Raw genomic sequence first — 72089 nt, 5'->3', positions numbered from 1 at the left:
AGTCAAAGGTCCAACAAAAGACAAGCGACCAGGCGGGAGCCAGGAGAGCAGATCGTCAGGTGTGGAGTTGCAGAAGAGAATATATCTAAGATGGGTAGAACTCCTTGCTGCTCAAAACAAGGGTTTAATCAGGGGCCTGGGAGGCCGAGGAGGATATGATTCTGTGCGACTACATTCGAATTCATGGCGCTGGAATATGGAGAGATCTCCCACAAAGAGCAGGTGAGTCCCAACAAACCTGCAATAGGAGTGGATTGATACATTCTTAAATAGGTATTGATGGGTTAAATAAGCGGAGCGAATTTGTATTTGCAGGTCTTCAGCGCTGTGGAAAGAGTTGTAGATTGCGTTGGATAAATTATCTTCGCCCGCACATTAAACGTGGTAATATTTCCATCGATGAGGAGGACATTATTATTCGGATGCATCGCTTCTTGGAAACAGGTATATGGATTCTTTGCTCGTGGATTCATGGTTTATAAATTTGGTTGATTCCAGAAATATTTTGGAATTTTTTATTTTGATTTTAATTTAATATAAAATTCCAAAATATTTACAAACCGACCATACAAATAAAAATGATTTAATAGTGCAGCATCAAAATAAAAATGATTTAATCCATGGAGAACTTTCAGAATGCTGATTTCTGACTACGTCATTCCCATGGACGTGGTCCCTGATAGCAGGACGGTTGCCTGGGCTGAGAGACAACGAAATCAAAGAAATCGTTTTGAATCATATTATAAATAAAGTGTGACATTGAAATTAGTATAAACAATTTCTCTTCAAAAGGACGTGAATAAGATAAAATGGAGAAAACAAATTTTTAACGTTAAAAAAAACTTTAACGAACTTTTAAAATTTATAGTTGGTCAATCAAAATTTAGTAACTAATGCTATAATTTTTAATGATAAATATATAGACAATTTCTTAATTACTAACTAAATAAAATATAGATCAACAATTATACAATTTGAACTATCATGCTGTTTTCTTAATTATTCAAAAGATTTAAAAACTATATAATATTAAACAAAGTCTTTCAGTAGAAATCACATGAGATAATTTTTTGGCCAACCCGTTTCGAACCAACAAGTATGGTTCAGCATAACAACCATATTTTCTTTATCAATTTCTTAAACGCAAAAAAAACTAAATTACAACAAAATTTATTAGGAATAAATAGTTTGAATTTCATTACTCATGGGTCAAAATACTATATGAAAAAGAAATTAAAATTTAAAAAAATGAACAAACAATTTATTTTATTAGAAAAATGAAAATTTAATATTGTAACTATTTATTTAGTTTTTATAACCACTTCCAGTGATTTTTTATTTTTTATTTAATTTAAAAAACATTACGCAGAAAATGTAAACATTAATAACACATCAAAGTATTTTTGATAGAAGTCCAATTTTTGAGGGCACACAATCTGTGCAACCTTGATTTGAAGATTCTAGAGGAGCTGATATATTGAAGGGCTTCAGATCTACAAGTTCCTCCAACACATTTGACTCTAGAAACTCAATATTTGCTGTCACATCTCATTAATAATCCGGATTTATGACTGTTTCTTTATTTCGTTATTGACAAGGAATCAGATGGATTTTTCTTTGCAGTGCTTTTCATTGTTTATTTGGTGTGTGATCAGTGGAAACGTGTTTGCAGAAGGCTTAGGTCAACCAATCAATATGTGAGATAGTCTGAAATAAGGGAGCGTAGAGAAGGGTTCCACAAGTTCCAATTAGTTGTTGCGACAAGTGATTGTTCTTTGCCTTTCCATCCGATAGGGCTCAATCTACCAAACTAAACAAATAAATACCGTGCATTACATTAGATTTCAGTTATTTTTTTATTTATTAGAGAAAGGGCACAACCAATTAATGAACAACCCAAGAAAAGTAAGTTAGTATTTTGGAATTACCATGATTTAATTATAAAGACAATATGTTACACGTTAGAAGTCAGGGTTATAGGTTATTATTATGAGATCCATGTGTGTGAGACAAGTTAAATTGTTTGATCAATTTTTGAACACATTTAGTATTTAGGTCATTTTTTAGCAACTAACGGATAGTTGAAAGCGAAATATCCAACCTCGAAAGCGAAATATCCAACTGATAGTGCTAGGTACATAGAGTGGCTCCTTACTTATAGGTTATAGGTTATTATTATGAGATCCATGTGTGTCAGATAGGCTAAATTGTTTGATCAATTTTTGAACACATTTAGTATTTAGGCCACTTTTTTAGCAACTAACGGATAGTCCAAAGCGAAATATCCAAGCGATAATGCTAGGTACATAGAGTGGCTCCTTACTTGACAACCCTTATCCAAGCACTGATGAGCGAGTATGTCAATATTGTTGATCTTACAGGAGATAGTTGTATCTTGAATGAGTGAAGTGGGAAGCCTAGTGAACAAAGATCATGGTCTCTGAGATTTCAAAGTGGCTAAAAGCTCCAGTGAAGACATGTGTGAATTATATTTGTGACTCTTATATTTATCCTTGTAATGTAATCATTAAGAGAGAGACATGAAATTAACACTTACAATAATATATTAAAAGATTTGGTTTGTAGGTTGTTGGAGTTTGCTGAGAGGTTTTCTCAACATTATTCTCTTATTTTATTTTAGATTGTGTTAAATAAAATATGGACTATAAATATGTGATGTGTTTTGGTTTCATGGTGTAATATACAAATTATTTTGTTTATGTATGATTGTATACTATGATGCTCTTCCAATTTCTTTTCTTTGTGAAATATATATTTTGTATTAACATTTACTTGTACTTTTAAAATAAATGACAGGATAATATAAATTTAAAACACTAATGTAGTTAGAAATAAACATAGCATGAATTTTAAAAGTGGTTAAAAAATAAAATTTAATTTTTAATAATTGTTTTAGATATTTTAAATGTAGTGAAAATTATTTTGTAAGATATAAAATGATTAGCTATATTTTTAAAGGTAAAAAAAAGTTATTCTAGAAACTTTAAATTAATATCATTTAAATATATATATATATATATATATATATATATGAAAAATTAACCCATTTGCTAAATTCAATTTTTTTTATGATTATGTTTGTATATTATTAGTTGGGTAAAGCAGACTCTATTGTACTTATTGTTATTAGTTTAACTTTGACTTATATGTCAACTTCAAAAATAAATAATATATTATTATAATTTAAAAATTAATAACACCATCCTGCCGCTATGGAGTAGCAATCCAAAAGATAATCTCGTTACAAAGACTCGGGCTCCAAGGGAGCATAAATGTCATAACTTGAGAATGTACCACACTTGGTCTAATCTCGTTACAAAGTCGCAGGCTCCAAGGGAGCACAAATGTCATAACTTGATAGTGGAACTTGGGTTGGTGGGAAAAGAAAACAAAAAAAAAAAAAACTGACCCCACCAGTACATAATGTTTGACACAAAAATTTTGATGTCTTATCTAAACCTTTATGCCATCTGTCCATCTTATTTCAGCTTCATGCCATCTGTCCCAATCTCACCCATAACCTGTCTATTTGAACTTCATGCCATCTGTCCCAATCTCACCCATAACCTGTCTATTTCAACTTCATGCCATCTGTCCCAATCCTGTCCCAGTTTCACCCCTAAACCCAATCCTGTCCCAGTTTCACCCCTAAACTTTGTGAGAAGTAGCCACCCGTATACTTTGAGAGAAGTAGCCGATCCAAATCAGAGATATTGGCCGAATCTAAGCCAGTCGGTGCGCTAACTGAAGAGCGCAGGCCGGTGGTTGCAGTTAACCTTTAATAGATAACTCTGGATGATCAGCAGTATATTGGAGTGTTTGGTGAGTATTGTTCCGATTTCTGGATGGGACCAATTGATTCCTACAATTTAGTCACCTATCGGGAAAGCAATGCCCTGGTTAATATGCTTAATATATGATATAAGCTAAAGAGGTAAGCATTTATTTGCTCTCGTAGTTGCATTCAGGAAGAACTGATCTGAGTAGTGGGTCGCGAGAGGACAGCAGAGGAAGATGCAATCGAACACTTGCCTTATCTGCACGCAGTGTTGAAGGAGGTTTTCAGGTTGCACCTGTCGGCTCCTCTTCTGTCCAACAGAGCAGACGTCCCTTGCAATTAGTGAAACACAGCCAAGTGATCATTAATCTGTGGGCGATGGGACGAGATTGAATTTCTTCAAGGAAGATTATTGCAAATGCCTACAGTTGATTACAGAAGACACAACTTCGAACTGATTCCTTTTGCAGCAGGAAGAAGAATATGCGATTCCCCTCGGCCATCGCATCCTTCACTTCATTCCCGTTTCTCTTCTTCGTGCCTTTAACATCATGACTGAAAAATTTGGACTCTCACAGCAAAAAGATGCCCCATTGAAAGCAATCCCCATGCCCCACTTATCTACCCATCCTCTAATCTATATTAAATATTTCTGTGGTGGTAACATTTGTGCAAGATGTGACTCTATATAATATTTTTCCTTCATTCTCTCCTGGAGTCTATAACTCACTAAGAGATATTGTGTGTTAAATAATGAAAACAATCTGTATTTAATCTTGGAAGATACACAACTGCTCTTGCAATTTTTTTTTTTGGATGCCACGATAATTTTTCCTGGAAATGTTGACTTTTAATTGAATATAGAACCGCTCATGAACACAGGGCATGCATGTTTGACATCGTTCAGAAATTTCCTTCCGCATTTTATTTATGGCACTTCCTAATTATATGAGTCAATGTCTTGTTAGTGCAGTTTTTCTTTGTAAATTTCTATTTGGAAATCGTTGATTCAACGGCTTAGTCTAATAAATTATATTATTTATTTGGTTTTATTAAGAGTTTAATAATAATATTTAAGTTTCAACTATAATATTTATTTTTTATTATTATTAAAAATTATTTTTTAAATATTTGATTTGAGCATAATTTGAATATTTTATTGTAATCATTGTGTACTATAATATCATGTGGTAAGTACGTCACATATTTTATGGCATAATTTATAGATATGATTGCAATATTCATGCATTTTTTTTAAATACCTCTGTATTGATTTTTTATTATTAACCTTTGTAACTCATATTTAGGTAAATAACATATTTACTATTAGTTGTTTCTCATGATAATTTAAGTAGGTATTTGTATAAAAAAAATGGATAAGAATGAGATGTACAAAAATATGCTTAGTAAGAGTTACTTGGAAATTGATGTCCTACAAGACGTATTTTAAGTTTTAGCACGTATTTTAAGGTTGGTGAAAATTTTTTGTATAAAATATATTGGGGTCCTGTCATTCTAATGTTTAATTAAAAATCCAAACCGTAAAAATCTATTGTAGCGGAATTTACTAATCCCCAAAATTATTTATTATAACTAAGGTTGAGTTTACAAATACTGGAATTTACTAATCCCCAAAATTATTTATTTATTTATTTATTATGACATAATTTAATGACCTATTTACTAGCATTGGATTTCACTCTCTTGCGAAACAACTTTAGAATTTAGCAGGGTCCAAATACCACTTTCGCCTTTAGAATTTACGGGTCTACTTAGTCCACTTACCACTTTCACCTTTAGAATTTACCACAGTCCCGTTACCGTGGTCCAATTACCACTTTTGCCTTTATAATTTACCATGGTCCAGTTACCACTTTCGCCTTTCACATCTAACCATATGTGGTTTGATGAATGATGTGTTTTATGGTCTTACATTTTCCTCTGTGATTTCTTTTTCTTCCTAATCGGGAAAAGCAATAACATCCGTGCAATCTTTTAATTTACCCTACGTCACTGTTAAATTTGTTTTTACCCTATTGTAGTGTTGAGTGTTGAATTTGTTAGCCTATGAATATGGCATGCTTGAAAACTACTAAACTCGTGGTATCAGCCTATGAGGTATGTACTCTTTATTTACTTATGCTATTAGTTTATTGTAAAACCTCAAAAATACTTACAAGTTATGTAAAATTTGATATGGTATACAGCCTTGGGGAAATTTTGAAGTAAATTAAGACGTCGTTGCTTTTGATTTTTCTCTAAACTCACAAGTTGATCTCAGCAAACAAGAAGAAGCTCCACCTAACTTAAATTTCCTTTTTTTTTATATAGAAAATTGGCATAAAGTGTTGATAAGCTATTTTTATGGTGCATATTTTAGAAACATAGAATATTCTAAAATCTGAAAAACTCAATTGTTTAATTTTGTTTATATCTATCAAATTTCCATACTCAATTTATGTAAATTGCAGATTTTGAAAATGTCCTCAAATTTAATATTTAGGAGAGAAATCAAACAATTAACACCTCTCCTTCCCTTACGGGGGGCATATCTGCTCTCGGACTGACCTAAGCGCAATAAAAATTTAAATAATATTCGGAAAATCAACATTTACCATTAGATTCCTAGATATACTCAACATCTGATTCCTACATATACTCAAAATCTGCAATCTACATAATGATGCCCACCAATACTATATCTGCAAGGAGATGCTGTTTGGAATATTTATGGGTCATATGCCGCTCTTGACCAGCCAAAGATTTACGCAGTAGCCTTTGCGGGCAGGTGAAGCTAAGTCTGTTTTCGGTATATAGTCAAAGGTCCAACAAAAGACATGCGACCAGGCGGGAGCCAGGAGAGCAGATCGTTAGGTGCGGAGTTGCAGAAGAGAATATATCTAAGATGGGTAGAGCTCCTTGCTGCTCAAAACAAGGGCTTAATCAGGGGCCCTGGAAGGCCGAGGAGGATATGATTCTGTGCGACTACATTCGAATTCATGGCGCTGGAATATGGAGAGATCTCCCCCAAAGAGCAGGTGAGTCCCAACAAACCTGCAATAGTAGTGTAGTGATACATTCTTAAATAGGTATTGATGGGTTAAATAAGCGGAGCGAATTTGTATTTGCAGGTCTTTAGCGCTGTGGAAAGAGTTGTAGATTGCGTCGGATAAATTATCTTCGCCCCGACATTAAACGTGGTAATATTTCCATCGATGAGGAGGACATTATTATTCGGATGCATCGCCTTCTTGGCAACAGGTGTGTAGACCGGAAAAAATTATTGAGTGGTTTTTTTTTTGAAGAATGTTTTGAAATTTGATAAATATTAAAAATTACAGTAATAATAAAAAATAAAATAATTTTGATTTTAATTTGAGCATAACGATAAAAATAATTAATCGATCCATATATTTGCAAATCAAGATATTTATATATCGAAATAAAAATGATTTAATCGATAAGAACTTTCAGAATGCTGATTTCTGACTATGTCATTACCATGCAGGTGGTCCTTGATAGCAGGACGGTTGCCTGGGCGGACAGACAACGAAATCAAGAACCACTGGAACATTCATCTGCAAAAGAAGGTGCCACCACAGGAATCTCAAAGAAAGAAAACGTTCAAAATTGTTGCGATGAAACCCAGACCTGTCAGAATAAAAACTGCGGTGGAACACACTGAAATGGTGAATCCAAATGGTTGCAACAGTTCTGCCTGCAGTAACTGTACAAGTTCAGATCATTCCTTCAATTTTTTTACAAATCAATAAATTGTGAATTCCTCAGAGTCATTTTGTAACCAACTTGTGGTGGATCCGATCGCAGAAAATCATCCAAAGCACACAGCCGTTGCGAATCTGGGAGATGTTAATCTGCTTGAAACAGAAATTAATAATCTCAATTCAGCGGACCAGCAATGCTCACATTGCAATCAATTTGCAGGAAATCCAGCCACAATGGCCGAAAGTTTATGTAATTTGAACGAGCTATTGTCTCCCGAGTGTAATATGCTCGCTCCTGTGTCCTTTTCCTTGACAGATTTTGTACTGGAAGAGTTCAACGTGGGAGCAGAAACGAGAAAGTATGGATGTATTGGTTCTGATCAAAACAATATGCAGTACTTTGACAGTTCTACAATCGCTGCTAATCAACGTAGGGTCGAGACCCACAATACCGTACATCACGTAGATTGGGTTCATGAATTCGATTTTATATGAAAGATGCATTTTAAAAATTTGAGTCAATCTTGACGTCCCATTATCATGTGTTTGTCGTATGTTTGTCGTATTCAGTTTTTTTTCATAGCGTGCTCCTGGCATGGAGTATTGGTAATGAAAATCATTTTTTTTTTTTTTAAATTTTGATTTGCATTTTTTTTTTTAATAAGATATACCAATTCATAATCTACAATCTATATGGATATCAGAATTTATAATCTCGAAATTCATATAAATTTAATGAAAGATAAAAAATAAAAAAAAAACGCTTATTTCATATGAGTCAATAGCGCAAGTTTGGAGAGAAAAAATCCAATTATATATGATTAAATCCTCAGTTACAAAATTGAATAATGAAAACAAATCTGTATTTAATCTTGGAAGATACACAACTGTTCTTGCAATTTTTTTTTTCCTGGAAATGTTAACTTTTAATTGAATATAGAACCTGCTCATGAGCACAGGGCATCCATGTTTGACATGGTTCAGAAATTTCCTTCCGCATTTTATTTATGGCACTTCCTAGTTATATGAGTAAATGTCTTGTTAGTGCAGTTTTTCTTTGTAAATTTCGATTTGGAAATCGTTGATTCAACGACTTAGTCTAATAAATTATATTATTTATTGGGTTTTATTAAGAGTTTAATAATAATATTTAAGTTTCAAATATAATATTTATTTTTTATTATTATTAAAAATTATTTTTTAAATATTTTATTTGAGCATAATTCAAATATTTTATTGTAATCATTGTATACTATAATATCATGTGGTAAGCACGTCACTTATTTTATGGCATAATTTATAGATATGATTGCAATATTCATGCATTTTTTTTTAATATTTGTGTATTGATGTTTTATTATTAATCTTTGTAATTCATATTTAAGTAAATAACATATTTACTATTAGTTGTTTCCCACGATAATTTAAGTAGGTATTTGTATAAAAAAAAATGGATAGGAATGAGATGTAGGAAAACATGCTTATTAAGAGTTACTTCCCACCAGGCCTGGAAATTGATGTCCTACAAGACGTATTTTAAGTTTCAGCACGTATTTTAAGGTTGGTGAAAATTTTTTCACGTCAAATTTGATGTCTAAAATATATTGGGGTCCTGTCATTTTAATGTTTAATTAAAAATCCGAACCGTAAAAATCTATTGTAGCAGAATTTACTAATCCCAAAAATTATTTATTATAATTAAGGTTGAGTTTACAAATACTGGAATTTACTAATCCTCAAAATTATTTATTTATTTATTTATTATGACATAATTTAATGACCTATTTACTAGCATTGGATTTCACTCTCTTGCGAAACAACTTTAGAATTTAGCAGGGTCCAAATACCACTTTTGCCTTTAGAATTTAAGGGTCTACTTAGTCCACTTACCACTTTCACCTTTAGAATTTACCATGGTCCAGTTACTAGGGTCCAATTACCACTTTCGCCTTTATAATTTACCATGGTCCAGTTACCACTTTCACCTTTCTCAGCTAACCATATGAGGTTTGATGAATTATGTGTTTTATGGTCTTACATTTTCCTCTGTGATTTCTTTACATCCCTGCAATCTTTTAATTTACCCTACTTCATTGTTAAATTTGTTTTTACCCTATTGCAGTGTTGAGTGTTGAATTTGTTAGCCTATGAATATGGCATAGTTGAAAACTACTACACTGGTGGTATCAGCCTATGAGGTATTGTAAAACCTCAAAAATACTTATAAGTTATGTAAAATTTGGAAATTTTGAAGTAAATTAAGACGTGGTTGCTTTTGATTTTGTTTTTATCCTATTGTTGTGTTGAATTTGTTAGCCTCTGAATATGGCATGCTTTCTGGTTCAAAACTGCTAGACTGGTGGTATCAACCTATGAGGTCTGTACTCTTTATTTACTTATGTCATTAGTTTATTGTAAAACTTGAAAAATACTTAAAAGTTATGTAAAATTTGATATGGTATACAACCCACGAAATTTTGAAGTAAATTAAGACATGGTTGCTTTTGAATTCATTTTTACCCAAAGTAAATTAATGGGTAGTTGCTCTTGAATTTGTTTTTACTCTACTGCAATGTTGAATTTGTTAGCCTCTGAATATGGCATGCTTTCTCGTTCAAAACTGCTAAACTGATGCCTCGTTCAAAACTGCTAGACCGTTGGCATCAGCCTATGAGGTATGTACTATTTATTAATTGTAAAACTTGAAAAATATTTACAAGTTATGTCAAATTTGATATGGTATATGGAAATTTTGAAGTAACTTAAGGCGTGGTTGCTTTATTTACTTATGTACTTAGTTATTATAAAACCCGAAAAATACTTACAAGTTATATGTACATTTTGATATGGTATACAACCATTCACGAAATTTTGAAGTAAATTAAGGTGTGATTTCTTCCAGCGAGATTAGGGAGCCCCTAAAGAAATTTTGAAGTAAATTAAGGCATGATTTCTTCCTACCAGCTTGGGGAGTAGCCCAAACTCAGGTTGGTAGCGATAAACCCTCAATTTTAAGAAAAAAAAGTGTGTATTTTATTTTTTGTATTCTAATCTATTATGTGTTTTATGGTTTTATGTTATTTGGTATTTTGAATTTTCCAAATTGCACTAGATAGGAGGTTTAATGTTATCTGGTAGTTTTGTGGAATGGGAAGTTGAAGATTTTGAATTTACAGGGGCTGAAATTTACAGGGGCGTGACTTCAAAATTGAAATTTGAAACCATTCATTATCATTCATCATCTTATAATGTGATCTAAAATTTCTATCTGAAAGCTTATCCTTTCTATATATTTAGAGGGACTTGACTTCAAAATTAAAACCATTCATTATCATTCATCATCTTATAACGTAATCTTAAATTCCTATATGAAAGCTCATCATTTCTGTGATTTTAAGATTCTGAAAACATTCTGCAAGAATATTAATTTATTTATTAACTCATAAAATTATATTACTAAAATTTAAAACTGTGATCTTATAAGGGAGCTGAAAAATTTCTATCCTAAAGCTTATGTTTTTGTGACTTTAAGATTTTGAATTCGTTCGCCATGAATATTATTTTTATTTATTAACTCATAAAATTGTATCAATAAAATTTAAAATTGTGAGAGTGTCATTTCAAGTTTTCATGTCCGGTTTTAAATAGTTTGAAATGAATATAAATTTATTTTGTAATTAGATGTGATGGTATAACTTTACGTGATTATGGATTTGCATGTGAAGGCCATTGAGGTTGTTTAATTGAGTTATATATAATAGTTAAATTTTATTTAACAATTTCTTTTGTTTTAAATGCAATTGTTAATACCTTGGTTTTTAACATTTTATTATTTTTTAACAAATATTTTTTTGGTAATGGGTTTAAAAAAGTTTATTCTTTTTTAGGTAATAAATAAATATCCATTATTAGAAAGTATTAACTTGGCCAATTTGTATGATTTAATCAACTTTAATTTTCATATGTATTTCTTATATAGGTGATTACAAATCTACAAATAACAATGTAAACTTTGAAACGGGGACTATAAACTCAAAACAGGGACTCTGGCCAAAAAAACCCCGAAAAAAACATCAAAAACGGTGCTAAAAACGAAAAGTGTTGATGCTGGAATAACACCTTTTTTTTTCTTGGGTAAATTTTCAACATGTTTTAAAAATGGCAGTGAAAACTAATTTTTTGTGCAAAAATTATCCAAAAAAACACCCTCGAAACGAAAAGTGTTAATGTTGGGAGAACATATATATATATATATATATCAAAAGTAAAATTTCAACATTTCGAAATAATGACGTAAAATATTTTATCATGACCTCGAAAAGCATTAAATTTAAAAAAAATAATGAAACATAAAATAAAATAAAAATAAAAATAATTAAAACAATGAAAAAACACAAAACAAAAAAAAGTTAAAAAAAATAAAATAAAACATAAATTAAAATATATACTAAAAACAAAACATTAAATAAAAATAAAAAACGAAAAAAATAAAATAAATAAATCAATCATAAAAATGTAAAAAAAAACAAAATTAACGATAAGAATTAAAAAACTAAAAAAAAAAATTATAAACAAATAAATAATAAAATAAATATTTAAAAAAAAATGGGAAAAAAAATAAAAAATAAAAAAAGGTTATCGTGTAAACCATAAAAAAATTGGCAAAAGAAAAAAAATATATATATATATATGAAAAAGAAAAAAAAAATTAAAATAAACAAAAAATTGAGTAGGTAAAAAAAAAAAAAAGAAAAAAAAAAAGAAAAAAAAAAATTAGATCTAAAAAGAATAGAAAATTAAAAAAAAAAATTAAAAACTAGTAAAATTAAGATTAAAATGTTGATTATTAAAAAAACAAATATAAAAATATATATAAATTCAAATTAAAAAAATAAAATAAAAAAGAATGAGTATTTTTTATATAACATACATACATACATATATATATATATATATATATATATATATATATTAAACATACATATTTTTTTTTTTTTTTTTAAATAGTGCTTTTTTAATTAAAAAAAAAAATTATAATTTTTTATTTTAAACAATTTTTTATTTTTTATTTTTATTTAAAAATACAAATTATTAAACCTACATTTTATATCATTTTATATTATTTTATATTTAAAAAAAAAATTAAACAAAAAAAAATTAATATTTAGTTTTTTTTTTTCAATCTTTTTTTTATTTAAAAAAGTATAATTTTTTTTTTAAACAATTTTATTTATTTTTTATTTAAAAATAGAAATCGTAAAAAATATTTTAATTTTTTTTAAAGAAAATTAATTTTTTAATTTAAAATTTTAAAAATTATCAAAAAAAAATAATTAAGTTAATATTTTTATTTTATTTTATTTTTTTTTAATTAAAAAAAAAAATCGGTGGCCCTCCACCCCCCAGCCGCCTGAGGTGGCGTGTCCATGGGTGAAGGGCCTGCACGTAGGCCCCTCCGCCCATGGTCGTGCCACCACGAGCGCCCGGGTTGGGAGAGGGTCACTGGAATTTTTTTTTTTTAATAAAAAAGAAAAAAGAAATATTAACTTTAATTTTTTTTTTTTAATAATTTTTTAAATTTTAAATAAAAAAAATAAAATATTTCTTATGATTTCTATTTTTAAATAAAAAATAAATAAAATTGTTTGAAAAAATAATTAAAAAAAGATTGTTTAAAAAAAACGTTAATTTTATTTTTATTTTTTAAATATAAATTGTAGGTTTAATTTTTTATTTTTTTTAATATAAAATGTAGGTTTAATAATTTGTATTTTTAAATTAAAAAATAAAAATAAAAATAAAAATTGTTAAAAAAAAAAAATAGTTGACACCTAATCCCTATGATTGGATGAATTTATGTAAATAGATAAATAGGAAATATGAACAGTCATCGGGAGACGAACTGAACAGTCTCTCCCTCATGTATATAATGAAGACCTACCTGATGGAATAGAACAGTTGATTCATTTTTGCCTTATGGAGTTACTGCCTGGCCTGACATGGTATCAAAGCCAGCTCCTTTTTAGCTCTTATGTCCCTTGTAACTCCCTTGTCTGCTCTCCATATACCTGTGCTGCTCGTCCATACAATTAGTTGCGCCCTCTGTCTTCCATATTCCATATACACAGATCTGCCCCCTCCACAGTCGCTGCCAAGTCTAAACACTGCTTTACCTATGTTCTCTGGACTGTCCATGAACGTTTCATAAAAAAGTGTTGTCCTGACTGTCCATAAACGTTTCATTAAAAAAGTGTTGTCCCGACTGTCCATAAACGTTTCATAAAAGACGTGATGTCCTGACTGTCCATAAACGTTTCATAAAAGAAGCGCTGTGCATTAAAATTTTTGAAGGGCCTGCGATTCTGTTTCAAACGGCGTATTTCTCCTTGTCTCCTATAAAGAGGGCCAGAAACCCTTGCGTCCTGCTATTGATGACATTAATCTCATACAGCGTAACGCAATGCACCACTTCTTTGTGTTTCTGCAGCTCTCCATATCCATTTCGAATCTGATTGTAGGTGCTCACTATCCCCATAGTGGAAATGGCACTGTTTTCAGGAATTCGATGTGTGCTCGGAGGGACGTCGACTATTTGTAATGTAATGTTCGGACAAGGAAGAAGCGATCGATGAATGCTCTGCAAGGCTCCAAAAACATATGAATGGAACGTGCCAATGTCAACCACGAAAAAGCGCCGCCAACTATGAATCTGCAAACCCTACACACCGTGCCATACCGTTCGTTTGTGTAGGTAGGATCGCATACAGATCACTTGATTTCGCAGGCCCACAGAAGTGGTCGAGGTGAGCCCTGCATTATATTCCGCCTTCTGGCTGGTTTGATATATTAAATTACTGTACAGTTCGAACAAACAAAAACTGGTTTTTAAAATTGGCTATTCGAAACATGGACATACAAATATTTAAACGCCCATTCTTACAATCGTTGTGGGGTTTATATACTTATTGGTTCTAAATCAAGCAAGAAAAGGCAGTAGGCCATTTGTTCATATATGTTAACTTGTGATATTGAGAGTCCAAATACGTCTGGACTACGTTCTTCGGCCTTTTAGTGGACGCAGTGCTTTATGCTGTTGAGGGTATTTTTTTGGACTTAGTATACTGCCATATTCTATACTTTAACGTTGTGCATATGAATGTGAATTGACATTTGAGTTTGTTGTCCAGTCACATCAGAACTATATTTTTTTTCCATTAAGAGTAAAAGTTTTGAAGCAGAATTTTTTTTTGCTACAGTATGCATTCAATCATATCCATGGTGGGAACAGCAAAGCTTATGCATTAATCGTAGCATCTGTAAATGAAGAGGTGAGTCACCATATTTTGTCATATTCAACTGCCTTTGAAGCCTTACAAAAGCTTAAAGAACTCTATGACTCACATTCTGCACTTGAAGTTGTTCAACACATGATTAAACACTTCACTCTTGAACTGTAAAATAATGATCCTCTTGCTCTTGCATCTGAAGTAAAGTCTATAATGCATGATATCAAATCCAGTAAGGTTGAATTGGATATTCCTCTTATCACTTTTCTCAAGGCACTTTATCCTACTTACTCCAATTATCTTGAGTCACTGCAAGCAAATGGAAATCTCAAAGATATAACCTTTCACTCTCTTGTGAAAAAGTTTGCTGAAAGAGAGAAAGCTTTTGGAAAGAAGATAGCCCCTGAATCTTCTGAAGAGGCTGTGTGCCTTGCTCATAAAGAAAAGCATCCTGCTCAAGATTCTACAAGAGGAAGAGGTGGTCGAAGAGGAAGAGGAAGATATTTCAGAGGCAAGGGGGGCAGACATTCTCAAGGAGAAAAGGCAGATTTTCAATGCATTTGCTGCAAAAGAAATGGATCACATGATGCCTCTGCATGCAAGCTAACATGGGACAAAATTGAGCAGAAAAGAAACCAACAGAAAGGTAAAACTGATGATACAAATAAAGGTAAAGCACCTGAATCCACTCACTATGTTGTGGCACAATGTAACATTGGAGTAAATGAAGATTTATTTAATGCTTCACTTGCTTCTTGGAAAAATGATTGGTTGCTTGATTCAAGAGCAACCTGCCACATGAATCATAGAAAAGATTTTTTTGAAGATTTCACTGACAACGTTGATGGAGCAGTAGACTTTGCAGATCAATAAAAAATCAAACCATTAGGGCTTGGCACAATCAGGCTTAAACTACCTGGTCTTCCAGACTTTCTTTTGCATCATGTTCTATATCTCCCACAGCTCAAGAGAAACTTGTTGTCCTTGGGCCACATCCACTAGCAAGGTCACTCCATTCATATGTTTGATGGCAAGCTTGAGGTAAGAAAAGCATCTGACCACTCACTTGTCATGAGGGGAATAGAAGAAGAAAGGATTCTCAAACTGCAAGTAACCTCTACTCATGCACAACATTTCTCATACAATTCTCATCATGAAGAAGGTACACTTCCTTCAAGTTTATTATGGCATGCTAGATTTGGAGATTTGAACTATGACAGTCTCCGCTTGTTGAAGAAAAATGGTGTTGTTGGTTTGCCTACAATTCCTAGGAAACTTAAGCAATGTGATGCTTGCATTCTAGGAAAGCATAGCAAATAGTCTTTTCGTGATTCACATTCAAGAGCACATAGAAAACTTGAACTCATTCATTCAGATTTATGTGGTCCAATGCCTATTCATTCTGCAAATGGAAATAAATATATCATGACATTTATTGATGACTACACCAGAATGTGTTGGGTTTATTTATTGAAGAACAAATCTGATGCTTTTCAAACATTCAAGAATTTTCATAAATGGATTGAAAATGATGCACAATCTCATATTGGGTCTATTCGCATTGATAATGGAAAAGAATACACATCAAATGAATTTGAAAACTATCTTCACCAACATGGGATCAAACATCAAACAACTGTGCCTTATAATCCCCAACAGAATGGTGTAGCTGAAAGAATGAATAGGGCAAGGTACGATCCATGCTCTTCTTCAAAAATGTAAAGATAATTTTTTGGGTTGATGCTGTTCTATGTGCTCCATATATAAAGAATAGATGTCCATCTAATGCTATAAGAAACAAGACTCCATATGAAATGTGGTATGGACATGTTCCTTCGGTAAAGCATCTCGGGGTCTTTGGTTCCACCTGTTATGCCTTGATACCAAAGGTACATAGAAACAAACTTGGTGCTAGAAGTCGTAAGTGTATCTTTCTAGGATATTCAAACACCTCCAAAGCATACCGCCTCTATGATGAAGTAAATAAGAATTTTGTTGTATCTAGAGATGTAATTTTCCTTGAATCATCCAAAACTGACAATGTTGTTGAGTGGCAACTTGATCGCTTGGATAGATTCACAAAAGCAAAATCATTTCAAGAATTTGATAATCAGATTCCACATATTGAAGGGGGGATTCCTATATTAGATCAACATGTGGAATCTTCTTCTGAAGAACACTGTCCCCCGCATGAAACTCCAACAACGGATGATGCTTTAAGTGATGTGATTGATAGAATTGGGAGACTCAATCTTGATTCAGTCCCAACTCAATCAACGGAGCAGCCTGGACCATCTGAGAAAGGTCCCCCAAAGTGGCTGACAAAGACACTTGAAAGTGTTCATCCTGATGAAGTTGGAAAGACAGGAACCAGAAATTCAACCGGCAAAATGGAGGTGATGTAGATGACTCTAATTTACCTGTTGATACGGATGTTTCTTATGATTGTGAATTGAAATTTTCTACAGATTTTGAACCAACTTCCTTCAAAGAAGCTGCTTCTCATGATGAATGGAAAGAAGCGATGCAAAAGGAGTATGATGCCCTAATAAATAACAACACTTGGAAGCTGGTTGATCCTTCGTTAGGAACCAAACCAATTCGCTGGAAGTGGGTCTACAAGAACAAGTATAAAGCTGATGGCTCACTTGACAAGCACAAAGCTAGGCTTGTGGCAAAAGGTTTTACACGGAAGGAAGGGGTCGATTATGAAGAGACTTTTGCCCCCACAGCTAAATGGGCTACCATCCGGACACTCTTTGCACTAGCAGCTCAGAACGGTTGGAAATTCCATCAAATGGATGTAAAAACTGCTTTCTTGAATGGAGATCTAAAAGAGAATGTTTTTGTGTCCCATCCTGAAGGATTTGCTGTGAAAGGACATGAACATAAAGTATGCAAACTTGTGAAGTCCTTGTATGGCCTCAATCAAGCACCGCGAGCCTGGTATGAAAAACTAACTGAGCATCTTCTGAAACTCAATTTCAAACATTTTGATCTTGATGATGCAACTTTATTTATCAAGAAAGTTGGCAAAACAGTTGTATATCTTGTGGTATATGTAGATGATATTTTGATGACAAGGAACAATGAAAGCTACATTGCATCCATAAAGAAGGAATTGGGGAAAAGTTTTGAAATGACTGATTTGGGCTATGTTCATTACTATCTTGGCATTGAAGTAACCCAACATCCAAAGTCCATAATTCTTTCTCAAAAGAAATACATTGGAGATCTATTGAATAGGTTTGGCATGACAAAGTGCAATCCTCTTACTACTCCAATGGAACAAAACTTAAAGCTCACATCCATTGAAGGAAATGAATTTGAGGATGCAATAAAGTATAGACAACTTGTAGGAAGTCTCAGCTACCTAACTACTACCAGACCAGACATTTCGTTTGCTGTTGGAATCCTCTCCAGGTTTATGCAAAAGCCTTGTGAGGGATATTGGTCTACTGCAAAAAGATTTCTAAGGTACTTGAAGGGAACTTAAGACTTTGGAATCAAGTATACACAGGTGGACGACTTCAGTTTGATTGGATACTCTGATTCAGACTTCGATGGAGATAAAGAAACTAGGGTATCAACTTCAAGATATGTTATGAGTCTTGGATCAGGAGTTGTCTCCTGGACATCACGCAAACAATCAGTTCCAGCAGTTTCCACAACAAAAGAAGAATACGTGGCAGCAGCTAAAGCAACAAAAGAAATTGTGTGGCTTAGGAAAATTCTTGAAGATTTGCAGGTAAAACAAGTACAATCAACTCCACTCATGATTGATAATACCTCTGTAATAAAGTTGGCCAAGAACCCAAAGTTCCATGATTGAACGAAGCACGTCAATACTAAATATCATCTGATTCGACATCATGTTGAGGCCAAAACAATCCATCTCCGTCATTGTTCCACAAATGAGAAAATTGCAGACATCTTCACTAAAAGCTTGGAAGAGAAAAGCTTGAACGATTCAGAATGATGCTTGGACTCACCAACATCCCTTCAGATTAAGGGGGGGAATGTTGACACCTAATCCTTGTGATTGGGTGAATTTATGTAAATAGATAAATAGGAAATATGAACAGTCATCGGGAGACGAATTGAACAGTCTCTCCCTCATGTATATAATGAAGACCTATCTGATAGAATAGAATAGTCGAATCATTTGTTCCTTATGGAGTTACTGCCTAGCCTGACAAAAATTATAATTTAAAAAAAAAAAAAGAAAAAAAGATTGTTTAAAAAAAAAAATAAATTTTATTTATTTATTTTTTTAAATAAAATATGTATGTTTAATAAAAAATAATTACATTTTTTTTTTTAAATAAAAATACGCATCTTTTTGGTTTTTTCTTTGAATTTTTTTTTGCTTTTTTTAATATTAATTTTACTAGTTTTTTAATTTTTTAATTAATTTTCTATTTTTTTTTTTTAAACTAGTTTGTTTTTAATTTTATTTTTCCTAGTTTTTGCTGATGTTTTTTTTCAATTTCTCTATTTTTACTTACTTAGTTATATATATATATATATATATATATATATATATATATATATATATATATATATATAATATTTTTATTTATTTTTATTTATTTTATTTTATTTTTTTCCAAATTCTTTTATGGTTTGTGAGATAATTTTTTTTAACATTTATTGTTTTTTTAATATTAATTTTACTAGTTTTTATTTTTATTTTTTTCATTATTATTATTATTATTATTATTTTTTTTTTTAAACTAGTTTGTTTTTATTTTTATTTTTTCCTATTTTTTACTTATTTTTTTGTTTTTTGTTTTTTTCTTTTCTCAATTTTTTTTTTTTTACATTTTTTATTTTTTATTTTTGTTTTTTTTATATATATTTTTATATTTGTTTTTTAGAGACAATTATTTCATGTGGATTGAAAATTTAATTAATGATGTATAAATATGTAGAATATCAAAAATGCAAAATATCGACCTTCATCTTTAAATATGCAAATCAATAAAAACCTCACTACAATATCTATATATATATATATATATATATATATATATATATATATATGAGGAAGAAGACCACTTCCAAAATTATTAAATTTACAAAATAATTATTTACATTTCATACATTAGAAAATTTAAAGTCAAAAAATAGGTCTGTTAAAAAAAGGGTCTGATGCAGAATAACCACTTTTTAAAATCAGCATGAAAATCACTACCATTCTAAAATGCAATGTACATAAAAAAAATTAAAGTGCCAAAAACTATGCTATAAAAAAAACATGTGTGTTCTACATCACCCATTTTCAAAATCAGGTCACTTTTTTGCTATCTCTACAAAACGGGTAACATTATCAATTCCCGTTTCAAAGTTTACATTGTTAAATGTCTCAAAAGAGAAAACTACAAGCTACAATTGGGGAAATGTATGGATGGACAAAAGGGAAAGCTTCCATGACTCAAAACAATTTAGAAACATGTGAAAAAACCCATAATGTTGATGTGGAACAACAATTACATGAAATTTTTAGAAGTTCTTCTGATCGTGATTTAGATGAAGAAATAATTGAAGTTAAAGAAGAAGTTGATAATAATTCAAAAATGAAAGTGCAAACAAAAAGACACTTTCGTATGGAATGGTTAGATAAGTTTCTTTGGTTGAATTATGTGAGGTTTGATGATAAAATAGCTATGAAGTGTAGTTATTGTGAGAAGTATAAGATGAATGGACCATGGGGTTTAGGTAATGGATGCACAACATTACAACATGATTCTCTTGTTACTCATGAAAAATCATTGGTATATAAAGATGTGCAGGCAAGATGGATAAATTCTCTATAGGGAAAGATGAAACCAATTCCAGATCATATTAGACAGCTTGAAGATGTCAATAAGGAAAGAGTGATTTCTGCAATGAAAGTAGCATATTTCATCTGTCAAGAAGATTTATCTCTTTCAAAGTATGAGAAACTTTGCAAATTTCTAATGGATGCAAAAACTCCATATATGCCAAAGTCTCAAAAGTACTCTTCATACACAAATCGTAAGTCTGAAAATGATTTTATATATTGCATATCAAAACATCTTGAACAGATTCAGATAAAATATATGATGGAAATCCATTTCTTCTCATTAATGGTTGATGAAAGCACTGATCGAACCTTAGAGCAACACCTTGTTGTTTATGCAACATATTTAGACTCAAAGGGTTTTGGTCCACCTATCTCACAGTTTATGAAGCTCAGTGATGTAGTGGATGGAAAAGGGAAAACAATATATGATAGTTTCAATCAATTAATAAATGTTAGAGGCCTTCAATATAAAGATTTGATAGTTGTTTCTATAGATGGAGCTTTAGCAATGATTGGACATGAAAATGGTCTTGTTTCATTTTTGAAAACGAACAATCCAAACCTTATTGCAGTTCATTGTGTGGCTCATCGTGAGTCTTTAGTAGCAGTAGATATTATATGTTGAAAAAATTGCAAACAAAGTGTATTCATGGGTTCAAAACTCCCCAAAAAGAAATAATGAACTTAATGATTTGCTTAGAGTCATCCAAATTGATGTTCTTGATGTTCTACAAATACATTCAATGAGATGGTTATTGAGAGGGGAAGTTATTATAAGGCTTGTGAAACTTATGACAACAATTTTAACTTTGTGGAAAAATGAAAAAAAAACCTTCATCATGGTATGATAAGGCACGGATATATTCTATCCAATATTGTTTACATATGCTTGCTAATGTTCTAGGAGAATTGAACAAGTTGAATATGACTTTTCAAGAAGAAAATGTAGACATTACAACTATTGGGTTGGCTCTTGAAGTAACTATAAGTACATTATCTAGATGGTTTTTGAGAAAAGAGACATTTGCAGAAGACACAATTTATCTTTCAAAATTTTCAAGTGATTCTCAAAATGGATACATTGATATTAAAGATGAAGGGACATTCGTAGACAGACATGAATTACGATACATCTCTATCTCAGCCATGGATATTGAATGCAATGAAGCAAGGAAACAATCTATGAAACCTTGTATTGAAGGTGCACAAGAGAGTTGTCAACAACTCACAAAAGGTTATATAGAGACTCTCATAGACTCTTTAAATGAAAGATTTCCAGACCTTCATTTTTTTAATGCAGCAGTCGTTGCTGTTATCCAGAAGAGCATCGTAATTGTGAGAAAAAATTAGAACGTTGGCTTTTAAAGCTTTTTCAACAATTGCAACATGTACCATATCAAGTGATGTTGGATTTGTAGCTTTATTTGATGTTAAAGCTTGTAAAAGAGAGTTGCACCCTTTTGTTGATTCATTAAATCTGGCTTGTGAGGGTTTTTCTATGAAAGAAGCATGGAAATTCTTTTGTAACAAAAAACAATGGCACAAAACTTATCCTAATATGATGAAATTATGGCAAGCCGTGCTCACTATTCCTGCAAGTACAGTAGATTGTGAAAGGGGATTTTCTAAGAAAAACATCATCAAGGACATTAGAAAATCAAGGCTAGGGTTGGATACACTGGATGCTTTAATGAGAATATCTTTGAATGGACCTGAATCATCTAATGTTGATTGGCATGTAGTATATGAGGTATGGACTGATACAAAGTCAAGAAGGATTCTTGAGCTTTAAAATTTCTTCTACGTTATGTTAAGATATCCCTATTGAAAAGTTTTTTGTAGTTTCTCTAGAAAGATTGACTTTAAATGAAGTATAATTACGATCTATTATTAAAAAAAAAATTGTATTTTCTCTAACAAGTTTGAATTTCAATGAAATACACTATAGTTTGGAAAAATTCCACTAAATGTTTTATTTATACTACATTTGCATGGTTTTCATTGTTTAAATAGTCTCACTATAAATTTGGACTATAAATATGATAGACTACAATTCCACTATTTTTACCCACGTATAATGATGCATGGTGTCGTTAAATTTCTTTATTTTGTTTGTTGACTTCTATAATGCTAGATTTGTTTGAGTATGGTAGTGAGGTGCACAACAATAAATGACTTCTGAAAACTAATTGTTGTGTCGTATTTTTATTTTTATTTAATTAAGTTAAAAGAATGAAAACCAAATATTTGTTTTCTATTTTTAGTGAGACATCTTATTTTTTTGGATATGGAAATTATAATAAAACTAGTTTGAAAACTAACTAGTGTTAGATGTATTTTTATTTTTATTTACTTAAGTTAGAAAAAATGAAAAACAAATATTTCTTTTTAATTTTAGTCAAATTGATCCTATTTTTTTGGATCTCGAAATTGTAATAAAACTAGAATTCGAGTCTGTTAGTGAGGGGAGATTGAAAATTTTCATATATAATATATGTATAAACTAGAATATGTTAAAAATAATGTTTCCAGGTTGACAAATGTTTGAACATATTGTCCTTTGTACATTGTTTTAGATGCTTTGTTAATGGTAAAACTACATAAAATATTATAGAAGAATGAAAAATGTGTGTGATTATATAAAATATTACAGAAGAATGAAAAATGTGTGTGATTTGAATGAATTTTCTGAGCTTTTTTAGAAGAATGAAAAAGGTCTATGATTAGAATTTTCTGAGCCTTTTTAGAAAAATGAAAAAGGTTAGTGATTACAATTTTCCCTTCCTTATTTCAGAGTTTATAGGAAAATCGCTTCAATCTGGTTTGTACACGCATGAGAAGAATTTATGAATTGAACTCTAGTCTTGATCTGTGTAAAAAAATCCTAAATTAATGTTCTAGCATCATTTGGGATAATCCAATTGTCAACCGAAAGATAAATTTACAAGAACGATTTGTAATTGTTCAATCCTCTTGCTTTAATGGTGAAAAATTATAGTTGAATGGTTAACTAAAAGTCCACACTGCCCATATTTGCCTTCAAGTTTTCCGCTGCTTGAAGATTGTCTAGATTGGGGATCACCTGTTGATATAATTGTCCACATTGGGGATCACGTGTTGATATTTTAGCCATTTGTTTTTGTTAGAGACGGATATATCTATGTGAAGTCTAAAAGTTTGCAATTATAAGCACAACATTGGTAATTTGGTTTAAAGAATGTTGTGTTAAGCATGAATAAATGCTAGTAGATGTTACTTTTAGTAAATTACCATAATTTCACTATATTTTCAAGATCATAGAGTGTAAGATGATTAGTATTATACTCACATTCGAGGCTTGGATGACCATGCTCACACTGCGGATTTTGTACACTGCTCACTAGCATCTATGTGAAAACTATATGATTCTACTTTGAAGCTTTATGAACAAACATAGAATTATTTATTGATTATTACATAGAAGATTTCAATGCGGGAAGATCGAATGATACTATTTTAGTTTATTAGTATGAAAGGTGGTTTATTGGTGTACAACGTAAAGTGAAGGGCATGTAAAATCTAAAAACGTAATGAAATTTTCATTTGATGTGCAAAGGGAATTTGAAATTCTAGGCCTGCTTCCCACCATTATTTATGTCTTCCCCAAAACTTATATGTAGGAGTAAAACTATAAATGTGTAGACTTACTAGTAGTTACTACCCAGCAAAGTTTATGCAAGTCCTTGTGATTGAGCAATTAATTAATTCAGCCACTTCACATATCACTTCATTAGCTCCTACCAAAGCAAGACTATAATATTTGATTTTCCTATTTACCACTGGACTTACTAGTGGTTATTACCCACCAAAATTTATGCAAGTCCTTATGCTTAAGTGATCAATTAATTCATGAAATTCACATATCACTATATTTGTTCCTACAAAAACAAGGCTAGGATTTCATTTGCTTATTGACCACTAAATTGTCATGCAACACTTGTTTATTAAAGTGAATCCACAATAAAAAAAACTATTTTCTAAAACATAATAAAAACATAATTGTAATAAGTTATGATCATTAAGAGTTTCATGTTTTACTTTTTTTTTTTTTGCTAAGGCAAGAGCGGATCCTTCTAATCAATTAAAAATAGAAATAGTGTACAAAAGGTGACCGCAGCAATGAGGCCCACTAATATGATAGGCTACCCCAATTCATGGTCAAAAGACTACAAAGCGAACCCAGTGACGCAGGTCCGACAAAACAAACAAGCAGTCCAACACAGACCGTTGGATCCTGATCTGAAGATCCAGTGAATGAAAAACATATCGGGTGGCCAAAATGAAAACCTATTAACAAACCAATTAGGTCTGATGACCCAAATACACCATAATCTATAATCCTATCGGGTCCATTTTTGACTTATCCTTCGATCACTTTAACCACCCGAAATCCATCGTTTGCATGCGATCCTGGAGAGGTCGTGTGAACAGCTTGAGACATAACCACTGTTTTTGGCCCACCAACATGCACACAAAATCCTGGCCGTGGATTAGCCTTGCTAGATCTAACGGTTAAGGATCATATCGCGTGGACTAAGAGCACTGATAGTTACTATGTGATGAAGGCGATAATTCCTCCCCGCCCTTAGCCACGTGTCACATGATGAGTGGAATCTCTCCCGATTGTGAAAAACTTCTTCCGGCTTGATGAGCATACGATATACTGGAAACCACTCCGAGGGCAGTAAAGCTATTCACCGGGAAAAAAGTTGGGGTTTTGCATTTACCGAGAAAATCTAGGCTCCGGCGCATGGGCCAAATGGAGATGAAGATCCCTCCTTCCAGTCATTCCCTTGAGACATCTAATTTTCTATTACTTGAGTTAATGAGGCCTCCATAGACCTGCATCCCAGAGAAGGTCTCGCATATGTCATAACTCTTCATAAAGATTCTAGATCAACTAGACCCCGTCTCTGTGGCTCTGCTGTCGATCGCTGAGGGCCTTGGATGAGCATCCCTCCTTCAAATTGTCATCTGTTATCTCCTCCCACCAGCAGCACAAATCGATATTGTTGTTTCGTACTCCCTCATTGACCAGCGAATCCATAACTTTGTTGGCTTCCCTACGAACATGCACCAACCTGAGAGTTTTCAGCATTCTTAGGTGCGCTTGAATTCTTTGGTAGTCTTGAAGAAGGCTCCAGTGTTCTGAGATTTTCTTAGGGGCAATGTCAGCATTTATCCTCTTCACTGAGTTAATGACTAATTCTGAATCAGCGTCAATAATGACATTGTGAATTTTGTACTTTAGCAGTATTTCCAGGCAACATTCCATCGCCATGAGCTTAGCCATGTTGTTGGTTGCTTGTCCTTGATAATTGTGGAAGATGATTTGTATGTTTCCTTCCTCATCCCTCAAGACCGCTCCATAACTAGCTTCTCCCGGATATCCTTTTGAAGCCCCATCTATGTTAAATTTTAAAAAACCATAAGAAGGGGGTTGCCAAGAAGACTTTTCTGCTGAGGGTTTCTTGTTAATCTCCATTGAACCCTGAGGGGGATTAACCTTGAGCTCTAACTTCTCCAGAATTCTAGCCTCTCTTTGACTGATGGGTTTACTTATAGCTGCACCTCCCAAGATATGAACAGTTTCTTTGAGTTGTTGATTAGATTTAGTGTGTTGCCCACCAGACTCGCTCTCTCCTTGAAAATCCTATTGTTGCAGTCCTTCCAAACATTCTAGAATATGAATCTTGAGGTTAGCATCCAGGCAGATTTTATGCTCTCATTTTCTGAAAAACATTTCCTGCCAATTCTTCAAAGTAGTGATGATGTCGTTAACATCTCTATCTGTCTACTCGAAGACTTCTCCAACCTGATTCCAAAGTGTTGTGGTGAAAGTGCATCTATCCAGGAGATGATTTGTAGTTTCTTCTTGTTGTTTACATAAGTGACATCTTAAGGGACCAACAAAGCCTCTTTTTTTAATATTATCCCATGTCAGAATCTTGCCTTGGTGAACCAGCCACCTGAACAGTTTGACTTTCATCCAACGAGGATTTTATGAGATTTCTTTCCACTTCTTATCCGTGTTTGAAAGGTTAAACCCTACATCTATCGTTTTGGCTTCCTTAAGGTTGAAGAGACCTACCTTGTTCTTTCCCCATCTTAGTTGATTGTTCAAGTTTGAGTTTAAGATTTGTCTCTTGTCTAAAAGACCTTTAAGGGCTATAGCTTGAGTATGCAACATGCCCATTCCTCTGTAATCTGGAAGTTTCCATGTTCTCCATTTCCCATTGTTCCTTGATTGGTCCTAGTAGTCACTTACCCACCTTAATCCTTTGTTGATGGTATCAGTGTGAATTTCTGCTAATTCTTCACTTCGGAGATTGTCCTCCTCCTGCCAATTATTCTCCCAGAACCAAGCCAGGTTACCATTTCTGATCTCCCAGAAACTGTAATTTTGGACTAGGGCCCTGTTCTGCCATGCCCTATTCCATATTGCAAAACCTTTTACTTGTCCTGTCATTCTAATTAGATTTTTCTGCTGCCATTCGCTAGCATATTTTTTCTTCCAAAGTTTTTCCCAAGGAGCTTGTATTTCTTTTATCCATCTCCTCCAAATTTTGACACCAAGAACTCTATTAAGAATTCTTCAGTCATGAAGACCCAAGCCACCATGGGACTTAGGTTTGCACACTTTGTCCCATGCCACAAGGGCCCATTTCTTCTTCTCTTCACCTTTCCCCCAGAGAAAGTCTCTCTGAATGTTTCTTATATTAGTAATTACACTAGTTGGTGCTGGAATGGCAGATACCATATAGATAGGGATACTTTGTAGGATAGCCTTAGTTAGAATTAGTCTCCCTGCTAGATTTAGTGCTCTATTTTTCCATTTGCTAATCTTGTCTTTTAGCTTATTAAGAACAGGCTCCGAGATACCTTTGTGAAGCGGTTTGTTAGTGAGAGGAACTCCCAGGTACTTTGTAGGCAGTGACTCCCTTTGAAAGCCCAAAAGTCTGGAAATATTTCTTTGTATTGAAATATCCGTATTGAAAAAGAAAATCTTAGATTTAGTAAGACTTACCTTTGTGCCTGCTGCCCTAGCAAACTCACTTAGAATCTGTTTGAATGCTTTGGCTTCCTTGACAGTGGGTGTGCCTTGAAGCATGGTATCATCCACAAATTGCTATTGTGTCATCGTGTCCCCACCTTGAGTGAGTCTCAGACCCTGAATTCTCCCTTCCTCCTTGGCAGTTCTGATAGCTCTCCCTAACCCTTCCATCATTAGAATGAAAAGCAAAGGAGAAAGAGGATATCCTTGCCTGAGTCCTCTAGAAGGCTTGAAGGTTCTTGAAGGAGAGCCATTGAAAAGAATTTAACAGCTCGCGGTGGTACCTAGTGTCATAACCCATTCAATCCAATTATGATCAAAGCCATAGGCTTTTAATATTGCTCTTATGTAGGACCAGCTAAGATTTTCATAGGCCTTTGCTATGTCCAACTTCATAATCATTCCTGCCTGTTTGTTGGTAATGAGTGAATGCACCATTTCATGTGCCTGAATTATATTATATAAAATTTGTCTTCCTTCCACATAGCCCGTTTGATCCTTTGACACTAGGGTTGGGAGGAGAGGTTTAAGACGGTTGGCAATCACTTTGGATATGATTTTGTATATCACATTGCATAATGCTATAGGTTTAAATCAATCTGGAGAGGTGTACTTTTCCTGTTTGGGGATTAAGGCTATGAAAGATTCATTGAGCACCTTTAAGACTGTCTTAAATCTCCGAGAGTGATTTTGTTATGTTAAAATCACCACCAAGAATCCAGGGTAGAGCTAGGTATCTCTTCTTCATAACCTCCAACGTTGTGAGGAGTCGAAGTTTGTCCTCCATTGGCTGCGGACCATAGACATTGGTGATCATGTAACATTGTTTTTCACCCACCGGTTCGAAAATCAGTGAAAGGTGATGTCTGGATGCCTCCCAATCAATCACACCAAATTTCTGTGAATCCCATAGAGTGATAATGCCACCAGCAGATTTATTTAACTTAACTTCAAGGTATTCGTATATATTTAACCATTTTCTGTGTTTTTCACGGATCCTCTCCACAGAGCATTTTGTTTCTTGTATGAATACTATGTTAGGTTTTTCCTCTTTGATCCTTTTGCCTAGATTCTTTTGTTTTCTTCTACTCCCTAGTCCTCTAATGTTCCAGGCTGTAATTTTCATTGAGGTGGGGTTTTCAAGGAGTAACTGGAAAGGTCTTTCATCCTTCCTGAGCCAATCATGAGTTTGCCACAGTCCAGTAGTAGTTCTTTATGTCTTTTTCTTCCCCTTCTCTTGCCTAGATTCTTTGTTAGCTTTCCTGTTATTAATCCTATTGAGGAAGTCCCTTTGTTTTCCTGGTTTTCATGTCCTCTTTTGACTCCTGCAGCTGTTTGATGTGACTTATTAAGGAATATCTGTTGTACCTTGTGCACATCCTCCTGAGGGATGGAGTTTATTCCTCGGTTTCCTCCCTGTTCTAGAAACTTTTCCATCTCTAGGTTCTCCCTTTCTAGAATCTCCTGTAAGTCTTGATCCTCTGTGCCACTTTCACTTTGAGTCATCTCCTGGTCTTTTTCTATTTCCATGGTACTCAAAGGATCCATTGCATGTTTATTCTGTTCCTGAGTGAACTCCATGCTAGTCTCTTTTCCTTTCCCCCTTGCTGTCGGATTCTCTGTATTCTCTTGATCCCCTCCATTTGTCTCTTTTTCTCCTAAGATCTCAAACCTGTTGTAACTTTTTGTTTTATCATTCCCAATAGGGTTCTTTTGTGTCTTCCTTCCCCCTCCTTTTCCTCTTCCTTCTACTTTGGTGAAACCTGTCTGGTCCTTCCCTTTGCTATTGTTTAGGTTTTCCTCCCTTCTATTGAGAGGACAGTCTCTCGATAGGTGCCCATGCTCATGACACTTGTGACATTTGAATGGTATATGTTCATAGTCAACTATTTGAACCCATTCTTCATCATAGACTTCTAGAATGACCTCATATAGAAGCCTCCTGACAGGTCCATCTCCACACATATACGGGCATAGGATGTATATTTTCCCCGTAGAGTTGCTTTTGAAATTTTTAAGAAATGACCTAATTTATTGCCTACAGCTTTTAAAGACTCTGGCATCCAATAATCTAAAGGTAAGGAGTATAGTCTAATCCATACCAGTACCGAAGTGAAGGTTTCTCGTTCTGGCACGAAGTTCATCATCCATGGCCGCATATAGAGACCAGCAGCTGCAAAGAAGTATGGCCCTCCTTCAAAAATCTTGTCTCTGTCTTCCATATTCGTAAACACCACAATAAAAAAAACCTTTGGATCCAAGATGTATATTTAACTCCCCCTTTGGTTTCCAGTTGTATTTTATCCAGGTGTACAACGGTTTCTCTGATGGCCAGATTCCCATGAATTTGCATATGATGGCATAGTTTTCCATGTGATCCCTGTTTACTTGCAGAGCTGGATCATTCAAAATAACCTGAGGTTTAGATATGGTCTTGGGTTTACAGAGCCCCATTTTGGCTCTGTTCTCTGATCCCTGACCTCTGTCTTCCTCTTTTTCCTCCTGACAATCTTCTTCGTGGGCCCCTTGATCTGCATGGGTTTTGCTGCCTTCCACCTTCTGAGTTTTGGTGTTTTTTGTCTTGACCTCCAAGGGTTGTGGAGGTTTGTTCTTTTTCCCTCCTCTCCCTCTGTTTGCTACCATATTACTGTAGGAGGGAGTGGAGCTCCCTCCTCCCTGTGTCTCCATGGGTGCCTGTTGCCCTCCGTCCCTCGCTTAGTTAAACCCTAGAACCAAAGCTCCGCTGTTTTTCCTTCAAGGTTCTCCCCAGTGAACATAGTATTCACCAAGTCATGGTCTTTGCAATCAAGAGTTTCATGTTTTACACCGACGTAAGAGTTGGTTATTTATTTAGATGGACATGCATAATTTATGTTCCTCTATGGTGCTTGACATTGTTACACTATTTCTTCCTCTTCACCTTAAGTCATTTTGTAACCAACTTGTGGAGGATCCAATCACAGAAAATCATCCAGAGAACATGACCATTACGAATCTCGAAGATGTTAATATGATTGAAACAAAAAATTTAGAAATTTCAATTCAATAATCTGAAGATTGTATTAAGTTTGCAGGAAGTTTAACCACAATGGTTAAAAATTCGTGTGATTTTCCTTGATAGATTTTGAACTAGAAGAGTTCAACATGGGAGCATAAAAAAAAAATTATGAAGGTATGGGTTCTGATCAAAATAATATGTAGTACATTCACAGTTCTATAATGGTTTATGGTCAACAGAGGGTTGAGATCCATGAGGTCACACATCACGTCTATTGGATTCATGAATTCAATTATATATGAAAATAACGTTTTAAAAAATTTAGTGAATATTACAAACTGAATTCCCATTTTTAATTTATTTTTTGCACATGTTATATTCAATAACTTCAGTTTCATCTTGCACCATACTTTCTCTATCCTTTAAGTTAAGGAGTTTTGTTATTAAAAATTCTAAAACAGAGCTTGGTCAAAGGAAAAATCCTTTTTAGAGCTAGTGGAGGAAAAATCGTCCCATATCAACCCAAGATCTCAAGTGTTGATGATCCATCAAATGGTGGAAAATCTAAAATTGATTAAGACCAAAGTTTCCATTTGGGCTTTGGAGCGAAAAAAAGATTCTCACGGGGAGATTTGGGAGATAGGGAGGAAGAATGAGGATCTATTTTTATCAGCTAAAGGGTTGCTAATTGATCATGAGACCTTATTGGTTAAGTCTCTGGAAGATAAGAAAGCTATGATTATGAAAAAAGAAGACACGAATTAGAGATTAAGGAGTAGGGCCATATGGATACCTAAGGGGGATCAAAACACTAAGTGTTTTCACCAATATGATAATCATAGGAAGGGTGTTAATCATATATGGGGGATCACTTCTGATTAGAATAAATCTATGATTTTTTCCTTTGATGTCCTCTCAAAGGAAGGAACTAGCTTCTTTGAAAAGTTGTATAATGGTTTTTCTACAAGCCCGAAGGCTCACATGAAGGTGGTTATGGTTTTCCTTCATTTTTTCTCTGATTAGGAGCTAACACATGTCAACAATGAATTCTCTTTAAAGGAAATATATGACTCCATCACTTTGATGCCTAGGGACAAGAGATCAAGGCTTGATGGGTGCTTCATGGATCTCTTTCTCTCCTTTTTTGAGGTAGTGGGTCTATATTTGGCCAAAGTTGTTGAAGAATACATGATGAAAGCATTTATTCTAGGGAATTTAAATGCACCATTTTCTGCTTTAATTCCTAAGGAGGTTAATCCTTCCTACTTTAATTATTTCCATCTGATTTACCTGTGCAATTCCCTATATAAATTAATCTTGAAGATTATTGCAAATCATTTAAAGGATGTCCTCTCCAAATTCATGTTTAATGAACAGGTGGGTTTCCTTAAGAATAGGCAGATCTACAATGCAATTGGTATCGCTTAGTAAGTATTTCACTCCATTAAGAAAAGAATCATATCTAATGTTACTCTCAAATTAGATCTCGAAAATTCCTATGGCAAGGTTGACTGAGGATTACTTAAACTGGTTCTTTAGCAAATTGGTCTTGACTTTTCATTTCTTTCTTGGAATATGGTCCACTTAGGATCAACATATTTCACTATGATTACTAATGGAGTTCCCTCGTATTTTTCAAAAGCTTCTTGTGAATTAACGTGGGGCTTCTCCCTGGCTCACCTCTGCTTTCCATTGGTCATTAAAGGCCTGAACAGGTTCATCATTGAATCTATATCTATAAGTATTTTCAAAGGGTTTGAGGTTGCATAAAATTGTTTTACTTCACATCTCCTTTTTGTAGATAATGTCTTAATCTTTGGCTCGGTTTCCTTTATTGGAAACCATTGAGCACTACTGGGAGGGTGGGTGAATTAATAATGTGACTTATTACCCAATTTCACCAATTATTACTTCATTTACTGAATCACATATGTTAACCAACAACACATGATATTATTTCATGCATATAAAGCATATAAGAAGTTAAAATAATATCACCATGAGAGAAACAATGATCAACACATGAAAAACACATCCACATAAGAGACACAAGATATCTGGTGGAAAACCCTTTGCCGGGAAAGAAACCACCCTTTCTACTGTTGCACTGCTCTGAATATTCTATTAAGTAAAATATATCTTTTACATAGATTTTCTAACTCCCACTAGCATGAAGACTCAACCTAATATACGATCAAATGAATTTGATCATCCTAGAGACTTGATTCTATTGATCAGCTCAGAAGACTATATTCTCCACAGATTTATAGACTACGATCCACTGAAATCCATCAAGATCAATTGATCCTCTCCCAAATCCAATTGGAGTATCTAACTACCATTAGATTGAGAAGTTGTTGCTTTCACTGAAACTTTGCAACCACTACTCCACATCCAGGAAGTCATCGCTCATCTACTATATGTAGACCCACTTTCATCTATTTTCAAATTGGATCCCAAGACTTTATGCTCAAACCAATTCACATTTTCAAAACTATCTCTAGCAAAAAGATATCATCATATCTATAAAATAAAAATACCACAAACATATGTTCTCTCCAAACTAGCAAAATAGTTGTCATAGTAAAATTGAATACTATCAAACCCTCACATCAATATAATGTTGCATAGTAAAAATAACATCATAAGAAACTATGGCTATGTGCACAATGCATCAACAACTCCTGCAAAAACAAGTATGAGAGTCACCAATAAAAAACACTATCCAGTAGCATACAAAAGCTCTCCAAACAATCTCTACTCCAGCAACATCAAATGTGATGTATGCTGCAACATGATTCAATTTTGCTCAGTGCTCACTATGCATCCTTCAAACAATGATATGCTGAAGAATCTATCCTCACACCTTAGTTTGAAGCCTATTTCCTCAATGCATCCTTCATTCAATCACTCACACACTGAACTAACTAAAAACAAGCTCCAAAATGATGAATGTAAAACATGTAGGGTGAAGTAGAGCTTGGGGCTAGGATCAAGGTTGTAGAAATTGGACCAAATTAATCCACTAATACCACTACTTGGGCACTAAATGATTTCACATCATTGGAGTACCTTTTTAAACCATTTCCGACCTTTGCAACTTTTTCTGGAAGCATTTAGGATTTTCCTTGTTAATTTTCTTCCGATTTGCACAAGAAATGCGAAGAATATCTCATGAAAATTCTTAGTCACATGCATAACACTAGATTACCTCAGCCACTCCCATAGGCTTGGCTCCATGCGACTGGGGCTAATGATGAAGAAAAACATCAATTCTTCAACTTAGAACCTTTGCCAGCTGTTAGATCACCTTCTATATTATCTGTACAAGCCTTCAAACCTCTGACATAGCCTCTGACACATCTGCAAGTGGATCAAACATGTATCCCTAGTGTCATTGCCAAATTGACCTAGACATCAATGAAATAGGGTCAAATCCATATGAATAGACAACAAGAATTGAAGCACAAACGATGAAACAATTGATCTCAAGAAGGGTGAAAATTGATGTATGTCAACAAACGTCCATGTCTCTCCACATCAGTAGAAACAAGCAACAAATGAACCAATCATCATCTAGAGAATCATACCAACCATCAACCTCTAACAATAAGCATCAATATGCCAACATGAGGAAACAATACAATCATGATATACAACATCATCATAATATGCAACCATGAGCAACATCAAGTATGTGCAATAATATGCACATGAGCATTACTCCATCACTCTCCATAGCAACCACATTGCAGCAGCCTCCAAACATCTCTAAACATGACATGATATGAATAACCCCAAATGTCATAGCATAATATGAGGCATACCATGAACACCTCTAAGTGGATCATAATGCCAACAATGATGGCTGAAGTAAACAAGACGAAATAGATGCTTCCCCTGAACACGTGCCATCTCCAACCTGTAGTGGTTTCTTATATTGCAAGCAATGCTTCCTTGACACATAGAAGCGCCTTTTGAGCGAGACTCCACATGACCATGACTCATATGACATATAAAATGATAAATAAATGGATGTAGCAGCAACTTAAGACCTCATACATTCTCCCATATGACCGTAACATGACCTCATGACTCATGACTATAAGACCCAAAAGATAGTACAATACAAGTACATGGCTTCATGAGCATTTTACATGAATATGTCAATAAATACATAGATGCTATGATCATGCTCTAACAATGTAAACTTTGAAACGGGAACTAATACGATTACCCATTTCGTTGAGGTAGCAAAAAATTCAACTGATTTTGAAAAGTGGCGATGCAGAATACACTTTCTTCTTTTGGATCATATTTTTGATACTTTAAATTTTCTTACGTATCAAATATAAATATTTGTTTTTAAATGTTAGTGATTTTCATGCTAATTTTGAAAGTGTTGATGCAACATCAACCTTTTTCTAGAGGGTTTATTTTTCACATTTTAATTTTTTTTTTATGTATTAAGTGAGGATATTTTTTTTTAAATGTTATATTTTTTGACACTTTAAAATTTTTTATGCCCAAGGTTTTTTGAAATCATAATTACTTACAATTTTTCTAGTTGTCTTATTTTTCTTTTTTTAAATGTTGATTACTTAAAAAAGAAAATATAAAAATATATATAAAAAAGACAAAAAAAAAACATAAAAAATGTGAAAAAAAAAATCTGGTAAACCATAAAAAAATTTCGAAAAAAATAAAACTAAAAAACAAATAAAATTAAAAAGGTAGAAAATTAAAAGAAAAAAAAATTCAAAACTACTAAAATTAAGATTAAAAATATTTTTAGAAAAACCTAAAAAAATAAAAATATACTCAAATTAAAAAATAAAAGACGACAATATATATACATATATATATTCAAATTATAATATATATATATATATATATATATATATATATATATATATATGTATATATAATAAACATTTTAAATTTTTATAAAAATATATATTTTAGATTTAAAAAAAACATTTTAAATTTTTTAAAAACTAAATATATTCGATTTAAAAAAAAAACATTTAAAATTTTTAACAAAATATATATTTTTGATTAAAAAAAAAGAACTTTTGCACCTCAGAATTGCCCTGCCACCACTCAGCTGCCCAGGCCGCGCCCCCACGGGTGGCCGGGCAGTGGCAGGTTGATTCACAGAATCGATTTGCCATGACCGGCCACTCGGGCACGCCCCCACGGGTGGTCGGGCAGTGGCACGTTAATTCTGGGAATTGACCTGCCATTGCCCGGTGACCACCTGACCACCCAGGTCACGACCCTAGTGGTGGTCGGGCGGTGGAAGGTTGATTCTGGGAATCGACTTGCCACCGCCCAGCCGCCCGTGGGGGCGCGACCCTGGGTGGCGAGGCAGTTGTAGATCGATTCCCAGAATCGACCTACCACCACCCAGCCGCTCAGGAGGTGGCAGGTTGATTCCGAGAATCAACCTACCACCGCCCGGGTGGCAGCAAGTCGATTCCCATAATCAACCTACCACCACCCAACCTCCCATGGGGCGCAGCCTAGGCAGTCAGGCGGTGGCAGGTCGATTCCCAAAATCAACCCGTCACCACTCGTCCACCTATCGGGGGATGACCTAAGCGGGCGGGCAGTGGTAGGATGATTTTGAGAATCAACCTGCTATCGCTCGGCCACCTGTGGGGGCACGGCCCGAGCGGCTGGAATCGACCTGCGACCAGCCGGCCACCGGTGGGGCCGCGGTTTGGGCGATGACCAATTAATTCTGAGAATCGACCTGCCACCGCCCAAACCGCACCTCCATGGGCAGTGGCAGGTCGATTCTCAAAATCAACTTGCCACCAACCGTCCACCCATGGGGGCACGACTAGCGGGGCGCAATTTTTTTTTAATCAAAAATATATACTTTGTTAAAAATTTTAAATGTTTTTTTAAATCGAATATAAAAAAAAAAACATTTAACTTTTTTATAAAAATATATATTTTAGATTATATATATATATATATATATATATATATATATATATATATATATATATATATATATAATCTAAAATATATATTTTTATAAAAAATTTAATTTTTTTTTTAAATCAAAAAAATATATATATTTTAAATTTTAAATATTTTTTGTTTTTTTTTTTTTTTTTTTTAATTTGAAAATATATATTTTTAAATTTTGATTGTTTTTTTTTGTTGTTTTGTTTTGTTTGTTTTTGTTTTTTATTTTTATTTTTTTCTAATTTGAGTATATTTTTGTTTTTTTAGACTTTTTTAAAAATGTTTTTAATCTTAACTTTAGTAGTTTTTAATTTTGTTTTTGTTTTTTTTTAATTTTCTAATATTTTTTAATCTTGTTTGTTTTTATTTTCATTTATTTTTTACTTTTTGTTAATGTTTTTGTAAATTTTTCTATTTTTACTTAATTTTATAGTTTTTAAATTTTGTTTTGTTTTGTTTTTTTTTTTTTTTTTTTCAAATTTTTTTATGGTTTACCAGATAAAAGCAGATTACATTTTTTTTGAAAATATGCTTTTCTTATTATTTATTTCTTTATATATTTTTTTAATTTTTAAATTCTTATTAATTTTTTTTTGTTTTTTAACATTTTTATGATTGATTTTTTTTGTCTTTTTTAAATATTTGATTGATTTATTTATTTTTGTGCTTTTAATATATATTTTTATTTACATTTTTTTTTTTTTTTTCCATTTGTTTTTATTTTTAATGTTATGTTTTCATTATTCTTTTGAAATTTTTATGCCATTATTTTAAAATGTTGAAAATTTACCCTAGGAAAAAAAATTGTTATTGCAGCATCAACACTTTTAGCTTTGAGGGTGTTATTTGCACAATTTTTGCACAAAAAGTTGGTTTTCACTACCATTTTTAAAACATGTTGAAAATTTACCCTAAAAAAAAAAAGTGTTATTCCAACATCAACACTTTTCGTTTTTAACACTATTTTTCATGTTTTTGGGGTTTTTTTTGCTAGAATTCTCGTTTTGAGTTCATAGTTCTCGTTTCAAAATTTAGAGTGTTGTCTATGGACCAATGACTCAAATACATGATACATCATGAATATTACATCATCATTAACCCATATATATGGCTGCAAAATAGACTCATGATACTCCTATATAACAAGCCTATCATCGTGATGAATCATCACACTAAAGACTGGAATCTCAACCAATACATAATGATGATACAATGGTAAATATATGGTTGTAGTAATCATCATATAACAACCTATACATGGATGGTCCATGTCACATGTCATCTCTATACATGGATGGAGGAATGAATACATTCTATACATGGATGCTCATCGTTTCAACCAACTGTTAGTGGAAACGAAAAACATATGTATGGCTAAAAAATGTACTCCTTTCCATTCATGAAAACACACATAAATATGTTACAAATAATTAAGTGGAAACGATAAAGAATATGCTAAATAATCTAGGAAAACATCATATCATGCATAGCTCTCCCTTATCTCAATATACCTCTAAGAGACAGGTTGATCTGTGGACGTAAATCTGTATGAAGCTCAAATGAACTCATCATATGTTATTGCAATAATCTCATATTCATCAAATATATTAATAAATTTTAAGATATATATATCTATATATATATATATATATATATATCCACAATTACAGTGATATTTCGTTAGCTCGCCATGCAAGTTTTCAGGATCTCATTCCAACAACCTATAATCTTGATACCATGGAGGCCGTCGTTGAATTGGTCTCCAAGCTGATCGTTGCATGGGAGAAAAGTCATGACGGGCGCATGGGTTCACAAATATGATTGGAAAATGACCCACTTCTTAATTTCCTATGAGGACTTGACCTGTGCATGTATGCAAGAATTACTGTATGGAGGCCAAGAAAGCGCTTTTTTCATTCTTTTTTCATGCAAACCATGGAATTATTGTATGGTTGTCATGTTTTATGAGGCAGGGGAGGATGTTAGATGTTATGGCTTTTGCCATCTGATTTGACAATGACGATTATTTTTATTTACCCATAGTTTCTAGAGGTTTCTTTGAGTGGTTTTTCATCTATATAAAGAGTTCTCATGTTCGTTTGGATCCGGAGTTAGAATGAATGGAAGAACATGGTGCTAATTTATTCACTCGACTGAATGGAAGAATATGGTGCTAGTTGCTTCACTCATTGGAATAGGTAACCTTGTATTCTAAGTTATGATTTTTTATATTTATACAATTTTTATCTATGGTTTATATTCTAGGAACATCTACGGTATGTCTGATATAGCAGGTAGAATTGATAAAGGTTATAGGTTAAAGTATCTTTATGAAGTAGAGTTGTATGTTTCATATTGTGAGAAGCTTGTACTCTGTCATTTTAAAGCTATCCTGTTGAGTGAAAGTTTAAATGCCCTTCATTAGTTTGGATTGAGGCACTCTTACTGTGAAGCTCTTTCGCTTTCTAAGCTTCCTCTATTTTGCTTAATCAATTGTGGTACTGTTACAGTTTCTCTTTCTACCCTTCTTTTATTTTTGCTTACTAAACCTGATTTGCTAGGCATTGATTTTTCTCTAAACTCACAAGTTGATCTCAACAAACAAGAAGAAGCTCCACCTAACTTAAATTTCTGTTTTTTTATATAGAAAATGGGTGTAAAGTGTTGATAAGCTATTTTTATGGTGCATATTTTAGAAACATAGAATATTCTAAAATCTGATAAACTCAATTGTTTAATTTTGTTTATATCTATCAAATTTCCATACTCAATTTATGTCAATTGTAGATTTTGGGAATATCCTCAAATTTAATATTTATGAGAGAAATCAAACAATTAACACCTCTCTTTCTCTTACTGGGGCATATCTGCTGTCAGACTGACCTAGGCCCAATCAAAAATTAAATAATTGACCATGCTTATGTCTTTCTGATTGCCAAATATTCAGAAATTCAACATTTACCCTAGATATACTCAAAATCTAATTCCTACATATACTCAAAATCTGCAATCTACATAATGATGCCCACCAATACTATGTCTGCAAGGAGATGCTGTTTGGAATATTTATGGGTCATATGCTGCTCTTCACTAGCCGAAGATTTACGCAGTAACCTTTGTGGGCAGGTGAAGCTAAGTTTGTTTTCGATATATAGTCAAAGGTCCAACAAAAAACAAGCGACCAGGCAGGAGTCAGGAGAGCAGATCGTCAAGTGTGGAGTTGCAGTAGAGAATATATCTAAGATGGGTAGAGCTCCTTGTTGCTCAAAACAAGGGCTTAATCAGGGGCCTGGAAGGCCGAGGAGGATATGATTTTGTGCGACTACATTCGAATTCATGGCGTTGGAAGATGGAGAGATCTCCCCCAAAGAGCAGGTGAGTCCCAACAAACCTACAATAGTACTATATTGATACATTCTTAAATAGGTATTGGTGGGTTAAATAAGCGGAGCGAATTTGTATTTGCAGGTCTTGAGCGGTGTGGAAAGAGTTGTAGATTGCGTTGGTTAAATTATCTTTTCCCCGACATTAAACATGGTAATATTTCCATCGATGAGGAGGACATTATTATTCGGATGCATCGCCTTCTTGGCAACAGGTATGTGGATTTATGGTGAGTAGACCGGAAAAAATTATTGAGTTTTTTTTTTTTTGGAAGAATGCTTTGAAATTTGATAAATATTAAAAATTACAGTAATAATAAAAAATAAAATAATTTTGATTTTAATTTGAGTATAAAATTTCATAACGATAAAAATAATTAATCGATCCATATATTTGCAAATCAAGATATTACAAATAGACAATCGAAATAAAAATGATTTAATCGATAAGAACTTTCAGAATGCTGATTTCTGGCTACGTCATTACCATGCAAGTGGTCCTTGATAGTAGGATGGTTGCCTGGGCGGACAGACAACGAAATCAAGAACCACTGGAACATTCATATGCAAAAGAAGGTGCCGCCACAGGAATCTCAGAGAAAGAAAATGTTCAAAATTATCGCAATCAAACCCAGACCTGTCGGAATAAAAACTGTGGTGGAACACACTGAAATGGTGAATCCAAATGCTTGCAACAGTTCTGCCTGCAGTAACTGTACAAGGTCAGATCATTCCTTCAATTTTTTTATAGGAAGCTCCCCCAAATTTTAGAAGAAGCTAGACGCAGCATTAATGGTGGTGGTTGGAATTACTATTGTTTTTCCAACACTCCCCCTTAATTCCAACCATATAACAAATATACAATATATAAAAGATTGTAAACATACTCTTAATTGACATGCCTGCTGGTCTAAGTCTCAGCTAGGCTTACGATATAATCTTGATTTTCTACAACACATAACTTACTTCTACAAAACTCAAATTTTGTCTTCCCAGGAGGCTTAGTTAATATGTCAGCTACATTCTCATTTGTATTACAGTGTATTAAAGAAATTTCTTTTGATTAGGCCTTTTCTCTTACAAAATGATATTGTGTGTCTATATGTTTTGACCTTGCATGACATACAGGATTGTTCCCCAATTTGATGGTGCTTTGATTGTCACATTTGATCACTGTAGGTTCTTTTTGACCCTCACCAACATCTTCAAGTATTCTTCTAAGCCATATAGCTTCACAGGTGCCACTACATAATGCTTTATATTCTGCTTCAGTTGATGACAAGGAAACTATTGCCTATTTCTTACTGCTCCATGATATAGCTCCTGATCCTATGTTGAAGACGTATCCAGTGGTGGATTTCCTGTCATCTGGATTTCCAGCCCAGTCAGAATCAGAATGACCTGTCAATTCAACATTACAAGCATTAGTATATTCAATACCAAAATTGATAATTCTCTTTAAGTATCGAAGGACCCTTTTTGCAGCTATTCAATGGCTTTCATGAGGCTTAGCCATGAATTGACTAGGTATGCTTACTGCATAAGCAATGTCTGGTCTAGTCGTAGTGAGATAATTCAGACTTCCCACTAATTGTCGATATAATGTTCCATTCACCTCTTTTGTTCCATCATCACTTTTTAATTTGATATTTTGTTCCAATGGAGTGCTCACTGCTTTACATCCATTTATATGAAATCTTTTTAGTACTTCATTTGTATATTTGCTTTGTGTGATTAAGGTTCTTTCATCATTTCTCCATACTTCAAGACCTAGACAATAGTGCATCTCATCAAGATCCTTCATCTCAAATTCTTTTGATAACTTCATTTTTATATCTGTAATTAATTTATTAGCACTCCCTATTATTATTAGATCATCAACATATATAGAAAGTAATACTATATCCCCATTTCTGTCTGTCTTGACATACAAATTAGGATCATTTTTACTCTTTTTAAATCCTTGCTGAAAGAAGAATTTGTCAATTTTCTCATACCAATATCTGAGGGCTTGTTCTAGTCCATATAAGGCCTTTTTTAACTTGCATACAAGATGTTCTTGACCTTTCTTTACAAATCCTTCTGGTTGAACAAGATAAATCTCTTCTTTTAAGTCACCATTTAGAAAAGCTAACTTTACATCTAATTGATGTAGCTTCCAATCATATTTAGTTGCCAATGCTATCATTATTTTGATAGTATTCATTTTTGCAACTAGAGCAAATGTATCTTCATAATCTATTCCTTCTTTTTGTGAATAACCTTTTGCAACCAATCTTACCTTATACTTGTCTATGCTACCATCTGCATTAAATTTTGTCTTGTACAACCATTTTGATCCTATAGGGACTTTATTTTCAAGTAATTTTGTTAATTCCCAAGTTTCATTTTTCATTATAGAGTCATATTCTTCTTTCATAGCTTCCATCCATTGTTTATGATTTTTGGCTTGTTCATAATTTAAGGGCTCAAAAATAGTCATTACTTGAGACATTAAAGCATAATATTTATACCTGATGGGGGCTTGAATCTGTCGTGTTGACCTTCTTAGAGGTTCATTACTTTGTGGAGTATCTTCTCCTTTTCTTCTCTGTGGAGTGCCTTCATCACTTCTTTGTAGACTTTGATTCCTTGATGTGTCTTTTGGAATGTCCATGTGTTCTAGTTCTTGGGTTGATTCCACAACTTCTTCTTCTTGCTTAAGGCTTTCATAAGAAGACTGCCATATATTATGTTCATCTTCTTTTATTTGTTTATCTATATGCTCATGAAATATAACATCTCTACTTGCAAAGGCCTTTTGAGTACTTGGATCATACAATTTATATGCTTTTTGATCAGTGTAATATCCAATAAAAATACATTTGATGGCTTTGGCATCTAACTTTCTCCTATCCTCTTTAGGAATATGAGCAAAGACCTTGCATCCAAATATCCTTAAATGACTAACTTTAGGTTTAAAACCATTCAATGCTTCAAATGGTGTTTTGTGCTAAAGATACTTAGTGGGACTTCTATTTTTAAGATATACAACTGTATTAATGGCTTCAGCCCAAAAACTATTAGAAAGTTCTTCACTTTTTAACATACTACGAGCACATTCAACTAATGTTCTATTCTTTCTTTCAGCTACTCCATTTTGTTGAGGTGTATGTGGTATTGTAAATTGTTGCATAATTCCATTTTGTTTGAAATATTTGATAAAAGCTCCTAAAGTGTACTCACCACCTTTATCTGATCGAAGAATTTTAATGTTCTTTTCTGTTTGCTTTTCAACCATACTCTTGAATTATTTAAAGTATTCAAACACGTCACTTTTGTTTCTTATAAAGTACACCCAGGTGAATCTAGTGTTGTCATCAATAAATATAAGAAAGTAATATGCTCCACCAAGTGACTTAGTTTGCATTGGACCACATACATCAATATGCACTAGTTAAAGTATTTCACGTTTTCTTCTATTTTCATGCACAGGAAATTCTTCCCTTTGTTGTTTTCCTAGTGCACAACCTTCACATTCAAAGTGTTCACCCTTTATAATTGGAAAACCTTCTACCATCAATTTCTTTTGTAGTAACATTAGGTCATTATGATTTAAGTGTCCATACCTTTGATGCCAAAGCTCTATAGTTGACATGCCTGTTGATGCCAAAGCTTGATGCCCATTCTTCATTACATCCAATTTGTATAAGCCTCCAACTCTCATTCCTTTTGCAACAACCTTGTAGTTGTCCTGCACATCCTTTACCAAACAATGTGATTTCACAAATTCAACTTTTAAATGTTGATTTGTAATAGTAGAGACTGAAATTAAGTTCTTCTTTAATCCTGAAACATACACCACATTTTGAATTTGTTTTTCTTGTCCATTAGGCATCATAACACTTATATTACCATATCCTTTAATTTCATGTGATCTATTATCTCCTAAAAAGATGTGTCCACCATTATTAATCTCATGATAAGTATCAAACCAATCTCTTTTGCATGACATATGGATTGATGCACCAGAATCTATAAATCAAGCGGTATCATCATTAGTTTCTGCTGATAAAGCAACATTGGACACAAACAATTTAAGATTGCTAACATCTTGACTAATTGCTTCATCTTTGTCAACATAATTTCCTGAATGCCTTCTTTGTTTAAATTGATCAGACCTCCTTTTCATACAATTGTTAGCAAAATGACCAAGTTTTCCATAGTAATAACACACATCACCTCTACTTGATTTGGTATTTGTTCTTGGTAAAGGGGTACCTTGAAATGATTTTACATGTGGATTTTTGCCTTTATTTTTCTCCCACTGTTTGCCTTTGAAGGACTGCTTCCTTTTGGCCGTCAATGCCAAATCTGAATTGGGAGATTTTTGTTTAAGGATTCTTCTCCTCTCTTCTTCCTACATAAGTATACCTGCTAACTCATCAAAAGTAGGAGCCTTCTCTCTAGCTGAGAGACCAGTGATAAACATTTGATATTCATCAAGCATTCCATTTAATGTCACAGTAACCAAGTCTGTACTAGATACTGATTCACCAATGTCACCTAATTTATCCTTTAGATCTTTAATTCTAGAAATAAAATCACTAACACTTTCATTTTCTTCCATCTTAATTGAAAGAAGCTTACTCTTTAAATACAATATTCGATTTGTAGTCTTCGTCTCATACAAATTTTTGAGAGTGTCCCATGTCTCCTTGGATGTTTTTCACTCTCTAATGTGTGGAATAATGTTGTCCTTAACCATCATCCGCAAAAGCACCTTTGCTTTGTTTTCCCGTCGCTCCCAATCTTGAATTGCAACATCTGTGGCTTGAGGGGACACTGGCTTAACTTCAGCTCCAGACACAATTGTCCATGTATTGTTGCCTTCCATCAAAGTCTGCAACTTAAACTTCCAATTTGCATAATTTTCACCATCTAACTTGTTAGATTTAGATAAATAAGATTCTGCCAATATATTAGCCATTGTCAATAAGCTTCTAAATCCTTAAGTAAAAAATTTTATCCAATATTATTGGATAATATGGTTGCCTTATTCTTTCTTCTTTCTTTATTTTTTATAAAACATGTTAATAGATTTCTAACAGCGTTCTATCAAAGGCACTTCAATATTTTAGAACAAGTATCAAACATTGAAAAATTGACTCTGTTTCGTGTGAAAGTAACTCGTTCAACCAACAAAGCAGAAGCACATTCAATATTTCATCGACAACATTTTGACAACTGTGTACAGAACTACGAGAACATGCTTTGAAAATCGAGGCCCATCGGCCTTCATCTTTAAAGATAAAATTTTGTTACAAACTGCTTCAGAGTTACAACAGCACCTATAAAAAACAAAACACAGGTCGTGTACAGTGACACCCTTCTCCCAAATCGATTTACACCGCAGCCTCAGCAAAATGCTTTCTTCAGAACTTAACACAACACAGATTATATATAAAAAAATTCGGCAGAGTGATGCTCTAGTCAAAATGACAGAATCTTAACCACGATACAAAACACCATAAGCCAAAAAAATGATGGACTGATAACATCAAGCAACTGGTGAGAGTTTAGTTTTCCCTCACCGCACCAGCACAAACTTATGCACAGCTTCCGGACAATATGCCCTCCACGCTTCCGCTGTGCCACAGCTTGTTCTTCTCACACCTCCGGCCTCTCTGAAATGCATCCTCTCAGAAGAACCTTGCAGCACTCAACCTCACCTCGCTCTGATACCAAATCAGAGATCATACACTAAACACAGCACTGTCTTCGTTTGATTACTGAAGCAGTTTTTATACACAATAAAGAACTTTCTGGAGTCTTTATGGAGTCGGTGGCTTCTCTAGGAAGCTATCCAGCTCCGCCGAATTCAAGAAAAAGCTAGACGCAACATTAATGGTGGTGGTTGGAATTACTATTGTTTTTCCAACAAGAAAATCATCCAAAACACACAGCCATTGCGAATCTAGGAGATGTTAATCTGCTTGAAACAGAAATTAATAATTTCAATTCAGCGGACCAGCAATCCTCACATTGCAATCAATTTGCAAGAAATCCAACCACAGTGGCTGAAAGTTTATGTGATTTGAACGAGCTATTGTCCCCCCACTATAATATGCTCGCTCCTATGTCCTTTTCCTTGATAGATTTTGTACTGGAAGAGTTCAACGTGGGAGCAGAAACGAGAAAGTATGGATGTATTGGTTCTAATCAAAACAATATGCAGTACTTTTTTTTTTTAGGACGAAAAAACATAATATATTTCTATAAGAAATATAAACAAGCCTGAAAGTACATTCATTTAGAGTCTCCGACTCGTAGTTCATATAGTGCTATTCCTTCCACATATGAAGAAAATAAAGGACATATAGATCATATAGATCTGACATTGTAAATCATGGAGGAGATAAAACTAAGAAGTACAGGATATTTCCAAGAAATGAGCTGACAAAACATGCTGACAGCCATAGTCAAAACTCTTAAAAAGACGTTGAAGAACCATAGAAACTAAAACCTGCAGCCACAAAAAAATTAAGTGACAATATCATATGAAAATACAACTGATAGATAAAAAGGCCGGATAGATATGTCGATGAGATCATAATGACCAAGAACGATCTAGAAGTCTTGAGGAGCAATCGCTGCTAATCAACGTATGGTCGAGACCCACGATACCGTACATCACGTAGATTGGGTTCATGAATTCGATTTTATATGAAAGATGCATTTTAAAAATTTGAGTCAATCTTGACGTCCCATTATCATGTGTTTGTCGTATTCAGTTTTTTTTCATAGCGTGCTCCTGTCTTGGAGTATTAGTAATGGAAATCAATTTTTTTTTAAATTTGGTTTGTATTTTTTTTTTTTAAATAAGATATACCAATTCATAATCTACAATCTATATGGATATCAGAATTTATAATCTCGAAATTCATATAAATTTAATGAAAGATATTAAAAAAACTAAACTTATTTCATATGAGTCAATAGCGCAAGTTTGGAGAGGAAAAATCCAATCATATATGATTAAATCGTCAGTTACAAAATTGAATAATTTTATCCTTTTATATCCTCATAGTTACAATATTGAATAATTTTATCTTTTTATATCCTCATAGTTACAATATTGAATAATTTTAATTTTTTGAAAAAAAAAAAAAAAAGTTAAAATTTGATTATTATATAATATGAATCATATCAAATGAATTGAAATATTTAGAGTTAATATTTACAATAGGTTATTTGGTTGGTTGGTTGTTGGAGTTTATTGTTAGGTTTTTTCATCAATATTTTTTGATTGAGAGGTTTTATCCACAGTTACCAAGTTTCAATTGGATTAGATAAGAAAAGAAATTATTATCTAAAATTCAATATTGGAAAAAAATAGGGAATATACATCTTATATTATTATTAAAAATATATTTTCTTAAAGTTTGGATAATTTAAATTAACAATTTTGACATTCAAAGTCTCAAATACTCAAAAAAAAAATTTGAATCATATTATGGGAATTGCAAATAAAATTAGATATTAGATTAGTAGAAACAACTTCTCTTCAATGGAAGTCAAATTGTTTTGAATCATATTATAGACACTGCAAATAAAAACTAACCCTTCAAATTTCTAGTTGGTCAATTAAAATATGGTAACTAATGCTGTAATTTTTAATGATAAATATTTAAGCAATTTCCTAATTACTAACTGAATAAAAAAATAAATCAAGAACCATCAAATTAGAACTATCATGCCGTTTTCCTAACTATTCAAAAAATTTAAAAACTATATAATATATTTTCCTTACAAATTTCTTAAAAACAGGAAAACTAAATTACAACAAATTTCTTAAATTTCTAAATTACAACAAATAATTTGGCATTGTTCTTTTAAATTTTGTGGGGTTTGACGTGACTTTCTTTGTAGGGCTTCTCGGTGCGAAGGTGACACTATCTAAAGGAGTATGCTCGTGTCCCTAAAATTGCGGCCTTTCTTTTCTTGTTGGCTTGGGCCATCCCATTTTTTTGTTTCTTTAGTTTCCTTTGTTCTCCGTCCGGGTTTGTCGTAGGATATTTCTCTGGATTGGTTTTGTTTTTATGATATAGAATGTTTGGAAAACACATGCATATTCGTAGGTGAGGTGGGGGTAGATGCTCGCAAGTCCAGCTACATGCCTAGGCCTGGGTCTCAAAAGTCATGACCATATTTCACTTTGCAACTCCTCTTGACATCCATGAAGCAATTCACGAGGTTGAAACCTTCACCACTAATGATCGCGAGGCATATTCTCACTCTCAAATCCTGGAGGAAGTAGCCAATTAGGTTCTTGACCCTGATCATACCAGGTGAAAAAGGAGCTTAGTATTTGATCTCTATCACCCTCCATTGGAAGATAAAAACTCTTTTGGGTAGGGTTTAGACGAGAAGAACATAAACCAAAATTACATCATCTCTTCCTTGAATGAGATTAAGTGAGTGTAGTGACACCAATGTTCATGTTTGGCTAGCCTGGATGCTCACTTGGTTCACATAGAAATTCATCTTCAATGTGAACTCAAGCCTTCTGCACCAACTAATACAAGAGCTGGGGCCTTGCTCCAATGACCTCTTCAATATCTTGATCATGTGATATGTAATGATTTAGATATTGTGTTTCTCTATGTAATTCAGATTATGATAGGACTTGTTGTTTTCACTAATAGACACTTAATCTTGATACTAGTGATATTTGTTTTTAATAAATTAATTTAAATATTACTTTTCAAAAACTAACTATTTAATATAGTGGTTACTTAATAATATTTGTTTTTCATATATTAATAAATTGATATCATAATTTACATATTAGTGTTCAAATATAATCATTACTTGAAGTTATGTCTCAACATTGCTCTCTATTTAAGCGTTTGCCATGGTCTACCTCTTCATTTAGTCGTGATGATGAACCACACTTATATGTTCGAAACAGGTCTTCCAAAAACCAAAAAACTTTACTTAACTTATTACTAAATTAACAAATCTAATTTCCCTTCAATAATAATTTGAACTATGTTATTTACACTAAAATATTTTGAAATTTTAAAATAATACAAATTTAATTTAAAAAATAAAAAATACTACTCATATTTTACTTATATATCTACTCTAAATTAGTTTTATAAGTGAATTCATCTATAAGCTAATTTAATCTAATGAAGCATTAACTCGAAAAACATTATGATTTGTAAATTTATACTATTTACCTTTATTATTATTTAGTAATAATCGTTAAAAAAATTATTATATGATTTCGAATAATTTGATACAGTTGGTTGGTCATAGGTTTCCGTTCCTATTATAACATATTCATAATATTAGTAAGTTTTGGATAATTAACTTATTTTTATTTAAAATAAATATTTTTTAATTTAATAAATATAAATATTTTTAAATAATATTCAAAATCAAATTTATAATATTATATAATTTTATAAAATTTACTCTTTATAATTGATTTTATTTAATCTTACATATCTTCATAGATATTTTGCTCATACCTAATCGCCTAATTACACTAATATATTTAAGTATTCAACCACCTAATTTCCTAATTACCTTAATATATTTACGCGGTAAGGCGTTTCCCTCTGAAATGGACTTTCCTAAAATCTACTTGTCATCCCTGTGTGCCATTAGATTATAGATTATAGATTATGTGTTAGACGATTAGACGATTGTTAATTGTTCAATCCAGGAAGGTAGTTGAGTGGCTGCAACCGTTCACGATTTGATTTGCCTGAGTACCCTTTCATCTTCTCTGCTCTTGCTTCCCATGCTGCTGTGACAGACCTCTAAAACGGGCTCCATCGAACCTCTGGGGAAATTTCATCCATGGCTTTCCTGAATGTAGAAATGAGACTCGGATCAAATAAGGTCGGAGATGAATCGTTTGATGACGACTGCTGCATCCAAATGGTTTTCGTGATTGAATCTGCAGGAGTCGAGGGCGAATCCGCCCCAGAGGAAGAAAAGCCGTTGAGAAATCCATTGCCGTTTTCAAAATTTTTCTTCAGATTCATGTTGGGTGTTGTTGAAGACACCTGCGAATGTGCCAGAAGTGGTGTAGAGTCCTCCTCATAGACCATTCTAGAACCTCTCTTGAAAGACAATCCCCAAAAATGTGGAAACATTAAAGCAGTCTCTACTTATGCAACAACCAACCTTCTCAGTCAGCTGTCATTTTCTTGGATGAGTCCTTTTTTTGCTGTTGGTTATAAGAGCCCTTTGCATATTGATGATGTACCCCAAGTTGCAGAGGTAGACAGGACAGGCCAATTATACCCTAAATTCAGAGCTCAGCTAGAGGCCAAAGGTGATACAGGCTTATTAGCAAAAGCCTTACTCCTATCTTTTCGGAAGTAAGTACTTTTGACTGCATTCTTAGCAGCACTAGAGACTTGTGAATCATATGTAGGTACATGTTTTATAAATGCCTTTGTTAAGTTTCTAGGCGGAAAGAAACAGTTTGAAAGTCAAGGCTGTGTGCTAGTTTGTGCTTTTTTTGTGGCAAAGGTATTAGAGTCTTTGTCACATCGATAAGGGTTTTTCAAACAACATCAGTTAACTTTACGGGTTAGAGCAGCATTGACAGCTATTATATACAGGAAGGGCTTGTTGCTTTCCAGTCAGTCAAGACAGAACCATACAAGCGGAGGGATTATCAACTACATGAGTGTAGATGTTCAAAATGTTTCATGTTTCTGTTACTATATGCATAGTATTTGGATTTGCCCTCTTCAATTTGTTCTGGCCTTCATTATTCTATATCAGATGTTGGGCTTGGCAGCATTTTCAGGGTTGGCAGCCTCATTTGCAGTTATGTTGCCAAACTTCCCACTTGCAAAATTGCAAGAAAAATTTCAAGAGACAATAATGGAAGAAAAAGACAAAAGGATGAAGGCCACATCGGAGACATTAAAAATTATGAGGATCTTAAAATTGCAGGCTTGGGAGACAAGATTTCTTCAGAAACTAGAAATTTTGAGGCAGGCAGAATATAGTTGACTACAAAAATATGTTTACGCATCAGCTATCACAACATCTGTTTCCTCTGTTGGACCAATATTTATCATTGTCGCAACTTTTGGTACGTGTATGCTTATAGGAGTGCCTTTGACAGCAGGGAGAATTCTTTCTGCACTTGCAACCTATGGGACACTTCAGGGAGCTATGGGCATGCTTCCTGGCTTAATCCTTCAGATTGCTTAAACTAAAGTGTCAATAGATCGCATTGTGGCCTTTCTGCAGGAGGAAGAGCTGCAACACGATGGGGTAGAAAAGGTATCAAAGGAGTCAATAGAATTCGCGATTCAAATCCAAGGAGGGATATTTTCTTGGAATCCCAATTCCTCTAGTCCAACTATAAGAGGTTTAGATGTCCAACTAGAGAGAGGCATGAGGGTTTCAGTATGTGGAACTGTTGGTTCAAGAAAATCAAGCCTTTTATCCTGCATATTAGGTGAAATACCAAAAATATCAGGCTCTGTTAGCTTAAGTGGTACCAAAGCATATGTCCCTCAGTCTCCTTGGATACAAAGTGGGAAAATTAAAGACGCTATTCTCTTTGGAAAGCAGATGGATACTATTAGATACAATAGTGTACTTGATGCTTGTGCATTGAAGAAAGATCTTGAACTTTTTCCTTATGGGGACGAGACAGACATTGGAGAAAGAGGGTTAAATTTGAGTGGTGGACAAAAACAGAGAATACAGATTGCCCATGCTTTATATCAAGATGTAGACATTTATATTTTTGATGACCCTTTTAGTGCTATGGATGCACATACCGGAAAACATATTTTCCAAGTATGTTTCTCTTAACCTTTACATACTGTAGGTTTGCTGAATTAATTAGTTTTAATGTTTTGATGGAATGATGAAGCTCTACAGTAGCACTCTGCAATTCATTGTTCAGTCTGGATAATATACATTGCTGGTTGTGTCGCTACAAATTCATGTCCACAAACATCTAAGAAATTGGACTTGCTTGTTATAGGAATGCATATTTGGTATTCTGGGTTCAAAGACTGTAGTCTATGTAACTCATCAAGTGGAGTTTTTACCCTCTGCTGACATCATTCTGGTAGGTTTGAATTTCTTTCATCCTGTTCTAGTGATATTAAAATTTTCAATGTAATTGGTAAAGGGACAGTGGGTTTATTGATCATTTATTGAGAAGAGGAGATAAGTAATCCATATTTTGTTGATGTAAATGATATTCTTCACAGGTAATGTGAGATGGTGAAATTACTCAGGTTGGCAGATATGATGACATCTTACAATCAGGCACAGATTTTGTGGAATTAGTTGGTGCACATCAGAAAGATTTGAAAACTATTTTTGCTATGGAGAAATCTGAAGTGTACACATCAGAGAGATTTGTTGAAAGCTCATGACCTGGCAATACAGCTGTAGTGAAAAATGTTACTGCCAGTGACACACTGAAGCAGTGCAGTGTTCAGAACTCAATAGATGTAGAGGAAGAGGTTGAACTAGAAAACCACAAAGAAAAATTGGATAAAGAGAATAAAAATTCACAACTTGTACAAGAAGAAGAAAGAGAGAGAGGCAGGATAAGCATGTCGGTATATTGGTCTTACATTACTGCTGCATACAATGGTACTTTGATACCTATAATACTACTAGCCCAAATAATAAGTCAGCTACTTCAAATATGTAGTAACCTCTGGATGACATCGGAAGCCTCCACAAAAGAAAATGAGAGTTCCCCTATGAGAAAGTCCCTTTTCATTGTGGTTTATGTTGCTTTGACATTAAGCAGCTCCCTGTGCGTTCTTGTGAGGTCTATGCTTCTTTAATTGGTTGGACTTAAAACTGCTAATCAGCTTTTCAGCACTCTGCACAGGTGTATATTTCATGCACCAATGTCCTTCTTTGATGCAACTCCATCTGGGCGAATACTGAATCGGGTCAGTTGACATTTATTGTTTTAATAGGCTAATACCTTTCCTGAGAGAGAAGGAAATCATTTGATTCTAGTGGGTCAGTAACAAGCTCTTTGTTTCTTGGCAGGCATCAACTAATCAGAGTGCAATGGACACATTGATTCCTTCTCAACTAGGAGAATTGGCTTTTGCATTTATACAACTTTTGGGGATCATTGCAGTCATGTCTCATATTGCTTGGCAGGTCTTCATTGTGTTTATACCAGTGGGTGCAATTGTATATGGTATCAGGTATTCTCTGCATTTCTCAATAATAATAAATACGAACTTGGAAATTTTAATTTTCTCAGAGGAACATAAATTGGCGATAAGAGAGTTTGATTTCTACTTCAAGGTTTGCTATAGGTAGATCCAATAATCTGATTGAAAAGGATGTTATCAAATAGATTAAGTTGCATCAGGATTCTATCATGACAACAGTTTATCTGTATTTCTTTGTTTCCATGGTTTTGGGTTTTTATAGTAATAAGAGAGTTCTTGTAACTCCTCTGACCTTCCTTGCATGTAGCAATACTACATAACATCAGCTAGGGAACTGGCTCGACTGGCATCTGTTTGTAGAGCTCCAATCGTACAACATTTTGGAGAATCAATCTCTGGAGCAGCCACCATTAGGAGTTTTGACCAGGAATTTCAATTCATGGAAAGAAATCTCGAGTTGATTGATATATATATGAGACCTAGTCTCCACAATGTTGGAGCCAATGAGTGGCTTGGCATTCGGATGGATTTTCTATCAAATCTTGTGTTTGCATTCTTTTTGGTGTTCCTCATTCGCTTGCCTCAAGATGTAATTAGCCCAAGTAGGTACAGAAGCACTATCTTGGCTTACAATTATTTTTCCTAAACTGATCTCAGCAGACTAGACATATTCTTTATAATGAAATATGAAAGTAAATGAAATGGCACCTTAACAGGCACTGCAGGGTTGGCAGTAACATATAGTCTAAGTCTGAACATGGTACAAGCCTGGGTAATATGGTGCCTTTGTTATGTGGAGACCAACATGATCTCAGCGAAGAGAATAATGTAGTATTCACGAATTCCCAGTGAGTCACCAGTGATTATAGAGAATTGTAGACCAAACTCCAACTGGCCATCTAGAGGAACAATAGATCTAACTGATTTGCAGGTCAAAACTCAATACAATTAGACTCTTTTTCACGCATTCAATGCTAGTAATTTGCATGTCAGTTCATCTATAAATTTGATCCATACAATCAGGTGCGTTATGGACCACATCTTTCGCTTGTCTTGAAAGGCCTTACATACACTTTCCCTGGAGGCACGAAGGTGGGAGTTGTGGGGCGAACAGGAAGTGGCAAATCTACTCTTATTCAATCTAGAACCAACAACGGGCAGAATTTTCATCGATGGAGTTGACATTTCATCCATAGGCCTCCATGACCTAAGATCCAAATTAAGCATTATTTCCCAAGAACCAACAATGTTTGAAGGCACTATAAGAAATAATTTGGATCCTCTCGAAGATTGCTTGGATGATGAGATTTGGGAGGTTAGTTCTGCTTCATATTTTATAAGCATTAGTATCAATGTTAGCGCCAATTATTCTTGCCTTGAGGAATATAGATATTTCCCTGAGGATCTTGCTGTAAGTTTATTGTTTATGAATCTACTTCGATTTTTCTTGTGCTTTCAGGCTTTGGACAAGTGCCAACTTGGTGAGATTGTACAAGCAAAAGAAAAGAAACTTGATTCCTCAGCTCTGTGTGTCTTTATCACATTCAATGGAAGTCCTGAAGGAGAAAAATAAAACCTTTTACAGTAGCTATTTCTGCTATTTGCTTTCCATCTTAGTGCTCATGTTTTGTTTATTTTTTGGTGTCCTTGAGACCTACCTCGTCTCTAGGACCCTTTTTTTTTAGAATGAAAATTGAGAATCGAATTTAATGGAATGATCTGTTGTACAGTGTCTGAGAATGGAGGAAACTGGAGTGTGGGTCAATGACAGCTTGTCTGTTTGGGACGGGCACTACCAAAACAAAGTCGGATACTGGTCCTTGACGAGGCAACTGCCTCAGTTGACACTGCAACTGATGGGTTTATTTAGCAAATAATTCACCACCAATTTTCTACCTGCACAGTCATTACTATAACCCATCAGATTCCATCTGTTATTGAGAGTGATATGGTTCTCCTATTAAAGGATGGTATAACATTTATAAGTTGTTTATTTTCTAGTGTTTTGTTACAGTTACTATTTTTTTGGACACATTTCATTTTTTACTTACTTTGTATTTGTTTTGAATCAGGACAAATTGCTGAGTATGACACTCCATCCATACTACTCAGCAACAAATTTTCTACATTTGCAAAACTTGTTTCAGAGTACAAGGCCACATCGGAGACATTAAAATTATGAGGATGTTAAAATTGCAGGCTTGGGAGACAAGATTTCTTCGGAAACTAGAAATTTTGAGGCAGGCGGAATATAGTTGGCTACAAAAATATGTTTATGCATCAGCTATCACAACATCTGTTTCTTCTGTTGGACCAATATTTATCATTGTTGCAACTTTTGGTACGTGTATGCTTATAAGAGTGCCTTTGACAGCAGCGAGAATTCTTTCTGCACTCGCAACCTATGGGACACTTTAGGGAGCTATGGGCATGCTTCCTGGCTTAATCCCTCAGATTGCTCAAACTAAAGTGTCAATAGATCACATTGTGGCCTTTCTGCAGGAGGAAGAGCTGCAACACGATGGGGTAGAAAAGGTATCAAAGGAGTCAACAGACTTCGCAATTCAAATCCAAGGAGGGATATTTTCTTGGAATCCTGATTCCTCTAGTCCAACTATAAGAGGTTTAGATGTCCAACTAGAGAGAGGCATGAGGGTTGCAGTATGTGGAACTGTTGGTTCAGGAAAATCAAGCCTTTTATCCTGCATATTAGGTGAAATACCAAAAATATCAGGCTCTGTTAGCTTAAGTGGTACCAAAGCATATGTCCCTCAGTCTCCTTGGATACGAAGTGGGAAAATTAAAGACACTATTCTCTTTGGAAAGTAGATGGATACTATTAGATACAATAGTGTACTTGATGCTTGTGCATTGAGGAAAGATCTTGAACTTTTTCCTTATGGGGACGAGACAGACATTGGAGAAAGAGGGTTAAATTTGAGTGGTGGACAAAAACAGAGAATACAGATTGCCCGTGTTTTATATCAAGATGTAGACATTTATATTTTTGATGACCCTTTTAGTGTTGTGGATGCACATACCGGAAAACATATTTTCCAAGTATGTTTCTCTTATCCTTTACATACTGTAGGTTTGCTGAATTAATTAGTTTTAATGTTTTGATGGAATGATGAAGCTCTACAGTAGCACTCTGCAATTCATTGTTCAGTCTGGATAATATACATTACTGGTTGTGCCGCTGCAAATTCATGTCCATAAACATCTAAGAAATTGGACTTGCTTGTTATAGGAATGCATACTTGGTATTCTGGGTTCAAACACTGTAGTCTATGTAACTCATCAAGTGGAGTTTTTACCCTCTACTGACATCATTCTGGTAGGTTTGAATTTCTTTCATCCTGTTCTAGTGATATTAAAATTTTCAATGTAATTGGTAAAGGGACAGTGGGTTTGTTGATCATTTATTACGAGGAGCAGATAAGTGATCCATATTTTGTTGATGTAAATGATATTCTTCACAGGTAATGCGAGATGGTGAAATTACTCAGGTTGGCAGATATGATGACATCTTACAATCAGGCACAGATTTTGTGGAAATAGTTGGTGCACATCAGAAAGCTTTAAAAACTATTTCTGCTATGGAGAAATCTGAAGTGTACACATCAGAGAGATTTGATGAAAGCTCATGTCCTGGCAATACAGCTACAGTGAAAAATGTTACTGCCAGTGACACACTGGAGCAGTGCAGTGTTCAGAACTCAATAGATGTAGAGGAAGAGGTTGAACCAGAAAACCACAAAGAAAAATTGGATAAAGAGAATAAAAATTCACAGCTTGTACAAGAAGAAGAAAGAGAGAGAGGCAGGATAAGCATGTCGGTATACTGGTCTTACATTACTGCTGCATACAATGGTACTTTGATACCTATAATATTACTGGCCCAAATAATAAGTCAGCTAATTCAAATATGTAGTAACCTCTGGATGACATCGGAAGCCTCTACAAAAGAAAATGAGAGTTCCCCTATGAGAAAGTCCATTTTCATTCTGGTTTATGTTGCTTTGACATTAAGCAGCTCCCTGTGCGTTCTTGTGAGGTCTATGCTTCTTTCATTGGTTGGACTTAAAACTGCTAATCAGCTTTTCAGCACTCTGCACAGGTGTATATTTCGTGCACCAATGTCCTTCTTCGATGCAACTCCATCTGGGCGAATACTGAATCGAGTCAGATTACATTTATTGTTTTAATAGGCTAATACCTTTCCTGAGAGAGAAGGAAATCATTTGATTCTAGTGGGTCAGTAACAAGCTCTCTGTTTCTTGGCAGGCATCAACTGATCAAAGTGCAATGGACACATTGATTCCTTCTCAGCTAGGAGAATTGGATTTTGCATTTATACAACTTTTGGGGATCATTGCAGTCATGTCTCATATTGCTTGGTAGGTCTTCATTGTGTTTATACCAATGGGTGCAAGTTGTATACGGTATCAGGTATTCTCTGTATTTCTCAATAATAATAAATACGAACTTGCAAATTTTAATTTTCTCAGAGGAACATAAATTGGCGATAAGAGAGTTTTATTTCTACTTCAAGGTTTGCTGTAGGTAGATCCCATAATCTGATTGAAAAGGATGTTATCAAATAGATAAAGTTGCATAAGGATTCTATCATGACAACAGTTTATCTGTATTTCTTTGTTTCCACGCTTTTCGGTTTTTATAGTAATAAGAGAGTTCTTGTAACTCCTCTGACCTTCCTTGCATGCAACAATACTACATAACATCAGCCAGGGAACTGGCTGGGCTGGAATCAGTTTGTAGAGCTCCAATCGTACAACATTTTGGAGAATCAATCTCTGGAGCAGCCACCATTAGAAGTTTTGACCGGGAATTTCGATTCATGGAAAGAAATCTCGAGTTGATTGATATATATATGAGACCTAGTCTCCACAATGTTGGAGCCAATGAGTGGCTTGGCATTCGGATGGATTTTCTGTCAAATCTTGTGTTTTCATTCTTTTTGGTGTTCCTCATTCGCTTGCCTCAAGATGTAATTAGCCCAAGTAGGTACAGAAGCACTATCTTGGCTTACAATTATTTTTCCTAAACTGATCTCAGTAGACTAGACATATTCTTTATAATGAAATATGAAAGTAAATGAAATGGCACCTTAACAGGCACTGTAGGGTTGGCAGTAACATATAGTCTAAGTCTGAACATGGTACAAGCCTGGGTAATATGGTGCCTTTTTTATGTGGAGACCAACATGATCTCAGCGGAGAGAATAATGTAGTATTCACGAATTCCCAGTGAGTCACCAGTGATTATAGAGAATTGTAGACCAAACTCTAATTGGCCATCTAGAGGAACAATAGATCTAACTGATTTGCAGGTCAGAACTCAATACAAATAGACTCTTTTTCACGCATTCAATGATAGTAATTTGCATGTCAGTTCATCTATAAATTTGATCCATACAATCAGGTGCGTTATGGACCACATCTTTCGCTTGTCTTGAAAGGCCTTACATTTACTTTCCCTGGAGGCACGAAGGTGGGAGTTGTGGGGCAGACAGGAAGTGGCAAATATACTCTTATTCAATCCATTATTCGCATTGTGGAACCAACAACGGGCAGAATTGTCATCGATGGAGTCGACATCTCATCCATAGGCCTCCATGACCGAAGATCCAAATTAAGCATTATTCCCCAAGAACCAACAATGTTTGAAGGCACTATAAGAAATAATTTGGATCCTCTCGAAGATTGCTTGGATGATGAGATTTGGGAGGTTAGTTCTAATTCATATTCTATAAGCATTAGTACCAATTTTAGTGCCAATTATTCTTGCCTTGAAGAATATAGATATTTCCCTGAGGATCTTGATGTAAGTTTATTGTTTATGAATCTACTTCGATTTTGCTTGTGCTCTCAGGCTTTGGACAAGTGCCAACTTGGTGAGATTGTACGAGTAAAAGAAAAGAAACTTGATTCCTCAAGTCTGTGTGTCTTTATCACATTCAATGGAAGTCCTGAAGGAGAAAAATAAAACCTTTTACAGTAGCTATTTCTGCTATTTTCTTTCCATCTTAGTGCTCATGTTTTGTTTATTTTTTGGTGTCCTTGAGACCTACCTGGTCTCTAGGACCACTTTTTTTTAGAATGAAAATTGAGAATCGAATTTAATGGAATGATCTCTTGTACAGTGTCTTAGAATGGAGGAAACTGGAGTGTGGGTCAATGCCAGCTTGTCTATTTGGGATAGGCACTACTAAAACAAAGTTGGATACTGGTCCTTGACGAGGTAACTGCCTCAGTTGACACTGAAACTGATGGGTTTATTCAGCAAATAATTCGCCACCAATTTTCTACCTGCACAGTCATTACTATAGCACATTGGATTCCTTTTGTTATTGAGAGTGATATGGTTCTCCTATTACAGGATGGTATAACATTTATAAGTTGTTTATTTTCTAGTGTTTTTTTACAATTACTATTTTTTTGGACACATTTCATTTTTTACTTACTTTGTATTTGTTTTGATCACGACAAATTGTTGAGTATGACACTCCATCCAAACTACTCAGCAACAAATTTTCTGCATTTGCAAAACTTGTTTCAGAGTACTCCATCCAATAGATATCTTAACTAGAGCTTTGGACATTGGTCATATTGGGTTTACAATAGAATGGAGAAAAATCTTCATTTCCCTAAAACTCAAGCTGGATAAATGTACAATATAGTAGACTATGAGCTACCATGTAAGCTCATTATTTTCTTATAATATTCTATATTTAGGTCCTTAAGAAGAGTTCAATAACTCTTATCAGTGACTTTGACTAACTTTGACAGTTATGATTTTTCACTTGTTATATACAAATGGAGTTTACCCTTTTTCCTGTGTAACTTTTATCACTTCAACAAGGTAATCAAGGTAATATTGGAGAACTCCAGACAACTTGGATTTGTACAGGCAGTGCAGTTGGATGTAAGGTGCCTCTAACTAATTTGTCTTTTTTTTTTTTTTAATTTATGCTTTGATTCTATTATTTTGAGTTTCACATCTGCATTTTTTTGTTTCTATTTTAGTTCTGACCTCTATATGTAGTAATACTATGCCAATTCACATCAACATTTTATTCTCATTTCTACCAAACAAGCTATGTTATACTTGTCAAGGTTCATAGGTCTTGTTATTTATAGGTCTTAATAATAAGTGATGGCTAATTGTTAATGTGTTTTTTTCCTTCATGCAATGAACCAACTCAATTTTATTCATAATATTTTGCAGTTATAAACTTTTAAAGTTACCTAATATTTCAATGAGTAAGAATTTGAGAATTCTACTATCTAACCATCAAATATGCCCAAAAGAGGGAAAAAAATATAAGAAAAAATGAGAGATGTACAAAATAGACATAGGCTTTTTGTTCTTTAAAAGCAATTTATTTTTTATTTAATTATTTTTTTCAATATTTTTTTTTGTGTAATCTTTTCTTTTGAATAATGATGAAAATATTGGTTTGAGTGGTTGTTTTAACTAATATTCAGTTTAACAAGTTTTGTTTTGTTTTTTTTTTTTTTTTAATTAAAATTTTCAATATAAAAAAAGATATTCTACATCAACTTCAAAAAATCTTCTAATTCACCTAGTTGAGGTAAATTTTCATTTTTATCAGAGTTAAAACTTCACTTTAGCTATGGGAGGAACTTGCACACATTTTTTTTGGCACAAAAATTAAATATGTTCTTTTAAAAAGTTTCATACTCCATTAAATGTTTTAAGTTCACTATGATAAAAGTTCAACACTCACTGACAAAAGTATAAAGTGTCTTTTTTAAATGAAAAGTATAAATTGTCTTGTTTAAATGAAAAGTTGTGTCTTGTTTAAATGAAAAGTTTAGAATGCACGTGATTGATTATAAGAGTGGCTCTCAAATTAAAATTGAAACTTTGAAAACACGTGTCTTCTTTAAATGAAAAGTATAAATTGTCTTGTTTAAATGAAAAGTTGTGTCTTGTTTAAATGAAAAGTTTAGAATGCACGTGATTGATTATAAGAGTGGCTCTCAAATTAAAATTGAAACTTTGAAAACAATTCCATGAAAGTACAGGGAGTTATCTCCTTTGTATGAAAGTATAGGGAGTTATCTCCTTAGTTTAATGTTCTTTCCATGCCAATTAAAACGTAACGAGGGATCATTCCAACCTTTCTATAGAATTCATACTATGCTTTCTCCCCCATTTAAAACTTTCTCATCATTACTAAGGGTTCAGGTTTTAGTGGAGTGAAATTTGGAACTTAAGACCATTGAAAGATCAAAAGTGTTAAAATTGGCAACTAGGGCCAAATTCCACCTTCCGACAATTCATTTGATGGAGATGATGATTGTAATAAATTTCACATTATGAGAGAGAAGATAATTGTTGGGAATACTTTCTGTAACCTAATTGCTGGCCATACTTTCCGTAAAATAATCTAATAAAAATAATAAATAATTTTCACAAAACCTCTATTCTTGATCGTTTTTGTTGCAAATTCAATTGCTTGCCGGTGTTAAATACTTACAAAATGAAAAAAAATATAGGTATAATGAAAATGATGAGCACATTTTTATACCAGAGAACCATGTTTAAAATTTAAAAATGATAGATTGTAAAGGAAATAAATAAAACATAATCCCTATTATAACAAATTAGCTGTAAATTTTTGTCCGTGGAAGATTTATTTGCATAATGAAAAAGGCAATATGGGAGATTCCAATCATGTTCCAAATCATTTTTTAAAATGTGGATGTGACAAAAGGTTGTTGTGGAAGACGTTGTTTGTATATGGGAAATTTCTTGATCATTGTATATGATCTTAATGTTGATAGATATGTCTACTAAGTGGTTCCAGTTAATGGGGCATTGATTTGAGCGTTCAATATATTTTTATTCTTTATCAAAGAATTCTTTTGTTGTATTTGTGTTCTTCAATTTATGCCTTATGGCGTTTCCTTTGCAACATCTGGTGCAAATGGTAGTTACCTAATCTCTTACTTATCTTAATATGTTTAAGTATTCGATGAATAAGCATCCTTAACGGGAAAATCGCGACTTAAGAATTCTGTTCGTCCAATGATAAATCTTGTAGTGTCCATTAAAATTTATTCTTTGAAATATGTAAAAAAAAAAAAATATGTTAAAAAATTACAGGTGAACATCTAATAAAACTCGTTTAGCCAGTACTGGTAGGTTCGAAAGTGACCGGTGAAACTGCCATAAAATTCGTGGCTGATAAAGTCCCTCTGTAGGAAACCACATGCACATGTTCCACATGTTCACATTTTACAAGTGAAAATCCAATAAAACCCGAGGGAACGTCACATCTAGTCCATTTTTCAGTTTTGTCAAACATATTATATGGGGGGCTCTTGTTTTACATTGCGGCACACATCACTTGGCCGCCCTTTTAACTTGTGCCATTGGTTATACAGCATGTGTGGAACTCCTCGTGCTCTCCAAATGAAGATAGATGGTCCACAATGGCAACCATAGCTAGCCGTATTTCTTTAGTCACTGACCTTGCGGTCAATAATGTTGACATCTTTTTTATGTTTTCTGCTATTTTTAGAAATTCAACGATATAATTTTTGGTGACATCAATGTTTGAAACGTATTTCAATTGATTTTGGACATTCAGTGATATAATTTTGAATTTCATATGGATAATATCTAACAGTTTTTGTTTTTCTTTTTAAATTCAATGGCACACGTTTTTGGCGAGATCCTTGTCAGATAGGTAATATTTTTAATTGGTTTTTTCTTTGGTATTCAATAGGTGCGTATTTTTGGTGTGGTCATTGTTTGAAATGTATATATATCCACAACTACAGCGATATTTCGTTAGCCAGTTTTCAGGATCTCATTCACCAACCTGTAATCTTGATACCACGGAATCCGTCGTTGAATTGGTCTCTAAGCTGATCGTTGCATGGGAGAAAAGTCATGACGGGCGCATGGGTTCACAAATATGATTGGAAAATGACCCGCTTCTTAATTTCCTATGAGGACTTGACCTGTCATGTATGCGGGAATTCTTGTATGGAGGCCAAGAAAGCGATTTTTTTTGTTGGGGATTTTTCTGGTAAAATCTCAAAAACAAACAAATCAAACTGAACACACAGAGGCAATGCTCTGTTTCTTTCTCTCCAGAGGATCTTTTGCACAGGGAAGCTTCAAAAAATCTCTGAGAACAGAGTATTACACATCCACAAAATGATTTCTATTCATTAAAACAAAATGCCTGATACATATTTATCCTCTTTGCTGAGAGGGATTCACAAAAATGCATTCAACAAAAACTCTGTCTCCACCTGAGAATTTACACTGCTGGTGTGTAAAAACCCATTTACATTTACTGCTGTAAAACCCCTTTTACATTTACTGGTGTAAAACTATTTTTACACACTGCTGTAAAACAAAAATTTTACATATGCTTCCTCAAAAATATTATGTGCTCCACTTCGTTTGGACCAAAAAAAAACTTACATTTCAACCTGGTTATTTTTACGTTGCACTGCTGTGCATTCACATTCACACTGCTGTGTGAAAAACCTATATTGCATTTGCAAGCTGCTCCCCTGTTCTCTTTACTCGCACTGCTGTGCGTTCATTTCACTCTTACACCATACAATGTCAACTAACTACAAAATAAAACTATTTTTACAATAACGCACGAGCTCCTATTTTTTTGGATATTACATTGCGTATATGATATTACAAAGTGACCATACCTTTCTTTAAATTCACCATACCTTCGTGCATAAAAAACATTAAAATTTAAAACTCTTACCAAAACTTCTACGGACACAATTAATACATTAAATTTCTTTTCCGGCCGTCAACCAAAATTGATTTTACTTCACGCAATGGATTTAATGCAGGCTTGTATGCAACTTTGATTGATGGACGACGGAGAACAATGAAGCGAATCGGACGGTAGACGGAGATTTCGGGAGACTCCTTTATGCTGAACTTTAGGCTCCGATAAACCTGTATGGAAGGAAAAATGCATTGGACGCACGTCAAGATTTCATTGCATCGGAGTTGATTATACGGAAACCACTTCACACCAAAAGGCGGTCCGAAATCTGTCAGGGGTAGTTTCTGGTTTCGCTGCGGCGGTTTGGGCGTTGTATGTATGCGGTTGAAATTACATATTCAACATTTTTCACTCTTTTTTCATGCAAACCATGGAATTAGTGTATGGTTGTCATGTTTTATGTGGCAGGGGAGGATGTTAGATGTTATGGTTTTTGCCAGCTGATTTGACAATGACTTATTATTTTTACTTACCCATACTTTTGAGAGGTTATTTTTGAGTGGTTTTTCATTTATATATAGAGTTTTCCTGTTCATTTGGATCCGGAGTTAGAATGAATTGAAGAACATGGTGCTAGTTTATTCGCTCGACTCAATGGAAGAATATGGTGCTAGTTGCTTCACTCATTGGAATAGGTAACCTTGTATTCTAAGTTATGATTGTTCATATTTATACAATTTTTATCTGTGGTTTACATTCTAGGAACATCTATGGCATGTCTGATATAGCAGGTGGAATTGAAAAAGGTTATAGTTTAGAGTATCTTTATGAAGTAGAGCTGCATATTTCGTATTCTGAGAAGCTTGCACTCTGTCATTTTAAAGCTATCTTGTTGAGTGAAAGTTTAAACGCCATTCTTTAGTTTGGATCGTGGCAATCTTACTGTGAAGCTCTTTCGCTTTCTAATCTTCCTCTATTTTGCTTAATCGATTGTGGTACTCTTACAGTGAAACCCTTTCTCTTTCTACCGTTCTTTTATTTTTGCTTACTAAACCTGATTTGCTAAGCATTGCTTTTTCTCTGAACTCACAAGTTGATCTCAGCAAACCAGAAGAATCTCCACTTAACTTAAATTTCCCTCTTTTTTAATATAGAAAAATGGTGTAAAGTGTTGATAAGCCACTTTTATGCGGCATATTTCAGAAACAAAATATTCTAAAATCTGATAAACTCAATTGTTTAGTTTTGTTTATATCTATCAAATTTCCATACTTAATTTATGTTAATTGCAGATTTTGAGAATATCTTCAAATTTAATCATCAATAAAAAAAAATCAAACAATTAACCCCTCTCTGACTGGGCATATCCTCTATCAGACTGACATAGGCGCAATCAAAAGTTAAATAATTAACGGCCAATTAACCCCTCTCCTACTTGGGCATATCCTCTACCAGACTGACATAGGCGCAATCAAAAGTTAAATAATTAACGTCCTGTGGAAGGAGTTGTAGATTGCGTTGGATCAATTATCTTAGCCCGGACATTAAACGTGGTAATATTTCCATCGATGAGGAGGACATTATTATTCGGATGCATCGCCTACTTGGCAACAGGTATGTGGATTTATGGTGTGTAGAATGGAAAAAATTATTGAGTTTTTTTTATTTGAAGAATATTTTGAAATTTGATAAATATTAAAAATTATATTAATAATAAAAAAAATAATTTGATTTTAATTTGAATATAAAATTTCATAAGAATAAAAATAATTAATCCATCCATATATTTGGAAATCAAGATATTTACAAAATAGACAATCAAGATAAAAATGATTTAATCAATCCAGAACTTTCAGAATGCTGATTTCTGATTACGTCATTACCATGCAGGTGGTCCCTGATAGCAGGACGGTTGCCTGGGCGGACAGACAACGAAATCAAGAACCACTGGCACTATCATCTGCAAAAGAAGGTGCACCAATCCAGGGATCTCAAAGAAAGAGAACGTTAAAAATTGACGCGATCAAACCCAGACCTGTCGGAATAAAAACTGCGGTGCAACATACTGAAATGGTGAATCCAAATGCTTGCAACAGTTCTGCCTGCAGTAACTGTACAAGTTCAGATCGTTCCTTCAATTTTTTCACAAATCAAGAAATTGTGAATTCCTCCCAGTCATTTTGTAACCAACTTGTGGAGGATCCGATTGCAGAAAATTATCCAAATCACACAGCCGTTGCGAATCTGGGAGATGTTAATCTGTTTGAAACAGAAATTAATAATTTCAATTCAGCGGACCAGCAATCCTCACATTTCAATCAGTTTGCAGGAAATCCAGCCACAATGGCCGAAAGTTTATGTGATTTGAACGAGCTATTGTCTCCCCACAGTAATATGCTCGCTCCTGTGTCCTTTTCCTTGACAGATTTTGTACTGGAAGAGTTCAACGTGGGAGCAGAAACGATAAAGTATGGATGTATTGGTTCTGAAAACAATATGCAGTACTTTGACAGTTCTGCAATCGCTCCTAATCAACGTAGGGTCGAGACCCACGATACCGTACATCAGTTACATTGGGTTCATGAATTCGATATTATATGAAAGCTGCATTTTAAAAAATTGAGTCAATCTTGACGTCCCATTATCTTTTTCTCAGAGAAAAAAAATGTCTGAGTCAATATAAAAGCTTCATAGTATTATATTGAGTCAATCTTGACGTCCCATTATCATGTTTTCGATATTATATGAAAGCTGCATTTTAAAAAATTAAGTCAATTTTGACGTCCCATTATCTTTTTTTCAGAGAAAAAATGCTTCATAATATTATATTGAATCAATATAAAAGCTTCATAATATTATATTGAGTCAATCTTGACGTCCCATTATCATGTTTTTGTTCGCACCTGTCGGATTCAGTTTTTTTTCATAGCGTGCTCCTGTCCTGGAGTTTTGGTAATGAAAAGTAATTATTTTGTTTTTTAATTTTGATTTGTAATTTTTTTTAAGGATATACCAATTCATAATCTACAATCTATATGGATATCAGAATTTATAATCTCGAAATTCATATAATTTAATGAAAGATATAAAAATAATAATTTTTTTTTTTGGAATTTTTATATATATATATATCTTTTTTGGAAAAGAACGAACTTATTTCATACAAGTCAAAGGACAAAGGTTAACGGCCCAAGACTCAGAGGCATCTGGCAGGAGTGAAAGCCTGCTCCCTTACGGACCACCAGCGGGTTATTACAGGTGGCATGGTTTTCCTTGATAACAATGATGAGTCAAACCGACATTCGAGGATAGCAGCCAGAGATGGCTGTCCTCACTGTTGGTTTGACACCTGAGTTTGATAGATTTTGTCACCTTCGGAAAAAAAAAAAAGTCAATAGCGTGCCACGGCCTGGAGTATGCCGTAAAACTGCTTCTGCTTGGCTAAGAGCTCGTCTTCCTCGGACTTAAGGAAACAGGTTAACGGCCCAAGACCCAGAGGCATCTGGCAGGAGTGAAAGCCTGCTCCCTTACGGACCACCAGCGGGTTATTACAGGTGGCGTGGTTTTCCTTGATAACGGTGATGAGTCAAACCGACATTCGCGGATAGCAGCCAGAGATGACTGTCCTCACTGTTGGTTTGACACCTGAGTTTGATAGGTTTTGCCACCTTCCGAAAAAAAAAAAAAAGTCAATAGCTTGCCAGTTCGGAAAGCAGAAATCCAATAATATATGATTAAATCCTCAGGGATACAAAATTCAATAATTTTATCTTTTTATATCCTCATAGTTACAATATTTAATAATTTTATCTTTTGAATTAAAAAAAAAAAAAAAATTGTTAAAATCGGATTATTATATAACATGAATCATATAAAATGCATTCAAATATTTGCAGTTAATATTGTAAAAATTGTTAAAATCGGATTATTATATAACATGAATCATATAAAATGCATTCAAATATTTGCAGTTAATTTTTACAATAATATATAAGGAGATTTGGTTTGTTAGTTGTCAGAGTCTATTGTTAGGTTTTTTCAACCATACTTTTTTTATTAAAAGGTTTTATCTATAGTTATCAAAATTAGGGAATATACATCATATATTATTATTAAAAATATATTTTATTAAATTTTGAATAATTTAAATTAACAATTTTGACATACAAAATTTCAAATACTCAAAAAAAGTTTTGAATCATATTATGGGAATTGCAAATAAAATTAGATATTGAGATTAGTAAAAACAACTACTCTTCAATGTGAAGGTTTTGAATCATATTATAGAAGTTGGAAATAAAACTTGATATTGAAATTAGTATAAACAACTCCTCTTCATACAATGGAAGAAACAAATTCTTTAACATTAAAAAAAACGAACCCTAAACCTTAAAATTTCTAGTTGGTCAATCAAAATATAGTAGCTAGCGCTGTAGTTTTTAATGATAAATATTTAAATAATTTCTTAATTATTAACTTAATAAAATATAGATCAAAAATCATCAAATTAGAACTATCATGCTGTTTTTCTAATTATTCAAAAGATGTAAAAACCATATAATATATTTTCCTTACAAATTTCTTAAAAACAAAAAACCTAAATCACAACAAATTTTATTAGGAATACATAATTTAAATTTCATTACTTATTGATCAAAATACTATATAAAAGAGAGATTAAAATTTTAAAAAATAGGCAAAAAATTATTTCACTGTGAAAATGAGAGAGATTAAAATTTATAAAATAAACAAAAATTATTTTAATGTAAAAATGAAAATTTAATATTATAATTATTTATTTAGTTTTTATAACCACTTTTAATGATATTTTTTTTAATTTCCAAAACATTACACATAATTTTTTTTTTTATTTTAATTTAAAAAACATTAAACAGAAAAATGTAAAAATCAATAACCCATCAAAGTAACTTTGATGATGGGCCTGGAGTATGCCCTAAAACTGCTTCTGCTTGGCTAAGAGCTCGTCTTCCTCGGACGTAAGGAAACAGGTTAACGGCCCAAGACCCAGAGGCATCTGGCAGGAGTGAAAGTCTGCTCCCTTACGGACCACCAGCGGTGGCGTGGTTTTCCTTGATAACAGTGATGTGTCAACTGACATTCGCTGATAGCAGCCAGAGATGGCTGTCCTCACTGTTGGTTTGACAAACTGAGTTTGATAGATTTTTCCACCTTTTGAAAAAAAAAAAAAAAAATAACTTTGATGGAAGTCAGAGCTATAAATTTTTTAATCATTAATCATGCTTGTATAACAGAACAAACTGTCAATAACATCCTTGTCCATTCTGTATTCAGTATTGTCTAACTCAACTGGATACATCGACCACCCGGGAGAATTACGTTTCAACGGTTCAATATTCTTAAACATCTACATAAACTGAGAATTGCGTTTCAACCGTTCAATATTCTTAAACATCTACATAAACAGAATAATTACACTGAGAATTACGTTTCAACCAATCAATATTTATAAACATCGACATAAGCAGAATAATTAAAGGCAATGCACAAAAAATGGAGGACTTCTTCAAAAACACAAGTCAAAGAAAATTTATAAAATAAATTTGGGAGACTGTGATGTATCCGAAAAGAATTTTAACGTATTAATGGTATAATAGGACCGAATTGCAGAATTTTCGAATTCTGCAGTTTAATTGGGCGGAATTTGGTAACTATGGTTTTATTAATTATATATATATATATGTATATTATAAACTCTATAAATTTGTGATATATTTTGGGTTCACATTACAATATACCAATTATTTTGTGTGTGAATTCTATACCATGGCCACTCTTCCAATTTCTTTATTGGTATGAAAGCCAGTTCTAGTTTAAGCTTTTTATGGGAGGGCAAGGAAGATGTGAGAGTTGTAGTAGTTGATTCTCAGTAAGTGTATGATTAGATTTATTGTGGGTATTCATTCATTTCTTTTATAGTTAAATTGCTTTGTGTTTTTCACTTTCCTTTTCTGTTGAGCGATTTGAGATTGCCGGAATCAATCGAAAGCACATTATCGAAATCCTACAACGCTAGCTCAAATTGCTTCACTTGAAGCCATGTCTGGGGCCACGACCATGAGGGCTCCTCTTCTGTCCAACAGAGCAGACGCCCCTTGCAATTAGTGAAACACACACGAGTGATCATTAATCTGTGGGCGATGGGACGAGATTGAATTTCTTCAAGGAGGATTATTGCAAATGCCTACAGTTGATTACAGAAGAATATCCTTTTGCAGCAGGAAGAAGAATATGCGATTCCTTCACTTCATTCCCGTTTCTCTTCTTCGTGCCTTCAACATCATACCCAGTTAGACATCATGACTGAAAAATTTGGACTCTCACAGCAAAAAGATGCTCCATTGAAAGCAATCCCCATGCCCCACTTATCTACCCATCCTCTAATCTATGTTAAATATTTCTATGGTGGTAACATTAGTGCAAGATGTGACTCTATATAATATTTTTCCTTCATTCTATACTGGAGTCTATACCTCACTTCAGAGAAATTGTGTGTTAAATAATGAAAAAAAATCTGTATTTAATCTTGGAAGATACACAACTGCTCTTGCAATTTTTTTATTGATGCCACGGATAATTTTTCCTGGAAATGTTGACTTTTAATTCAATATAGAACCTGCTCATGAGCACAGGGCATCCATGTTTGACATGTTTCAGAAATTTCCTTCCGCATTTTATTTACGGCACTTTCTAATCATATGAGTAAATGTCTTGTTAGTGCAGTTTTTCTTTGTAAATTTCTATTTGGCAATCGTTGATTCAACGACTTAGTCTAATAAATTATATTATTTATTTGGTTTTATTAAGAGTTTAATAATAATATTTAACTTTCACATATAATATTTATTTTTTATTTTTATTAAAAATTATTTTTTAAATATTTGATTTGAGCATAATTTGAATATTTTATTGTAATCACTGTATAGTATAATATCATGTGGTAAGCACGTCACATATTTTATGGCATGATTTAGAGATATGATTGCAATATTCATGCATTTTTTTTAAATACTTGTGTGTTGATTTTTTATTATTAACCTTTGTAACTCATATTTAAGTAAATAACATATTTACTATTAGTTGTTTCCCACGATAATTTAAGTAGGGATTTGCAATAAAAAAAATGGATAGGAATGAGATGTACAAAAATATGTTTAGTAAGAGTTACTTCCCACTAGGCCTGGAAATTGACCTCCTACAAGACGTATTTTACGGTTGGTGAAAATTTTTGCACCTCAAATCTGAGGTCTGAAATATATTGGGGTCCTATTATTCTGACGTTTAATTAAAAATCCAAACTGTAAAAATCTATTGTACGGAATTTACTAATCCCCAAAATTGTTTATTATAACTAAGGTTGAGTTTACAAATACCAGAATTTACTAATCCCCAAAATTATTTATTTATTTATTATTTATGACATAATTTAATGACCTATTTAATTTACTAATCCCCAAAATTGTTTATTATAACTAAGGTTGAGTTTACAAATACCAGAATTTACTAATCCCCAAAATTATTTATTTATTTATTATTTATGACATAATTTAATGACTTATTTACTAGCATTGGATTTCACTTTCTTGCCAAACAACTTTAGAATTTACCAGGGTCCAAATACCACTTTCGCCTTTAGAATTTACCATGGTCCACTTACCACTTTCTCCTTTAGAATTTAATAGGGTCGAGTTTAGAATTTACCAGGGTCCAATTACCACTTTCGCCTTTAAAATTTGGGTCCAATTACCACTTTTACCTTTAAAATTTACCATGGTCCAGTTACCACTTTCGCCTTTGGCATCTAGCCAAATGTGGTTTGATGAATTATGTGTTTTATGGTTTTACATTTTCTTGTGTGATTGCTCTTTTTTTCTAATTGGGAAAAGCAATAACATCCCTGTGATCTTTTAATTTAACCTATTTCACTATTGAATTTGTTTTTACCCTATTGCAGTGTTGAGTGTTGAATTTGTTAGCCTGTGAATATGGCATGCTT

At 33.5% G+C, this 72089-nt stretch overlaps 3 pseudogenes; all 3 read left to right on the top strand.

Annotated features, from left to right (window-relative positions):
- Positions 1–39956: 39956 nt before the first annotated feature.
- LOC149264687 (transcription factor MYB1-like) lies at positions 39957–49964 on the top strand (annotated as a pseudogene).
- An 8-nt stretch (positions 49965–49972) lies between these two features.
- Positions 49973–55453, top strand: LOC149264686 (ABC transporter C family member 3-like; annotated as a pseudogene).
- Positions 55454–55464: 11 nt separating this feature from the next.
- On the top strand, positions 55465–60093 carry LOC149264685 (ABC transporter C family member 3-like; annotated as a pseudogene).
- Positions 60094–72089: the final 11996 nt, after the last annotated feature.

Source organism: Pinus tabuliformis, chromosome 6 (genome assembly GCF_031772625.1).
Source record: "Pinus tabuliformis cultivar Carrire ecotype Pingquan chromosome 6, CPIR1, whole genome shotgun sequence".
In the NCBI taxonomy this organism is placed as follows: domain Eukaryota; kingdom Viridiplantae; phylum Streptophyta; class Pinopsida; order Pinales; family Pinaceae; genus Pinus; species Pinus tabuliformis.
The sequence above is the reverse complement of the archived record's forward strand: the minus strand, read 5'-3'. Positions and strand labels throughout refer to the sequence as shown.